The sequence below is a fragment of the Crassostrea angulata genome, chromosome 1, assembly GCF_025612915.1.
Source record: "Crassostrea angulata isolate pt1a10 chromosome 1, ASM2561291v2, whole genome shotgun sequence".
Classification (NCBI taxonomy): Eukaryota; Metazoa; Mollusca; class Bivalvia; order Ostreida; family Ostreidae; genus Magallana; species Magallana angulata.
Window position 1 is genome coordinate 16,051,541 of NC_069111.1, and position 63,202 is coordinate 16,114,742.

Consider the following 63,202-nt stretch of genomic DNA (forward strand, 5'->3'; position numbering starts at 1 on the left):
TGAAGCCAGACGTTTTTCTTGGTTACCTGATCACACGCCATCTGGGGGGCATTGTACTGCAAACTTCCTGTGTGATGGCCTGAAGGATATGAACTGAGATGATCTGGGAATTCTTGCGAAGTTTAAATCTTCATAAAGTTCTCGCTCTCTGTCATAAAGTTCTCGCTCTCTGTCCCAGAAACACTGTTAATTAATTGTTTGTAGTCATGTATGTTTAAGTATCTCTGTTTTTGGAGTCAAACATATTTTGTTATTGATGGAGCTATGTTGTCCAACGTTTATACAGTCTGATACGAATTGATGTTCATATATTTCATGGGTGACAATTGATATTTTATACATAGTGTCTTAATTCCTCTCCCAAAATTGCTGGATGCATCGAAGTATTTTATCAGGTTTTCTGTATCATCCTTATTTTCTGAAGGCCAGTATTAGTAATCAAATTATAAAAATACATTCTATTTTGTACAAGAACATGTATTTACATTTGCACAGGTATTAGCAATAAATATAGTACCCCCGGTACATGTATTTCTACATCGATACGAATTGAAAGCTGAAAAAGAAATATGCACACAGTGTATGTTTATTTATTTTTATGTTGTGATATTATTGAGGTTGTGACAAAACTTGACCACATCGATCATTCTAATAGTATGGTTACTCTCAGCTTTTCATGTCTATCAAACTCGGATTCTCATATAAGATGGCTGTTCCTTTTATCTTATGTATTGATATACATTAACAATCATAATGTCGTGACTTTTACTTTCTCTATAAGATCAATTTATTACTTCGTTAAAATGATGTAAGTACAAACAGTAAAAGACTTTATTTGATCATTCATACATGTTATGAAGGTAGTGATCATTGCAGAAAAAATACATATTAAACTGGTAGTCCTATGTAAATTATGTTTAAATATTTTTTCTGCAATGTTGCCACCTTCTTACTGCAAAGTTACCAAAGAAAGCATTTTAGTGTTAAGAAAATCCAAAGCTCAACATGTTCATCTATAATACAATCATGCATGTAGATTTTTAGTGTTAGACCTTTTTGACTTCTCTGTTTTTGTGGTGTAGCTGAATATTGTAACAATATTTAATTAAGAGCCTGTTATATAAATAGATGTAAATATTCACCTTGTTACAATGTGCAGTGTTTTTTTCTTTTCTGTGAGACATTTGTTTAAAAAAAAATATCTTGTGACATGCTACCTCTAAAGACAAAACTATAGAATATAAATGTGTATCTTCATATTTTTAATTTTTTTAGCTGTATATTAATTAATCACACTAAAAGAAGAAATACCACATACATGTGTATATCCGGGTTTTTTTTTTTGCATGTCACAAAATTTACAAAAATGGGGAAAATGTGTAGCATTTTTAATTTGCGCCAGTCTTTTTTTGCGATTTAAAATCTTTCTAATAGAAAATAATACAGAATATTATTTCTGCGTATTCAATAATTTGCAATTCAAAAGACATTGCAAATAAAGCGAAAATTAGATCATCACGAAAAATACCGGATATAATGTAAGACTTTCACCAATTCTAACTAGGTACTTTTAATGAGTTGCTTGATGATAAGGAGGCTGGGTGTTTGAACCAAGGGGAATAATTACAATGTTTATTTAAGTGTGTGGACAGATATTGAATTGGATTGCAATAACAAAAGGTATATATAAACTTGTACTGGTAAATGGTGAACTTATTTTTAAAAAAGCCTTTGGTGTAATAATGTTTTCATAGAAGGCTTCATCAGAATGACCAACAAGCTCAAGAAATTCTGCCTTTAGCTTCCCCTATGAACTATTTATGATGTAGTACATTCTGTTGTGAGTTTTTAGTTTGATTCTGGAATTGTTTATGTGCAATATGATAGTTTACAATAATATACCAAGATTATTAGCTCACCATTGTTTTTGTATTGTAATGGTAATTTGTTATTAAAATGATGAACAAAATATGTAATTTTGTTGTTACTTTGATTACTGGTATAATACGTACAACACATACATTTTGCATCTACGTATCGGTGTCAATTATAATATTTATATGGATAATTTTGAGCCAAAAATTTAATGAACATCTTTATTTAAAAGCAATATGTGCATGATATTTGCTTCTAGATATAAATCTTTACAAAAACCTCACAAATTCAGCAAAGAAGCCATAAAATTATTTAAATTGTACATGTTCAAGTATTAGAATAGGAGAAATGACCACAATTAGGCTTGAACCCAGGGTTCCTCAGTTAAAAACATCAACACTCTTCTGACTGAGCTAAAGGGATAACTCGCTAGCTATATATAGTGCTAGTAGGACTGTGGCAGTATACTCGGCATTTTATATATGTGTACCTAATTTATACACACACTATAACAAAATAAAGCATAGACAAATAAATAGTTTGTAGTCCTAATGCAGTCTGTGATTACAAAGTGGAAGGAATGTTATATCAGACCCATACTACTACAGAGGGTTCCACTTAATCTGATCGCGGTTAAAGTGATTATTCGGTTAATATGATATAAAATCAAAACACCGATCCATTTGCTATATAAGCCTTTGTAATTTCTACTGATATTCTGATTGGGAAAAAATGTCATTTTCGGTTAATGTGATACGATTTCTGTCGGCCGATCAAAAAATGACTATGGGAATTGAAATATTTGTAAACAAATAGTTTTATGTCAGTTTTGTTCTCTAAAGATCATTTTACGAGACTGTAAATATTTAGGACTTTGTCGTAAGTTCTTTTGTAAAATGCAGCCCAGGGTTCGAATCTTAGACTTGTCTGTCATTATTTCTCCCATCTCTGTGATACGTAATTATCAACTATTATCCTATAAAGTCAAACATCTACCAGTACAAAATACTGAAAAAATAATCATTTCATCATCCAAGTTATTAAATTAAACGTGCATAATATGTGGGGGAAATGTATTATGACAGCTGATTACCAAAAATGGGTCGTGACCTTTGTGCAAGGTCATTTAGGTTAAATGTCAAGGTTAGATAAATTTAAGTTCGTGATGAAATTTTAAAAAATGACAGTGACTTCTGTAATATGATTATACAAACATCATATATTTATTTAAAAAGGAATCACAGAATGGATCTATTGCAAAATCAAGGTAAACAGAGAGCGGAAGTCATCTGTGGATCATGTGACATATTCACAGTGTAAACAATGGCGGACGTAGAACCTCCCCCACCAGAAACGTCTCAGACAACATCAACTGCTACCTCGGTAATTATATTTTTAGATCACATAATTCATAATTATGTGTCCGGTAATCCACATATGCTCTCCATTTAAAGCTGTCATTTTTTTCTCTCTAACTGACAGTGTCGCACATTTATTTATGAAAGATGCTAGTTTCGAATTTCCTCTAAATTAATGTCGAAATGTTTCAACCGAGTAAAACACAGAGGTTTAGTGTTGGCTTCAATGGTCAAACAAGAAATCACTCTGTTGTTTTCAATTTATGTTTTCAGACGTCAACAGAAGGTAGCAGACCGTGGGAGAGACCATGGAGCGTGGAGGAGATGAGAAAGGAGGCCAACAACTGGTCATTATCAGGAGATGCTGGGGTAAGACTTCAATATATTTTTCCTTGAAAATATTTAGAATGATCATTGGGTGGCTTGAAAAAAGGAATCAATATCAATTTAAACCCTTCAATTAAACTTCACCCAGATTTGTGTCCGGTTTGTAACACATTTTTTGGTGTACCTACTGTGCATGGTTTTAATTTTTTTTGGCATTCATTAGAGTAAAACAAGCTTGTAGCGAACACACTTATAATGAATTATGGCTTATAGTGAAGTGATCATCATTTCCTCCAGTTGATTTTCATTTTTGAATATATTCTGAAGGTAATGGGTATAATGAATTACGTTTGTAACAATATCGAAGCAAAATTGCAGGTCCCTGGTACATCATTATTTATATTTAACGAGGCCGAGTACAGAACGAGTACGCACGCTTTCGCGCAGCGTTTGATTTGTATTGTGACGTCATCTTTTTGCTTGGTTGACGCCATGGCGTGAGAGTTTCAACTGCAGATATTCAGCGAAATTTGTTGAAAATGGCTCGTTTAATGGGTAAAATTAATGTTATATTGTGGAATAAACATAACTGTCTCGAACTATAAGCTATATTTGGGCTCGGGTCGAAAACCTGAAGAGGGTTCAGCAGACCTAACCCTCTGTCACGTTTTCTTAACCCGCCTAAATATAGCTTAATTCATATATTTCAAGACAGTAACCATGTATTTTATATTAATGACCCTTAATATGTGATGTTATATATTTTTTTATTACTTAAATATGTCTGAATGCTTTAATAATACTATAAAGATCACCTTTTCCGCCTTTCTCAAATAAAAAATAGCCATTATCTGACAAATCTGGGAAATTGGGCATACAAAAATCAACTTTGATAAGACCCCTGGAACAAACCAGGAGGTAAAAGGTTTTTTTTATTTGACCATTTGATGCCTTTTAGCAATAACTTTAATATGTAGAACAGAAAAAGAAATCCCTAGGGCAGAAGTTTAAAAAATGTGCAAAATTGATACATTTCAAGCGAAATCCCATAGGGTCCTATGTTAAAGATTAACAAACTTTGAGATGACCCCCTAAACAAATGGTGTGGTAAATGTTTTATTTTTTAATCTTAAAATAATAATTATATAAATAGAAATTCAGGTAAAAAATTTCATTAAAAAATCTAGGGCAGAACTAATTAGACCCGGCCTCGTTAAGCTTGTTTTACTGTATTTTTAAGTCAAATTCAGTTTTTATAGATAAATTGAAATTGAAATTGAAGGATAATTAAATTAAGGACAATGGTCTCTTGATATGTATGACTTGAGCACTACAGATGTTGTTTGTTATTGAATAAATAAATTTGAAATGTCTTACTATGATGAGATGATCAATCGATAATCAGTTGATTAACAGTATTGTATTAATCCGTTTAATTACCATGTATATCATAGGTACATTCATTATGAAAGTGATGGTTATGCATGAATATACAATTACATTTATGAAATTATTCTAAGAATGTTTATTACGTTATTTTCTTTTATTTCAGTTGCTATTATACCTGAAAGATTTTTCCCAAAAGATGATCTCCCGTGTTCATGAAATTGAGAAAGAAGTGGATGGTTTAATGCATGATTCTAAGGTAATAAAATGTTGTTATCGTGATAAAAAAGAGGTGTTATATAAGGTTAAAATTCAACACATGTATTGAAGTATTGTCATGCACTTCTATATTTATTTAAGTACAGAAACTTTTATCGTACATTACATTCTTGGACATATCGGTATATTATTCTTTTTCAATTATTCTATTTTTCAGATGACTGGTGTAAGAGTAAACAATGTCTTCAATGATTTCATCATGCTGGCCAATACTCAGTTTGTAGAAAATGTAAGTATCTCGTAGTAATTAGAACAAATATCAACTTGAAAGGATTAATTAAACATACCAAATTTAAACTGCTCAAAAATACTGGGGAGAAGGCATATCTTAGAAAAGGAGCATAAACATCTTTTAATTGAATAAAAGTAGATCATAATACTTTTTGAGAACAATTCCAATTTCTAGTGCAGTATATTATTTATTCATTGTGTTGGGCGTTTTACAGAGAGTTTATGATGAAGATGTCAGCCAGGAAGACTCGGCAAAGGCAGCGGAAGGAAACGAGGAGAAGGAGAAAACGCGGGAACAGCGGGAGGCGGAGCTTATTCCCAAAGTGAAGGAAGCCCTGGGGCTGGGAATCAACGTGATTGACCAGGCGTTCGAGCAGCTGGACAGTCACGTAGCGGACTCGGACTCTGAGGAGGAGGAGACAGGGTATAGGACAGACCCACTCCTGGAAGCCAAGGTCAGTATTGTTACCTCTTCATTTGTTCAAAAGTCAAGAAACTAGGAGTAATGTGGTAGGAGTGAAAGTTGAGGAGGTGATTTCATGTTTCCTCTCTTCTTTCATTGCAGTGCTTAGGTCTAAAATTTGGCTCTGCATGCTTTTCTTAGTATGGAAACCTGTTGGTTGCTTCCAAGTGAAAAACTGTGTATCAGGTTTTGATTTGATAACAGTTTTAATGTTATTTTTTTTTTTTATTTGAGGTGGAGGGGGGTGGTGAGGGATGTTATGTGTAAATTTATCAGTAAGGACAAGTGGCTGTAGATAATTTGAAATCTGATTGTTTTATTAAACTTTTTTACACATTTCTCTTTAATAACTAACTTGTATGCCTTCCAGGCCCAAAATTGGAAAAAAAACTACAAATTATGAATTGTATATTAAAACAATTATTAAATTATTAATTACCGGTATTGAACTTTAGTTGATTAGCCCAAATCTTCTTGAGGTTTGTACATTTTGTGATGTTTAATATTTGAACATTTCAGTGATTATGAATTTTATTTCAGCCAATGTTGTTTGTGTTTAATGTAGGTCAGACTGTAAATCCTTTATAAGGGATTATAAGTTAAAAAAAACAAAACCAAAAACATATGCTCTCTCTTACAATGGAAAAAAATCTAAGTCTTTATTTTAATATTCTTGGGTAAGTCAAAAACTCAAGCCTTAAATTAGGAACATTACAGCTATAAAACTAGTTTATCATTCAAGTCAAGAGTCATGGCCACTCAGTAAGGTCAACTTAATATCAGTTGGACTTCTATGATCAGGGAAAGGGAATGACTCTGAAGAACTTGTTAATGTTAAAATAGAAAAAAAAAGTCTAGGTTCTGTAATCCTTGACCTTAGTGGTTTATGAGATTTGACTATTACATTACGAGGAAGTGTGTGGTGTCTATTTACATGTACTTATGAGATAAGAGAAATGTAATCAACTTCATTTTCTTCTATCTCTGTTTTACACAGGATCCTTACATTAATCGGCTTCTCCCCCTGCTGATTGGAACCCCGAAATTCATGGAGGACGATTGTGTCGGTCTGGCCGAGGAAGAGTCGGGTACTGTAGTATTTTGGTTTAGATATACAGTATTGTATTCACAACATACACTCAAATTAGGAACATGTTCTTAGACTTATTTTTGTCTTCTTCCCTATTGTATTAGTTCAAAGTCACTCGAAGCTTCATAATTTTTTCTTATTAAATCTGTTAGCCCTGTTTGCCATAGAAGAAAATTGATATTAATTTGAAAATAATTCAGTTTATCAGCAGTTAGGTTGTAGTATGTTTTTATTTCACATATGTATCATATATTTTCAAAAACATTAATAACATGGATAGCATTTATCTCACACTCTACAGTTTTGTCATGGTACTGCAAGATAAACCCTGCATATTTTACTGGGAAAGATTCTCATATATCAATGAGTACCATAGTCATGGGGGCCTCTATATTAGGGCAACAAGCTTAAATTTGATAGGCATAAATAATAAGTAATAAAAGAAGAGTTACATGTAACTTAATTACAGAACATAAAGGATATATCATTTCAAGGTAGTTATGGTATAAGACTAAATTAAAAGAATCTCACATCTTGTACAATGCTGTAAAATAATTTGAATTTTGTGGGTTTCATGGTTGAGAAATAGCTATTAAAGCAGTTGATGCCTTTGTTTGTAGAAGAAGATGAGAGTGACCATGGTAGTCTGAGTGAGAGTGAGTCAGAGAAAGAAGAAGAGGAGGAAGAAGATAGAAAAAAAGGACAGACAATGGAGTCCTCTGATGAGGTGAGTAAGCAAGTGATATAAACAATTGTTATACATGTATAAACAAGTGAACCAAAGTTGGAGTTTGTGGCAGTGAGTGGGAGGTCAGAAAGACTATGAAGATCAACCACCGGTACTTTATTCTATGAGTAATGTAGACTATGAGACATATGATATTCAGTGAGGATGTTTATTCAGTTTGTCTGGTTTTGCAAACTGAACCAATTTTGAAAAGAAGTTACTCAGTACGTAGCAAAAGCATTCTTGTTACTTTAAAAATTAAAGAAATGTGAAATCGGTACTTTATTCTATGAGTAGACTACGAGACATGATATTTAGTGAGGATGTTTACTGGTATTCAGTTTGTCTCTTTTTGGAGAAGGAAACAATTTTGAAAAAGATGTTACTTAGTAAATAGCAAATTTTTAAAGCATTCTAGTTGCTTATAAAAGTAAAGAAATGTGAAAATCGAGTTCACAAAATCGAAGACAATGGAAGTTTTGATATTGATAAGATACTACCTGTAGGACAGGTAGCTAAAATGGTTTGTATGAAATGATAATAAAAAACAAAAGAATTAAATCTTAATTAAGAATATCATGTAAGGTATACAGGTTAATAAAATATATTCTTTTTTAAAAACAAAAGTGGTGTCATGTCATTTCAAGAGATGTCAGAGGATTTCTTCTGAATTTGGAGAATCTCCAAAAATGATCTCAGTTCAATTTAGTGATCAGGTTTAAGCATTAGATAAAAGGAAGAAAAAAGGAACCTTTATCAGTGACAATACATTATTGAATCACTGTGGCTAGAACTAATAATGTGGCAGTAATTTTACAATAACAGGAAGGAGATCGACAGAGTAATAAACATGTAATCACTGAATAAACCAAATTTTAACAATGGGGGGGGGGGGGTGTCAATAATAATCTGTAACAAAGTCATAACAAAACTTGTATCCATGTAATAATAAATGGGATACTGTACATGTATTATGTTGGAGACACATGATTGTCTAGCCCAGCATAACTGTCGTGAGTCATAATCTGTATACCAGTAGATAAAAGATTATAGGTGTTAAAAAAACCACAGTACTTTGTTTGAATCTACTGGTAATAGCTTTTCAATATCTGAGTTTTCAGCTTTATAATTTGACACTATAGGTGTCTGTGCATCTTATGACCTGCTTGTGATCTAAATAAACTAGTACATGTATAACTACTTGTTGAATTTTAGTATTCAGACAGTGAGGAGGAGTCTGATTCTGATAAACCTGTCAAAACGGTCAAAACTCGACCTGTTGAGGTAACTCCAAAAGTTTACTACCCATGTAGCACTGAAAGCAAAACTTTCCACTCCCCACTTCCAACCCTACACCAAGACATGTAAACACCCCCCCCCCCAAAAAAAAAACAACCCGAAAAACCCCCCCAAAACAACCTCCCAGTCAATTTTTAATGTTTTTTAAAACATTACTCTGTTTAAATCACCTTTATTCCAATGCAAAAATGATTTCATAGTCTTAGTCAAGCCATAATATAGATGAATAAACTTATTGTGTTTTTGAAACAAGATGTTACCAGACAAGATGCAGCATGTGACCAAGAACTGGTGTTTTAGTTTTATCATCCTGCAAAAATGCTCTCTAATTACTACAGTCCATAAAAAGCAACACAGATGTACAAGGATTGAAATAGATGTACAGATTTATCCATACTTGAAGATTAATACATCATAACATGTACAACCATGAAGATTAATACATGATGTACAACCATTTTCGGAGTATCAAGTGCATCAAGTTCAGAGTTCTCTACAGATGCTCTTTGTTTTATGAAATGGTTTAAATTTATATAACATTATGGATACAGTTTACAATATGTAGCTAGTCAACTGGTACTTAAATGGTACTTAAAACTATATTTCTGATAGCAGTCAAAACTGAAGGTGTGTCTTTTACTCAGTATCAGGGGACTAAAGATTGCAATTGTTTCAAGTGGTTCCTTCTTAAGAGGAAGAACTTATCAGCCATATTGGCCACAGTATATATTTATATACAGCAGATTCAAGTGTGTTCAAACACTTGCACATATCTGCCAAGAGTTATATAATTTGTTATCTCGTTGTGTTGATTATCAAGTGGGGTTTTCACCCAAAATAGTTATTCTTTATAGCATAGACTTAAGGAAGAATTTGTGCACTTTTTTAAAGTTTTGTATAATTATAGAAGAAAACACAAAATTTAACATGTTTTTGTTTAATATGGTTATTAAAGATTGTTAACCCTGTCATATTTATACAATTGAATATAAACGACAATAATCATGATTTCAAAGCATCAGTTTATCATACGGTATATGTATGATATGTATAATGTGTAAAAAGAGCATTTTTATGAATCTAAAGTTGCTTCTTGATCAGAAATGTTATTATGCATTTGCAGTACTCTGATTCAGAGGGTAGTGATTTGTTTGGGGAGGAAGATGAGGAGAAGAGTAAGTCGGAACTCAGTGAGAGTGAAGAGGAGGAAGAAGAGGAAGAAGAACCTTCTGCAAAGGTTAGCTAGCTTGTGTACCGGTATTTATAAGGCAGGGGGAGGTGTGATTTGAAAAGAAATGAGAAATTCTTGAAAAGTAAAATTGTGAGCTTTAGATATTATAAATATTTACATCATAAGTACATGTACTTACTTACCTCTCTTCTCCTTCTCCTTGTCCCAGAGGATGCATGAAGCCACAACATCTTTGCTGTGAAAATTAAATACTTTTACACTTAAGATGATACCTCAAAATTAAACTCCAACGTTAGAAGTTGTGAATAATAGTTGATAATTTCTTTGGTTTCAGAAACCCAGCTCTGCTCCCTTGGACTTTGCCTCCGAATTGGCAAAGAAATTAAAAGGTCCCGGTGCAGCACCAGCAGAGGAAAATGATGAAGAGGAACCAGTCAAAGAAACCAAGGAAACAAAGTCTAAAGGTCGGTACACATGTACCAAAATCTCTGTATAGAGTGTATCAATTAGTTGCCTTTCTAAATCAAAGCCTATTTGTCTATGTTTAGGTTTTTCATAACTACAATAGTCATTGTTTTGTTTATAGTATGAAAATTCTGAATTTTAGCCAAAAGGGATCAAATTGATAAATGGGTATCATCAAGATTCAAAATGATTGAATCATCTGCATATTTCCCAGGCTGATTTTTTTTTAATTTACAGATAAGAAGAAACGAGAGAAGAAAGAATCAACAAGTAGCTCCAAAACAAAGTCCAAGAAAAAAGAGAAAATTATTGGTAAAATGGGATTCTGTGTTGAAGTCTTTGTATTATTCATGGCATTTCATACCCAAACTCTCTTATCTATTTATTTGCATAGAAGTCATGACAAATCAACTTTCCTCTAAAACTTCTATTGAAAATTCACATTTTTTCTTCATAGATTTGTGGCAATTATTTTTATGCATACATGTGTAACATAAATAAACACATTTATTTCAGAGGAGGAGCCATTTCCTGCAGATGAGGAGGAAGACTCACCCTTCGGTAACAAAGGAGGGCTGTTCTCTGGGAGTAAAGGACTGTTTGATGACAGTGAGGAGGATGAGGTCAGGGTTAATTACAATAGATAGGGAACTCAAAGTCAATACTGTAAAACACAGTTACCAGTATAGCGAACATGCTTATAATGAAATGACAAAGTGATTTTCATTCATCGTGACCTTATTTTGTGTTGTTAACTTTATGGGTATAATGAATTACCCTTATGACGAAGCAAAATCGCCCATCCCTGACACTTAGTTATAAGTGTGTTTTACTGTATTGTTATAATGTGTCTAATTCCCATCTCTTGCTCCCCCATTAGAAATGCCTACATGTAGAATTATATGTATATGACGATAAACGCTGGCACCAAGTTTAAATTCACATATTAATTAATAGCTAAAACAAATGACTAGAGGTCATCTGAAAAATAAGCTTGACCCTTGATCAATATTGCTCTTGTATCTAAAATCAGTATCATCCTTCCTTAGTCCCTTATGAAAAAATAACATTTTGCATGTACTTGTATATATATAGAATGTCTGTTTTACATCAAGCTATGGATCATCTTAATTGAAAAAAATGAATTGGTATTGATGAGTGATTTATTTAGCTATTAGGTGTTTTTACATTTTTTTAAATTCCTTTTTTTACAGGGAGACTTATTTTCAGAAAGTGTTCCCGAGAAAAAGTCTTCCAAGAAAAAAGTAGAATCAGAGGAGGAGGAAGACGGGGAAGGTAGGCCTTAACAGCTGAAGTATTACAGTAACTGTAAATCAGCTATTATTTGCGTGTGAAAAATTTACGTGAAATTCGCAAAAGCCTCCTGGTTGTGAGTTTTATCACAGCTAAATAATCTTGAATTATCTTTTTAACCTATTTTTTTTAGATAATCTACATCTTAATCGCAAAAATAAGTCGACCCAACCGGTTTATCTCTGGTTAATTGCGAAAGTTTTCGGGAATAAAAGTTGGTTCACACTATCTTTAACATGAGGTGTCCAGGTAGCGTAGTGGTCAATGCACTCGCTTTTCACCGCTGCGACCCGAGTTCGATCCCCGTGATCAACAGAGGTAGTATGTGATAGGGTATGGCGGTCGCCCGCTTGGACACGTGGGTTCTCTCCGGGTACTCCGGCTTCTTCCCACACCAATGACCCCCTCGCGCTAACATCCGTGCCAACGAGAGATATTAATATAAGTTGTAGAACTTGTTTATCAATCGTTGTAAAATAAATAAAGTTCAGTTTTCAGTTTATCTTTAACATGACAGATTAGCCTGTAAATCTGTGAATTCAGTACTAGGCTTTTATAATCATTTGTGACTCTTTTTGCTGACAATTTTTTTTTTTTGTAAATAGCAGATATTTTATCTATCTTATGTAGTTATATATGCTGATAATCCCATATATTTACTTTTGTGCAGAGAAACCTGTGGAAAGAAAGAGAACAAGCAGTAGCAAGAAACCCAAAGGTGGAGTGTCAATATTTGGATCTGGTGAGAACACTTTTATTTTCCTTGTAAAGATAAATAGTATGATACAAAAGTATATAATGTTAAGGTTTTGTTTACATATCTAATATAGTATTTTTTAAGTAAAAATCTGAATTTCTGTTAGTGTCACAAATAATCCAGTCAACCACCATTTAAGGTCATTAGTCATGCTCAGTAATCATGAACAATTTTCAACTGTTGGAATTATCTGTTTGATAGTGTAATCACATTTTGTCAGAAAAAAACCCCAGCGTACTCTGTATAAATACAAGCAAAATGTTGTTAAGAAAGTGAAGATCAACATTTGTTAAGACATTCAGGCTTCAGCTTTCATTTTATGTAATTCTTTGAAATATCAAAACATGAGAGTAAGTGTTGTATTTTTGATCTGAAGATGCTGATAATGACATGTTCAGTGAAAAGAAGGCAGAGAAGAAAAAGCCTTCATCCTCGGCTCCATCATCGTCAGGAGGAGGAGGAGGTCTATTTGATAATGAAGAGGAGGAAGATGATTTGTTTTCCTCTGCAGCTCCTAAAACAACCACTGAAAAACCCAAGAAAAAGGGTAAGAAAATATGGAAATTTGAATATGGTTATTTGTTCCTTTTCCAATGTTTTACCAGCACTTATAATCATTTTTGTTTAATATCTATTTAAATTCAGTTTTATGCTCATTATTTCATTTTATTTTCAAATTAAACACTTGTATATAAATAAATGTATATAGGAATGAATTCAACACAGTGAAAATAATCACTTGATTAAATGTTTCCTGAAGAAATTGCCTGTACACTGTAAAATGTTAGATAAAGATTCTGTGACTGGGTAGTGTATTCAGATCAGAGTAATGTATCAAGGTAAATTTACAGCTACATCAACATTAAATTCTTTGTCTTTTACTTATTTCGTACCCTTTTTAATCACCATAGAAACCAGTGGTGCAGGTGGAGGTTTGTTTGATGAAGAGGAAGAGGAGGATTTGTTTGCAGAGAGCAAGAAGGAGGTGCCACAAAAAGAGGAGACAACTCCACCAGCCAAGAAAGAGAACAAGAAAAAGGTAAAATATAAAATAATTGTGAAAAGCTTGCAGAAAGTGAGAGTATTTATTTCAATATAATTTTTTGCATTCATCATATACATGTACTTGTTACTTCATGCATCTTTCCATCTTCAATGACCAGAAAAAAGTTAGATTAAAAATGTGGGTCACCATGAACTTGTGCACATATACATTTAGAAATCTGAAAATTATGATTGATTGTAGACCTGTGTGCAGCTGTACATATTTATTTCTATTTGAAACTGTGTGTTCTCTCTCCAGCTTCCAACAGGAGCAGTGCCCATGTTTGGAGGGGGAGCCAACCCTCTAGCGGCTGCAATTAAGAAACACAGAAAGCAAGAGTCAGATGAGGTAAATAACACTGGTAGTTTATAAAGATGTCAGGGTGAAGATGATCTCTGCATTTCATGTCTGAAAATCCAAGACAAAACACATTCAAGTGCAATTAAAAACTAACAGATTTAGATTTTGGAAAATGAATCCACAATTTACTTAAACAACTGATAAGAATTTCATCCCAGAAATTTGATACAGTAGGAATATTGTGTACCAAGTTGTCTACAAGTGAGTATCGTAATGTCTTTTGTATTTTAAAATTTCATTTACTTCTTTCTTGAAAGGAGGATAATTGGTCAGATGAGGAGAAACCTAGAGCAAGCAGTGTCAAGTCTACCCAATCAGTGACCTCAATTAACTCCCTGTCCAAGTCTTCAGGGGTCAGCAAGGTCACCAACAAGGCCAGTCCCAGCCCGTCCAGTAACAGCCTGTTTGATGACGACGCCGACGACGCATTGTTTGCTGCTCCAGCCAAACCTAGGGCTGATAGGTAAGTGATATTTCTGTTCATCCTCACTCAAAATCAGAGGTCAGGGTCATATTTATTTTGGTCTGTATTTAGAGCTCTGGAAGTGAAAGACCTCATACATTTATGTCAGTATAGGATCAAGGTCATCATTTAATGTCATGGTCAAACTTAGGTCAATGAGAATCTTGCAGTATGTCTTTTTTTGGTAAATTCACCTGTTCAGCATACATACCGATAATAGTTCTATTTTTTCAGTAAATCAAAAGCCAAACCCGCAAAGTCCCTGTTTGAGGATGAAGAAGAGGAGGACTTGTTTTCATCTAAATCTGCTAGCAAACCCGCAGCAAAGGTGAGTCAGGTAGATAGACCAAAGCAATGCATTCAGAATCAATCTTAGTTGATAAAACATGGAAACATTTCTAGTTTTCAATTCACAACTGTATAAATTTACATGTCTGGTAAATGTGTGCTAAATTCTATTATCATGAAAATATGTGTCTTAAACGTCATCTGTTTAATTTTGAATTTATTTATATATTGCTAATTTTTCTAATGAAACTGAGGACTCTAGTGAAATATTTTCATTACTGAGCAGTTTTTCACGGTATATAAAGTGAATTTCACATTTCTTTATAAAGAAACCTCAGCAATCTGCAGCCTTGTTTGATGATGAAGAGGATGGTTTGTTTGCAAAACCAAAAGAAAGGTGATAAAGGAGTTTTTTAATAAAGAAAACAGGCTTTATAAATGTCTGCATGTTCAATTTAAATTTGTAAAGTGTGTTTTAATGAATGAAATTCATTGTCATTAGTGGAAAGAAGAAGCCAACAGGAAGAGTATCACTGTTCGGTGATGATGTTTTGCCGAAGAAGGACAAGCCAGCAGAAAAGGTACCTTAAAGTTAAAAGTTGGTTTTGGTTCACATCCAAAGTCTTTTGACATCTTGTGTTTAATTGAAACCTTTATACAAATACATCTAAAGAAAATCTTCAAATAGGAAAACATATTATGTTTGAATTATGTTTATATTGCTCAGAAGCCAGAACCAACAAAAACCAGTAAACCTGCCAAAGCGGCCTTATCTCTGTTTGATGATGATGAAGAGGAAGAAGAGGAGGGCGACATCTTTGGGGCTCCTGCCACAAAGAAATCACCCGCAAAGCCTACCGCCACAAGCAAGGTAAATATTTAAAATATACTGATGATGATGGGGCCAAAGTTCAAACATTTCTTCTCATTACTAGAATTATAGTGTATCTTTAATAAGGAGGGTTTTAATGGACATTGTGAAATAGATTTGTGTTTACTGGGGGTTTAGATTAAGGGGAAAGATGATCTTCTAAACAATGGACCATTGTAGCCAATATTGGCTTATTGTTACCCATACTGTAAATGCAGTCATACTGGTTTCATAACAATGAATATGCTGATAAAAATAGATTACAATGCAATGGTAATGAAGGATTGCAGACAATGTATACGTAATGATAAGAAAAAAAAACAACAACCAAGTAACATTGAAATTGGAGTATTCAGATCACTAAAAGATAGATCCTGTTAATTTTGGTTGACAGGCCAAGGGATTGTTTGATGATGGAGAGGACATGTTTGGGGAGGAGGATTCCCCTGGAGTGGACATTTTTAATAAACCAAAGGCTGCTCCAAAACAGGTACACAGTGGCATAACATTACACCTTACTTCTATACCCTGTGTTCACCAGTTTTCAACAATCATTCCTTGATTAAAGTAGATATGGAAGAAGACATACAGTTTCAGCATGTTATATTTTGAATTTTTTTCTTGAAGAATGATGCCCCTGTTTCCAAAACCAAAAGCCCAAGTGCCCTGTTTGACGGAGAGGAGGATGATCTATTCAGTTCCTCTAAGGTACTCAGTTAACAACTTTTTATCTAGCAAGAAGAGATTATATTTGTTTTGGTGTACCTTTACTACATGAATGTATGCATGTGTATTGGCAGTCATGTATCAATTACATTTGTATATAAAACTAAAAATTTTAGCCAACAGAATCTTTGCCAGTCGGAGGAGTGACAACTGAAGAATCCACAGATGCCCCAGAGAAGGTCAGAGCAGACTTTTAAGATTACGATAAAGTTAAATCATATACTTCTACAGTTACCCATCTTTAGCTACAAGCTTCTTATATTATTGACTGATTGCATAGTTCATCAATTATTATGGTGATGATAATAATGACCATTATCATTAAAACAGTAATTTCAATCCTTTTGTTAAGGTTGAAGAGCCTAAACCCAAAAAGCCAAAAGGAGGGGTGTCTATGTTTGGAGGAATGGACCCAATGGCTGCCTTGAGAAACAAAGGAAAGAAGGAAAATGAGGTCAAGGACATAGATGTGACCCCACCTCCTACAAAGGTCAAGGACTCTGATGAGGAGGATATCACAGACAAACCTGAACCTCCTCCGATGGAAGCACCCAAAACTGAGAAGAAAACGAAGCCTGGTAAGATTGTTTATCTTTGATTTCTCCCTTTGTTACTACATGTAGTATCATAAGCTCTATTATAGTTCTTTGTGATTGCTTTCAGATTTTAATATTCATGATCAAATTCTGTCACTTTCAGCAGATCCTTTGTTTGATGATGATGATGATGATGAAGAGGATGACATGTTTAGCTCTCCTCCAAAGGTATACTTCTCTTTCATCCCATATTTATACCGTAATTACATTGTACCTGGTAGGTAAGATAAAGTGGTAATAAGAAATATGGGAAACAGAATAAAGATTTGAAATACATGTAGATCAATTAGGTTCTTTCACATGCTTGTTTATATCTGATTATAACCATTGACAACAAGTTCATTTGTTTAAAACTGATAATTAGAATTAAACATTTGAAGCAGGAGGTTGTTGAAGAAAAAGAAGAAATCAAACCCAAAAAGCCAATAGGAGGCGTGTCCATGTTTGGAGGAATGGACCCAATGGCTGCCCTGAGAAACAAAGGGAAGAAGGAAAATGAGGTCAAGGACAAAGAGGTGACCCCACCTTCTACAAAGGCCAAGGACTCTGATGATGAGGAGAGGCCAGAACCTCCACCTTTGGACTCGCCCAAACCCAGTGTAAAGGCTAAAGCAGGTATATGATATGTTATACTGCTACAGGGTCACTAGAGCTGTTAACAAATACTCTAGAACAAATGAATGAAAATATTTGTTAAAAGAAAAAGAAAAAAAAATTGAGCCAAGGGATTTTAAAAAATGTCTTTATTAATGATTTATAACATTTTCTTTTTGAATAATATGATAAAAGAAAAATTTACTAGAGAATTGTCTACAGTTTATCTAAAAGAAATTATCTTCTATCCTTCATATAATGGTTTTAATGACAAAGTTACATGTATGTACTATTTATTCATAAAGACTGATTTTTTATTGTAGCTGATCCATTATTTGGAGATGATGAAGAAGATGACATGTTTTCGGTAGCTCCTATCACAAACCTCAGCACAATTCGTCCATCCAAACCCTCCAAACCTTCCATCACTTCTAAACCCATCCTTCCTTCCAAATCAAGGGTAAAAAGCTTACTCAATTCCTCAGTCAGTTCTCTCAATATTCTCTCACAAACCATCCATGGATACATTGATAAAGTACACTGTACTTGTAAACTATAGAATAGAAAGAAATTACCTGTATTTAATGAAACCCACGTTTTCCTTTCACAACTATATCAATCTTTTAATTCAATTCATTGAAATGTGTAGTGACTTGTAAATCTCACATTTGACATCATAATCAATTTTACACACTTTACATAATGATATGGTAATGGTACAGTACAGATGTTTTATTAATTGAATAGTAAGAAAATTGTTTTTATGCAGTGCTTGATTGAAGGGCATGTTGTTGAATATTCATGTAGATTGACATTTACATGCAACGATTACCTAAGTCAATCTTTCTGGGGTATTTAAACAGTATATATACAAGAAAGATATTACATTAAAACTATAGAAGATAAAACAATTTTATTTACCCATTTATCTTAAAGGGCGGAATTGAACTTGCCCTTGCTCAGTAACATTATGTTTAAGTAATAAAATAGTGTGGTACTCTCTTTTTTGAAGCATTCCAAATCAGAAACATCTCAAAAACCAAATTTATTTGGGTCTCCAAAGTCAGACGAGGATGAGGATTTGTTTTCCTCGACTTCCAAACCTTCGAAAAAAGAGCCCCAGTCATCTCCCTCAGGCTCCTCTCCACGTAAACCAGTGGGCGGAGTCTCCATGTTTGGTGGGGTGGATCCATTTGGGTTGGGCAAGAAATCAGAGCCAATGCCAGGTAAGTGACCATAGCAGCAGAAACCTTGTATATCTGACACAAAAATTACTTTAAATTTTAGCAAAGGATATTGATTTTTATTTTTAACCGGTTTAAATAATGATAGATTTTAATTTCTTAAATCAAGATGTAACTGAAATATCATTTACTTGTGAGTGGATTTTAAGAATTTCTTTATTAATAATATTGCTTGCTAAAAATTACATCCAATGCACTTCATAAATTAAGTGGAAAAATAAAAAACTTTTAAATTTTCAGTTAAGTATGATGTTCATGTGGTAACTAAATGACAGTTAAACAAAATTGCTCTGCAATATTCCACATTTCTAGCATTATTAAAATTGAAGAAATACATGTTTATGCAAGAATATGCATGTAACTTGCGATATTTGAATGCTAAATACTAACACCATTTTCCATTGATAGATTCTCCGTTGTCAGGAGGAGATGGGGAGGTAAGCATACTCAGTTTTAATGTTTTTCAAACTTATTTTTGCTGTGATTTTTGTGTTCTAGTTTTGCTATACGTGTTATACAGAAGTAATGTATGAGTAACTTAGATCAAACACTACCCATATTCCATTATTTATATTTAAACATTTTGTTATCTCTGCTATGTGAAGATTTCAATTACCGTACGTAATTCCACAATTATGTTCCATGTTACCGGTATATGATATTTTTCTTTTTAAATAAATACTGTATAAGCAGAAATATTCATTGAGGATTTAAATCAACGAAATTAAATCCATGACATATTTTTATCCAAAGTATCAATGAATACATAGGGATTACGATTTGACGAAATTAAATGCCAATGGAATTTTATTTGGTTCAGAAACAACGAAATTTTGGCCCAACCAAAAAATATGTGCTTCTACAGTAGTTTCAATGGAAAACGTTTACTATGACTTTATTTATAAGCACTCAGTTGCATTTTGCATGCTATGATATGGAAAATCAAAATATTCTTAACTTCAAAAATAGCCTGGTAATGTACCCTGAATTTTGGAGCATTAACATGTTTAAATGCAGATATTAAATAACGAATAATCTTTGAGGGAAAATTATCTAAATTTTAGGAAGGTCTCGTGTCCTTAAGTTGATTCTTGATAAGTTTGCACTTTGTTCAAAAAATTCATTTTTTTTTAACCCATGCATACCTGTACTGTGGAATCATTTAAATTCGTGTGGGCCAATTTTCGTGGATTGCTTAAATTTTACAGGTTTGTGGGGATATAATTTCGTGTACACTCTTATATGTACAAATGGAAATATGACTTAATAATTCTAATTTATTGATTCGTGGAGGATGTTAATTCGTGGATGAGAGGTACCCACGAATTCCCCGAAAAATGAACCACCACAAAATCTAATGATTCCACAGTGTTTTATGTAACAAGTTTGTTTTGTTTGGATTTTATTTAACCAATGTGTTTTAGAAATTTCATTTTGTTCGCACATCACAAAAAATTATTGGTTCGGAGTAGGCTTTTAGTGGCATGGTTAGTTTTTACACTTAGTGCTTTAATTTGTTATAATTTATGCATGCTTGCATTTGTGTTCTGTAGAAAAAATCTGACTCATCCACACCAGTTTCTGTTGGAAACAAATTGCCTGGTAAAATCGGCAAGTTACAGGTACATGTACATCTAGGCTAATAAAAATGTTCTTGTCAGTCAAATTTTATTGCATTCGCAGATAAGTTACTGCATAAATATAGTGATATGAAGAAAACTACAATTATAATTTTTTTTTTTCATATGTGATGTACAAAATACTTGTACATATGTATCTAGTTTGTACGTGTCACAAAGGTAGAAAAAAAAATCGGTTAAATATTTGCGCAAGTCATATTTTACGATTTAAGTTTAATTGCACACAATAACAGACATAAGTTCTGCATGTTTTTGCTTTTGCAATCATGTAAAAGTGATTCTGAAAAGAGCAAAATCTGTAATTGCTAAAATGACCACAATATATTCAATTGACTAAATACTTTTTATTTATAAAATTGGGATAAACAAGTACTTTTGTAAAGAGATGGTTTGTTAGAAGTTACCGTTTATAATAAGAGTTGTTTTATAGGCAAACCTTGCAATAAACCCTGCGGCAATGTTACCTGGAGCAGCACCACCTGTCAGAGAGCCACAGGTGGTGCCAGTCGGATTTGATGTCCCCGCCCAGGCCAACACGCTCCACAGTGCCAATAAGGTAAACTTGTGGTTTTTGAAATAAGAGGATATGTTATTTTTACCATACCATATGGAACTAACACAAGTTTTTCTTTGCCTGTTCTTCTGTTTGTCAGTTTATCGCAGTTGATTTTCCAAATCATTTTCTTTCTTTTCACCTTTTGAGAACAATTTTAAACTTGCTGAGTAGCTTCACAGAAACAGACTTTCTGATTACATTAAACTTTAAGTTTAAACAGGTGTTAAAAGTACAACAGGTTTTTTGGCTACCTTTTATGTGAAAAAAATTCTTTTACATTTTAAATTTACATTTGTTACAGAGCCGTGCCAAAATTCAGACCAAAAGGCGGCCTCCAAGTCGTAAAGGTCGCCAGGGAGGTGGGCCATCTGTCAGTACAGAGGAAGACTCCATTTCTACTCTATCAGAAGCTCCACCCCCTAAAGTGGAGTCTCCACCCAAAGAGAGTCGAGTACCTAAACCTACTTCTGATTTATTTGGTAATGATGACCTACTGGGTGAGACTGACACTGTGAATGATTTCTTAGCCCCGCCCCCTGTTCCCGATAATTACGTGGAGGAAGAGGAGAATGAGGATTTCTTTTCATCCAGTAAGAAGAAAGAAAAAGTCATGTCTGATGATGATTTGTTCAGCCCTGTTACGGCTCCAAAGGGAGCAGCTTCCAATTCTTCCAAACCTACTAGTGTATTAAATTCAAAGACTGATGAGGAGGATGACCTTTTTGGTTCCAGTTCCACAAAAAATACCTCAAAGTTTGTCAGCAAAAAGAAGGCGGATAGCAACAATGTGAGTGCAATAGTGAATGGAGGTGAGGACGTTTTATCAGAGAAATCAAAGTCCGCAGCATCGGTGGAAAATGAGGACGAGGATTTATTTGCAGAAAAACCCAAGATCAAGAAACAGAGTGATTTTGAAAAAATATTGGATGAGAAATCAGAAACATCTAAAACTGAAAATAAAGTTCCTGCCTTAGATGATGACGATGATCTTTTCGCAAATTCATCTGTGAACAAGAAACCTGGTAAGTGATCCGAATGTACTGATATTGTATCAACACAACAGATACTGGTTATCATGAGTCATAAAGTTCTAAAAATGCATTGTGATGGCCATCCATAATCTAAATACATGTACATTATTACATGGTTTCAAAAGAATATTCCATCCCTTCAAAAATACCCTCTGAAAATAAAGGTTTTTATCCTCAACCTCTGGAAGTAAAGCTGGGCAAGTACTAGTACTTTGGAATCATTGTACCAATCTGTCAGTTCAACTATAATATCAGCTCTATAACATTATATTAGGAGAAATATTAGAAGCACATAGGTGGCCTTTGACCAGAGGGTTACGACCTTGACATGATGTCATTGACAAAAGTCAAGGTCACATTGGTATGACACTGGGGGATGGGGTAATAGTCCTTCTTGAACAGGTATAGTTTCTTATTGTTTTCCTTCAATATTTCAATTAATTTCACATTTGTTGCAGTCAAACAAACGAAAACCACTGCAGAGGAGGAGGATATCTTTGCTGATTCATCTTTGAACAAAAAGCCAGCCTCTACCACAAAAACCAATGACAAAAAACAGGAAGAGGTCAGTTTCTAGACTTTCAGTCCAAATTAATGAAACATCCAGATAAATAAATCACACTATATGTGATAGAATCTCATAAATTATTTTTAAAAGTGGAGGAAGCTCCAATGTAAATTACTTATTTTTACCATTCTAGATGCTTCTTTATAAGAACTATTAAACTGTTTAGGCTTTAAAAATGTTCCAACTTGTACCAATGTATGTAGTGATATTAACTATGGATTGTCAAAAATGTATTTATATTAATGTGAACTATTTTATAATTCACATTAAATTTCTATTTTCAAGGAGGAGGATTTGTTTGGTAAACCAGCTCAAAAAGGCAAGAAGTCCAGCAAAGCTAAATCCAAGACGAAGGACGAGGACCTCTTTAAGGATGACACAGACATTTTTGCGGATGTCCCAGCAGCCAAGCCAAAGGAGAAGAAGAAGAAGAAAACCACAGAGAAGAAAAGCTTATTTAAAGATGATGATGGTGAGTGCAAGGGTTCAAAACAATTTTACTCCTCTAAACTGTGCATTTATCAAAATTTGTGGATTTAGTGGAAAAGCTGTGACCAATTACCGATTAAGTTTTGATTAAAAAAATTAGGATAAATGTTTGAAATGGATTATAATCTATAATCCCCACCCCCCACCAACCTGCAAAGAAAAGTTGGTCATGTCCTCTAAATGTATGTACTGAGACGAAGGCGGGGGGAGCTTATGCAATACCTACGGCGTCGGTGTCAGGACCAGGTTAAAGTTTTTGTTGCATGTCCTGTATCTAAGTTATAGCTTCACCTAACTTGCAAGGATGATGCATCTGGACCTACTTATGGACTTGAAAGACTTGGATGCTGAATCTGGGCCTTGAATTTCAGATGCTAGAGGAGGTTAAAGTTTTTGGAGTAGGTGATAGTTTTTGGAGCAGGTGCCCTTTGATAGCTATTACTAAGTTACTACTGGTCCTAACTTCACCAAACTTGCATGGATGGTGCGTCTTATGATACTGATGCACCTGACAGGCTTGAATGCTGAATCTGAGCCATAGGTTTCAGATGCTGGAGTAGATTAAGGTTTCTAGAGCTGATTAAAGTTTTTGGAGCAGGTGCCCTCTGATGATTCTATTCTAGTTATTACTGGTCCTAACTTCACCAAACTTGCATGGATGGTGCGTCTTATGAAACTGATGCACCTGACAGGCTTGAATGCTGAATCTGAGCCATAGGTTTCAGATGCTGGAGTAGATTAAGGTTTCTAGAGCTGATTAAAGTTTTTGGAGCAGGTGCCCTCTGATGATTCTATTCTAGTTATTACTGGTCCTAACTTCACCAAAATTGTTTACTCCTGCTTATGCTGGTCTACGTTTTACTGTACATCAAAACCTCTGAAAAATAGTGTTAATATTAACCTACATGTACATTTAATTTGATGAATATTTTAATGAATAACTTTATCTTGTTTCTTTAAGGTGACATTTTTGCAACAACACCAGCAAGCAAACCAAAAGCCAAGAAAGAGAAGAAGACGGAGGCTCCCAAGAAAGCAACGACGGATGTTACAAATATTTTCGATGATCCCCTGAGTTAACGTTTCTGAGGACTAAATAATAAATCAAAGTATTGAAAGTACTGAGAGATAATTTTGCATCCATATTTATAAAGTTACTTATAAAAGTTCTAGGAATTTTAGAATGTTAAAAGTGCTACAACAGGCAGTAATAAGACAGTAAACAATTTTGTTACATCTCCTAATTATTTCACTGTTAATTAAAATTGTTTGGTATACTAGTATTTGCTTTTGTTCAATTTTAGTCCACTTGCACATAATCTAAACAAAGCAACAAGTTACAGTATATCTTTAAATCCAGTATGGTCTTTAAATAAAAATGTAGTCAATAACCATGGATAAGGATTGAATTAAAGCAAATTGTATTCATATGCTTTCATTTCTATTCAATTTCTTGTATATTTTGCAAATTTTATCAAACTGTTAACTTATTTGTATGTAAAAATATATCATTATACATAAACAAAAGTTACACTTATGTTTGCTTAAATCAATTTGATGTGCAAGAACTATTTTTTTGTGCATACAGATTCAGGCAGTGCAGATGTGAAATCTGCAAGATCACTATAAAATGGCTGCAGAGCATAGATTTAATATGAGCCCTCAAAATTTTTGGTAGATATGTATGTTTCTGCTTTGCATCAATTCTCGCTGCCTACAGGTGATGTGTTTTTCAAACTTAAGGAGAGAAAACAAAGAATCAGACAATGCATGTACATAGACACAACGTTTTTAATCGAAATGCATAGAAAATTAAATTTTGTGTGTTAACAAGATGTAATAAACATTACAGTTATAGATAATATAGTACAGAGCAGAGTATGGAATGAATGATTACTGAGATTTTCGTTTTTGAAAATGTTATAACAACTGCAGTGTATGTACACCAAAAATATGTGGCAAACTAAAGGTATAAGAAGACAGAGGTGGAACCAAATAAAGAAGTCTAATCTAAACACAAATGACATTCATTGTGAATCTTTATCGGATAATATGCTACTGCAGTATAGTTGTAATTGTTATGCCTTTAACACCAACACTGCATGTGAAGTTGTTCCACTTCTCTGCTCTCTTTCATTAGAGATTGAGTCATCCCCATATATCAATGCCATTACGTGCTTTGCGTACTGAGTATGCCAAGTGCTTAAAATGATAGGTGAAATAGCACTGTGGCTATTTTTATACACCCAAAGGAAAGTTCGTGATCAACTGGGTTATTATGAAGAAATAGACTGTACTGGGGTGGGGTGGGGGGGGGGGGGGGTGGTACTTAATATGGTTGGGTGAAGGTGCAGTTTTATTGGCAATCTTAACATTTGTAGCCGCAGAAGCCGCTAGATTTGATGAAGTTTTCATAATATGCCGCATATAAAGAGACGGAACCATATCATTTTTTAAATAAACTTTTTCTATAATTATAAAACTAAATAATAACATATCCATACTAATGACAAAGAAAACACAGACATGTAGCATTGAAACAGTTTAATGTGGTTTGAATTTGACAATGTATTTATTCACATTGGTAGGTCTTCATGTGATATCATTAAATGTTTCAATAAACAAAAATAAAAAATAATCAAAGCAACAGTAAATAAGGCATGCATATAATATACTGTAATTTTGTATCTGCGTTGCAAGTACTTTTTAAAAAAGTTAATATTGATGCAAGTTCACCTGAGCATTTAGAGATTTTATGAATTGGCAGTATTGCACAAAAAATAGTGCTGGGAGATTCTGCATTCAAATGGTTGCCGAGTCCATATCTGAAAATTCTGGTCCTATTGACTAATTTTTCTACAAATCTACTGCAAACACAAAGATTTATTGCTTATAAATTATTTTCACATGTAAAATAAATTGAGTTTCTATCTAGAAATGCTGTTGCTACAGTATATACAAATTCTCAGCTAACATCAAAATAAAAATTATTGCCAGTGAACTTGAATGGATATTTTGTTGGATATCAGGAAATGAAATTACTTTATAGGAGCCAAATGAAACAAGGATTATAATTTGACAAAAATTCTACAGAATGTGAACATTTTGCTTGATTTTGCCCTAACATCAAGTGGATTTATTTAAATACACAATAACAAAAAATACTTGAAATGCCATTATGTTTTATATCTACAACAGTAATTAATTACAATTTGTAATAATAAATGTTGGTGTTTAAATTACTTTTATCACCAAAAGAAGAGAGAAATAAAATTCACAAAAAAGAGAAGCTAAAAAAATGCAAATCCAAGAATATGTATATGTGTATAAACTTTTTGGGCTTAAGAAATAATTGTGGGTTTATATATACATGTGTATTGAATTTCAATTTAAATCTCAAATGGAAAACAAAAGTAAATGGACCTGGTGCCACTACAAATGTACATTTATTTACATAATAAAAAGTTACTGGCATTAGTTTATAAATAGAAAAAAAAAATCAATGGTCAGAGAAATTCTGTTTCATTTGAGACATATTGATTGATATAAACTAGTTTTTCTGAATATCAGAAAAGAAGAAGCAGAGACCATATAATTTTTGTGGACAGGTACAATATTACACAAACATTTGAAATTGGATTTCTGTAAAAAATATATACCTTTATATGCTTTAAAAGCAATTATCAACATTTCTGCTTTTTTTCTTCTAAATTTCAATACTAAAAAACATGTAATTATTAATTGCAAAGAGAGGTAGATTTTGGATGGTTTTTTGGTTTTCCATTTCATGAAAAGCTCATTATAAAAATCTGAGAGCCTTTAAATCTATAATTGCACAGAAACTGTTGTCATACAGACAAGAAATTTGCTAAAACTAAATTTAAGAATCTGCTTGACAAATGTGCTTTAGATAGGGTATATACATAAAAAATCCACATTAAAATGAAGCCACTCAATTATACAGTTTAGTATAGGCAAAACGCTGTAGAAAAGAGTTCCGTTTGAATTAACAAAAATATATTGAATTTGATTATATATTTGTCTAAATTTTCCCTTCATAACGCTTATTATTTTAGAGGAGGTTTGATACCAAATGAAGGATTAATACAACATTCGTGTAACATGAAGGGAGGAATGTCATTTCAACACAACCAAGACAATGTTCGATGATAAAAGTTATCGTTCCTTCTTTCAGGAAAAGTACCTTAATTCATAACAGCATCATTCCCACATTGTCTGGCCTATATCATAAACATTCTTCCACTGCATACCTTTATGCATTTTACCTACTTTTGCTGTCTACCTACATTATTATTGAAATACATGTACATACACGTCTATTTAACACAGAAAACCATCTAACTAGAAAATACTCGAGAGACAATTTACCCGTTTTACAATCCATACATGTTATTGTATTTTTACTCCTCATTATTTAGCAGCAGTTCCGAGCAATCTGGGATAAAAAAAAAAATCTATACTCAATTGCTACTTTTAAAACTGTGGCGTCAACCTGTGCTGCAAAATTGCACACTTTGACACACAAAGAGGGTTTAGAAATTGTAGTTATGGCTACAAGTACAATCTGGTTCAAGTTATATGTAAGACAGTACATCAAAATTCAAACACAGTGCAAACTAAACCAGGTAATTTTTGGTTTGGGTCAAAACAATTCTACATGAAGGTGTTTACACAAAGATGTCAGCTGCAGTAAAAAGAAAAAAAAAATCAACAAGCAGTTTGAACACACACTTTCTTTGGTTTTCAACAATATACAGCAGTGATACAATAACATCCTGAGATAATTTGTTTTTGATTACTTGTCACTAGTTGTGAGTTAAGATAGAAGTAAACAGTAAAATTTCTATCTCTTAAATTGCTCGGAGTAAAATAAGGAAAACTTTGCAAATTTGATCATGAAAGTACAAAAAAATTAGTGTTTTACCTAGATTTCGATCATAAACTAGATTTCTGAAATAGAGCAATACTACACCATAGGCTGAGCCAATGAATATTTGCCATGTAATCTCATTTACCATTAAGGCGTAAAAACATGAAACTAGGTACTAACCAAAATTTTTAAAAAGTAAATTCATTCCGGTATTCGACAAAGAGGAAGGACGCAAAGAAAGGACAGAAATCTCTTGTGCAATATTACCAATCTCATATCAATGAATTGAACATACAGTTTGTGTAAATGGAATGTTCCATTTTCTCAGGTCATCTCGGATGACTAAGCAAATTAAACAGCACTATCAAAATAGCTATATATTCATGTATATACATAAAATGTTTCTTGTGTACACAGTTCAGCTATATACAAAATTCAATTGTAAAACATGGAGACATCTTATAATTGACTAATCACATGGAATAAATGCACTGGGAATGAGAGATAATCACAATAGATTAGTAATATCAATTTACAATGACTCGGTCGTTATTCGTTATATTCATAACATGCATCAACAATAACTTATAACTTTGTTTAACTAGATGTAAATAACAAGTTTAAAATTCAACAGAGCACTTCGGATCTTTCATTTTTTTCATTTTGGAGTGAGTGAATTTGAGTAGTTTTAATCTGAAATCTTACTCCTTTTTCTTTTTGGGGGGGGGGGGAGGGGGGGGGGGGGTGGAGGGGGGGTATTAAAATTTTGCTTTTTAATTTATGAGTGATGTATATTTTTCTCCTAAAATGAAATTTATGTTTCATACTGTACATGTCTACAATCAATGGATAAGGATTTTTTTTTTTAATAAAATGTTATTTTGGCAAATACTATATTTATTGCACTTTAGTATTACAGGCTTATATGGATAGAAATGCAAAAACTTTTAAATGTAAACAACTGAAATGATCATTTAACATTATCATGATCATATAACAGGTTTTGACAACTTGGATATTTTTTAAGTACAAGTAAATTTAATGGTTTTTATTAATAATAAAATAACTCATAGATATCATTATTAAAAAAAAAAATCATATATAAATCTAAGCAATATTTGAACATCATATTTGAATCTGAACTTTTCCAAAAAATTCTTGGTGAATATCAGAGAAGCTGAGTGCTAGAAACAATATTACAGTTACTGGGGTAATATCTAAACATCCGCAATTAGTTACACAAGTGCAGTCATTTATCATTATACGGCAAAATAAATGAGCAAAAATAGGCCATAAATACAAAATGTATGAGACATGATTAAGTGAGCATCACTGATCGGCGCCCATAGTTTAACAAAGTAATGGAGGAGCAAGGAAGACCTTTCAACTTGTTACTATAGTAACCAGTTTTTGCTTCGTGTCCATGGTAACTATCTACTAGCTCAGCTGTTGTCAAGTGTTCATGGCGACAAAGTTTTTGGGGAATACTCCTCGTCTGTGTGGCTCGCCGTCAATTTCTCCTTCCTGTAAGGTATGGAAATGTCAAAACATCACGAATGAAAGTATTAAACACACACAAAATTTTTATACATATTCAGCAACCAGTTTCCCCACCCTTTAATTAAAAAAAATCTTGTTTAGATGTTTAACATCTGTGTTCAACTTATAACTCAATCTCTGTTTTCATATATATCACCCTTGTTACTGAATCTCTCTGTATGGGATGAGTGGGACACCTTACATTCTAATTATGGAATGAATGGAATAAGTGGGTATGGATTCTTAACATGAAAGAGGTGCCATCTTACCCACTTACCACCTTCTTACATTACTCTGTTACAGACCCTCTCTCTGTGTAGAATGTGTTGGTGTGGACACTAACAAGAAGAAGAGATCACTTACCCACCAGTCCTCTTCCTCTTCGCCAGTGATGATGATCATTTCTCCCGCCCTGAATGTCAACTCATCTTCATTATCAGCTTCACAGTCATAGATTGCCTGGCACTTCTGTCCAATGGGCACCTTCTTCTGAAATGAATGGCACATGGAAAACAATTGTGCTAAGGAAATGCCATTTTGAATAAGCAAATAACTACAGCGAGTAAGCTGCAATTGTGAATAATATGTCTGTGTCTGTCAAAAATAGAGAGAGAGAGAGATGGGTTTGAAGAATTATATTTTATTGACTGATTTGGTTGGATGTGATTGCAGTTACCTTCTGTCTAGGAGCTGGTAAGGGAGGAGTCTCATTATTCCCATAGGTTGGGGAGCCAGGTACAACAGGACTACCATCTGAAATGGAAAAAAAAATCATCAGCTTATAACTTGCTTTTTTAAGTGACAACTTCAGTTAAAGTTACAATTCATTCAAGATGAAAAAGAAAGGAGACATAAATATAAAATCAATAAAAATATGATGAATTAATATGTAAATTAAACTCCATTTCCATAAAAGTTATCCTCTCTCTCTCTCTCTCTCTCTCTCTCTCTCTCTCTCTCTCTCTCTCACTCACCTCCTGGTCTTGACTCTGTTGATCCAACTCTTGGCCGACTTGCCCTATAAACAATTTCATGCTAAGCATTAAAAGAAATCATTCAAATCATTCAGAATTTCATATTGACTGATAATCCAACAATTCATTTTGAGCTTCGCTAATTCATTACTAATTGATGCCCAATTCAAACTATGCATTCTAAAATTAATTCATTAACCCTTCCTTTTGAAAAGTTTAAGAACTAGACAGGTTTCAATTTTCTGGATTTTGCAAAGAACAACTCATTACTGAGCCTACATGTACTTTTGACTTGTACTGGAATTTTCCCAGTATTTCTGACTACTCCTAGTTGTGAGTCTACTTCTGACTTGCCTGTTGTTATTGTTGTTAGTGATGTCCCCTGCCTGGAGGGATCCCCGGGCCCCGGGAATGTGAATGGTCTTTCTGACGTCTGGCGGGGCTGGTCTGGGGGGTGGGTCCGAAGAAGTTCGATGGTGCACAGTAATGGCGCTCCCTTCCGATCTTCAATGATACACAAATGCAAAGTTAGGGTTGTTTTAATTTCAAGCAATGTACATGAATACTTGCTCTGTCCAATTGACCAGGGGCATATTTATTTTGCCTTCTGTAATCTCTATCAAGTACTTTGCTTGAAATAGAAATAGTAAAACCAACAACACTTCCCAGCTAGGTAGAGGGTTGAAAGTTAAGAATTGGCAACAAACTGTTACATTAACCAATACATGTTTGCATTGTAAATCCAAGTCTTACTTGTTTCTGACATGCCCAGGCCTGGGTGCAGAGGAGGGAGGGGGTGGTGGGGGTTTCTTCCTGGGTGGGAGGGGTGGTCCAAAGCCTGGGGGTCCCGGCTGGGCCCCGTTGGCAGCGGCCTGATTAGATTGTTGCACTGTAAGAGCAGGAAACATTGTTAAGCCTCACGCAATTGTCAAATAAACACACACAAACACAAACATACAAACATCATCTTCTCTAGCCAAGAATTTAAAATCCACTTCTTTTCTTGGCTAGCGAAGATGGCAAAACAGCAGTTGACTTATTTTGTTTTATATAACAATTCCAACAATTTTTTTTTTGTACCGGTAAATATAACTGACAACAAAAAATAGTATATCAGATGTTTTGAAATTGCATAAAAACTGCATGTTTATCGTTATATATTCAGGTTTAAGCAAGTAAAGAATTGCTGCAATAAGCTAGAATATTATTTAAATTTTTGTACAAATTTTTTTTACTTTTATTTAAAGATATCAGTAAATTTTTGTAAAATATATAAAAAATATATATATTTCACTGAAGTAAAATGGCAAGAAATGATAATACACCCTGATAAGAGTTCTCCAATTGATTACATACATGTACATCATGCAGTTGTAGAAGTTCATAAATGGCAAAAATAAAACTGATATGATGGTCGATGATAATAAGGACATTTGCATGCGTATCACAAAAATGTATATGTTGATACGAAATAAAAACAAACTTCATATTGCTGCTACAGTATATAAAATTCAAAATGCATCTCGATGCCACATGCAATGTGGTTATGTGGCTTGTACATGTATGCCACACCATACACTTGTGCTGAAATAATGCTAGACTTTGGTTATAAATAAATAGAATACCACTCCTTAAAATGTTTAAACCAACCCTCTTTATTTAAATCAAATTTTAAATTGAAAACCATCTTAAATTGAAAAAAATTCTGTTTAGATAACTGTAACACATTTCACTTTATACTTTACAGTGAGAAATGCGAATTTAATTTAGTGTTTTTATAAATTTGTTCCTCGGGTTCTCACAAGAGTACAACTATTCATTTACAACTACACTCATCTCTGTTACACGTATTTGTTCACTGTGCATGATTCAGAGCACTGAAAGTCAAGAACATATAGTAGAATCGTTAAAATCTTTTCCCACCTAAGAAAAAGAAAAAAATTAAGCAGTGATGCAATAAAAACCAAACCATATCAAAGCAATGTGAATTATAAAAATGCAGGGCAACAAAAAATAAAAATAAGGCATGTGGGGGAGGGAGGGGGGTTGACTTTGGACTGAGAAGTAAGCAGGACAACTGAATCAGCCAGAGACAGAGAAAGACTGAGAGAGAGGCTCTCCATGCACCATGTAAAAATACTCACAACTTCGCAGACTCATTCTCTGCTTGGCACTCCCAAACGGAAGCGATTCTGATGAAAACACAGATATTTACCTCCCAGTAACACTTACATTTACCGTATTATAATAAATGCTTATGTCTAACTTATTTAAAACATGTATTTTCTTGCTCAAACCCATCAAAAAAAACAAAATCTAGTTTGCTTCTACTGATACAAAAATGAAATTTCTAGAGAAATAACATACCAAGTACATGGGTTCTACTACATTTTTATTTCATATTTTCAAACTAAAATGATCTTCGAGTGTTATTAACAACCAAACTAATTTTGAATAGACAAAATCCAATGCCAGAATTTTGAACCTTGACCTTTGAACCTTCCAGCTGATAAGGGTATTCTCCTGCACATAAGGTACCAGCTTACCAAGTTTGATGTCTATAAAGCAAATGGTTCTCAAGATATTGAGTAGTAGTACACAAAGGCAACATTAGGGGTCAGTTCCTATTGAGTTCTTCAAGAAAAAGGGTTCTAAAGATAACGATAAGGCAACAATTGGTCTATGATACTGATACTGACCATATTATAAAAGGGGCATAAGGCAAATTTTATAAATTATCCTTATCAAGGAATCCTTTTCTATTCATATCAAAAAAGTGTTGAAAACCCTTTCAGGCACTTCATAACTGCATATCCATGCAATGAGCATAATTGTTCATAATAGTGAAACATATACAAAATAATATCATGGCAAGTTCATATGTATCTGTTTTTCATATTGGTGAATTATCTTATAAATATAAAATGCATAATTTTTTAATACAGGGTGTCCTGAATATACTAAGACAAAAAAAGAAAAGAAAAGTACTGTTACTGTATCATATTATAGATAAATGTATCTATAGTTGTCCACCTTGCAATAATGATATGAAAATTATTATGAAATAAAATAACTTCAATACAGAATATGCAAGTCCATTCTCCAAAAGAACCTAGGAAAAATGTACTGTAAATACAACAACTGAAAACAGGCAAGGGCTACAAAAGTATACACTTGTTTGATACATGTAAACCATATAGGCAAAGAATTACTGAGTCGTCGCCTGCGTTTTTTCTTGACTGAAACGATCCAAGGAGGTGGCTTTTTCTGCACAACCTGTACCGGGGCCCCGTCAGCCGAAGTTATCTGATAAATTTCCCCATATGATGCCTTTCTCTGAACAACACGACTCAGTCTATTTAAAAAGTCCTCTGTAATTTTCAACATAAAGTTAACACTTTACAGCTGTTCCTTTGACGGAGATTGAGAGAAGGGGAATCACACAAGAATTGCAACAAGCTGCTGCATCATGGGACTCCAAAGATGCTAAGTCAAAATCTGTTTATACTGTTAATAATATTACACTTATATCTTAACGTAACATAAAGGTACGGTAGTTTATTTGATCTTTGTCTTTGTCACTGAAAACATCTACATCACAAAAGAACTGTATCACTCAACCTAAAGTTCACATATTCTGGTTTATCAGAGAGTAAAGAAATGGTGCATTCAGCAGGTTTTTTATTATATGTACTACAAACTACTACAATTTACAGTATGCTTTTTTTCATTAATGAAAACCCACTTCAATTCCAGTTTCTAATTAACTACAGGTAAATTTAAATAAAATACTTCTAGAACAATGCATAGCTGACAAGACAAAAAAGACCTACTTTTCTTAATAGGCTGTAAAGACACATTGCTGTCAGCTCTCTGCCTTATGTCATTGGGTTCTTTGGGAATGGACAGGGTACTAGCAAACTCATTAGCAATTCCTGAACCAGTCAAGCTCTGAGGTCGTGACCCTCTCTTTCTCTCAGGGGTGTTCTGTAATACAAAGAGTTATAATATCAATTCAAGTTATTCTTTTCAATGAAAATAAACCCAAAATCATAATAAAATCATTAAACAAAGAAAAAAATTCAAACTAATTTTAAAGTTTTGTGAATTAATGAAGGTAAAGTATGTTAGAATTTTGTAGATCCCATACACCAAAGAAATTCTAGATGCATAGAAAATAAAGACAGTAATACATGTATAATAAAAGAATATTTGTTGTGCTTCTTAATTTGCAAATATTTTAGCAAAAATGGAAAGAAACCTTATAACTACCAGTTCCATCTTTTGTTCAATCAATTCTTTTAAATTATTCTATACAGGGAAATATTTGCCCCCTTTTATTTTGCCCCTTTTGCCCTTGTTGTCAGCAGGCGAATTTAAGATAAGGCAATTTTCCAATGTCTCAAATTATCTTTCTTTAAATACAATTGTGTCTGGGCGAATTCCAGTGTAAAGGGGCGAAAATAACAAAGGGCGAAAATAACCCTGTATACAGCATTTCTTCCTAATACCCTTTTAAATACACACCTTTCATTTCTTTAGCCAGAGGATGGGTGAATCACATATTTAACTTTATTTCTTTAAGCTTTTAGAAACTATACTCTCATGATTTTAAAAACCACCCATTTATACATGATGCTTGAAGACTTTTTGATTTCTGATTTCACATTTGCATTTTACATCAATTCAAAATAATAGACAGATGGAATGACAGACATACATGTTTGATAAACTAGCAGTCCTTAATTAGCTCAAAATCCCAGGGAGTTTGGCATTAGTCACATGCATATCTAATCTCAGACAAGAAACAATGCTGTTAAACTGTCACATCTAAGTGGATGCTATAGTTCATTACTCCATAAAATCATGATGCAAAATACATGGAATAGTCTATCTAGCAAATCAAGTTGAGAGCTTGAGGTATTTCCCTCAGTTTTAATCTTTACAACACTAACATTAGTTAAGACACCTAGTTGCACAGTAGTTTTGTTGTGAGGAATTGAAACCAAATGATGAAAAAAAAAAATAAATGAAAAATAAGCCCAGCCAGGTCAGTGTCATAAGTAGAAAAGTCAAGGTCAAGAGAAGAGACAGTGCTAGGCTAGCCACTAGCTGCGGTATTAACAGCTCACCTGGTCGTTAATTTGACAATAAGCGGCCCAAATCTTATCAATAACAACATACTGAAAGAGGACATAAAAATAATGTGTTTAGAAGAAAATTGTAAGGAACCATTTCCCTCCAAAAATCTCAAGCAAAGCCATTTTGGTTATTGCTATGTACCTGTTACTTTATATTTTTTTATTATTTTTTTTTTACAAAATATCTTTGTCTAAACCACAGCCAAAGTTGGTTATATCATTAATAAATTTTTTTCATAGCAAAACTGATCAAATTAACTAGTGTCGACAATTAAGATTATCTGTACATATCAACTTTACTTTTAATTAGGCTGGAAAACAGAAACATTCAACAAAGGCAATCTGAGAATTTCAAAACAATTTCAATTGTTTTTTTTAATTTTTACTGAAATTGATAATATGTGCTAAGCCGTAATTTTAGAATGACCCATAAATGTATTTAATTACACATAATTTATGTATTTATCTGAATTCTAGCAATATACCTTAAATATTGGTTAAGAAGGAAATCGCAGTAAAAAGCTACCCGGTATTTTAAAGAAAGCTAGAACAAAGAAGATATCCCTTCTATCATTTTTTAAAAAAAAAAGAAGTTAACTATACAGGAAATACTTGATTATGTTTCTGCTTAATTTTTAAAGCAAAGGCTAAAATACTGTGTACTAAAGTCCCTCTCTGTTTTCTAGTACATGTACATAAATTTATCATCATTTCATTCATTCAAGTCATAAAAGAAATAGGTACAGTAGTGTAAATCAAACATTCGGCACGTCTCAGCTGCATTCATATTAACAGCATCAGGAGACATTCGGAAGTCCTCTGAAGCATACAAATGGTAGAAAAACAGCAGAAAAAGAGGGAGGCAGTTAATGACATAAGTATTCTTCTTGACCTACCTCTAGATCATCGTCACTGAAATCCACATCATGCTCATGGTCATCCTTAAAAAACAAATGATATTGTTTGTTTGCATAAGATAGCAGATTCATTTTGTGAGAATGAGATGGAGAATCAACTGGTTGAAAATTTATCTTGAATTTTTCGGGTGAAATTATAGTTGATAAGTACAGCATTAAACAATCATCAGACTTTTGTCAAATTTCCTCGGTCATCCTTTTTTCTAACAATTCTCATTAAAAATATAACGAAAAACCCAAGATATAATAGCATGAACATTTATCAAACCCTACTTACAGCTATTAGTTCCCAGTCAATGTTCACATTCTCAAATAAGTCCTTCCTCCCAGTTAATGCTGCATTCAACTGTAACAGAAATGAGTCGTACCCTGTAAGTCACCGACATGTACCGCTACTTTTTTTTTACCAAGTATCTATACTAAGTCGTTAAACCTGGTGATGCTTATGTGCAACAAATACTGTAGAAGCACATATTTTCATTGGGTCAAAATTTCGTTGTTTTTAAACCAAATAAAATTTTGTTGGCATCTAATTTCGTCATAACGTAATCTCTTTGTATTAAAACTTAGGTTAAAAATTCGTCATGGATTTATTTTCGTTGATATACTGTGGAATCATTAGAATTCGTGGTGGTTCAATTTTCGTGGTATTCGTGGGTAGCCCTCCCCTACAAATTTAAATCCTCAACGAAAACAATTTTAGAAAGAGTTATCTTTGTTGCTGAATAAGTAACTGGCGCATCCACGAAATATCATCCCCACGAATGAGCAAAAAAGTCATAATCCACGAAAATTGGCCCCCACGAATTTAAATGATTCCACAGTATACTGCCAAAGAAAATAACGAAATTATATCCATAACGAATATTTCTGCTTCTACACTACAGTGTATCTGTAATGGTGCAGTCACAAGATGCAATTTTTCTTCCAATTTTCAGTTGAATTGTTCAAGTAAGTTGATTGTTGAGGTGGTCACACAATATGAATTTACAATCGATTTTCAATTAATAAAACCAATTCAATATAATCATTGTATGGGGAAAAGGCATTGTGACGTCATGGTTCTCACCATAGGGTCAATTGAAAATCAGATGCACTTCAGATTTCAATCAACTTTTAGACTTTGCTTTCGACTTAATAGGTCACAGGGTACAATTTTAGTCTAAAGTGAATCAAATATGAAAATCGGATGGAAAACTGCATTGTGTGATCACACCTTTATATTTTTAAACAACCTCTTCATGCAATTATTTATGTATGCAAACTTGTGGTTGAAAATGACTTAGAAGACAACTAGCAAAGACTGCAAAAAAATATATGATGAAAAATTTTCATTCTGCTTATTTCTGTAGTAGGATATTAGGTTCTCAAAAGAGAGTCCCATAAAAAAAAGAGTTCTAATACATCAAGTGTACAACAAAGTCTAGAAACACATACCAAGTCAGCACATAACTGATTGTTATTTTCTTTGGCGATATCCAGCGGTGTTTTCCCTTCCGAATTCTCAATCTTGGCGAGTTCTGGGCGAGTTCGCAGCAGTAGTTTCATGCACTCTGTTTTATTTTCTATTGCACACAGATGTAGCGGTGTGTTGCCATCACGGCTTTTGTTTCCTAGACTAGTTCTGTGGGCAAAGAGTTATACAATACTGAACAAACATTGTGGTGAGTAAAATGTTCTTTCTACTTCTACATTGTAAACATCAAACACATTATTGATGAAGAAGAGGTTTTATAATGACAAAATTCTGTATAACCAAATAACATACAAAGCATCACACATGAGGCAAGCCTTTTCCCCTGTGTTATTCTTTAAACAATTTTTTTAAAGAGATGATTACTCTTTTTAATATACAATATAAAGATTGTCCTTCTTTCATTGACAATCAATACTTCTGAAATTCTTTAACAGTCACGGATAAACATGTTCTACAATCTTACATGACACTGTTCTGAATGATGAAGTCCACAATGTACAGGGAGTAGCCATCTTCCAGCATTATGGCAAGGTGGAGACCTGTCTCACAGTTCTCCTGAAATCAAACAGAAAGAAAATCACTTTTGTGGGGTCTGAATCCAAGTGCTTCAAATAACACACAAAACAGGATATGCCTGTCAAACACTATAGTCTCTTGCATGGCCATATTGAAAAGTATCCTGTACAATTCTAATCTTGACTTTGAATTTGACAAATAACCTTGAACTTTTCCAGTCATTAAACTTTAATTGGTTATTGGAAGAGAAAAAAAAATTAAGAATTTCAAAATAAAAATCACTCCTTTAGAATATCAAAATGCAGAGGACAATTGAGACCAAATTTTCAGTACATAAGCTACCAGTACATTATTTCAAAAGCCAAATCTGCTGTTTCCCTTACCATATCTGGCATGACGCTCATTAGATCCGTCCCCTCCCCGTGGGTCTGTAGCAGGGTCTGGAAGTCCCGCGACTGAATGGCTTGCTTTAGGTCACTCAGGATTTCCTCTTCACTACTATTGGTGTTGATCACAAACTTCTTCTTGTCATACTTGGCAAAGATATAGGACTCTCTTTCATTCCTGTCAAAACATGACATATATGTGTACCGGTAGATCAAGAACATATGACATGCCTAATTAGTCTATACAAATACATTAGATTTAAACTAAACACTCTCTAAGAAGTTCAGAAAGACTTAAAGTCCCCAATTTCTCATTTCATATTATTGAACTAGAAGATGAAAACCTATTACAAACTTGTTTTATTTGTCTTTAGCTTGGTTTCCAAAGGACAACACAATCACTTTCACTTAAAATTTCCAGAGTCTATGACATTTGAAAGGATCACAAACTTGTGCTTGCTATCAGCTGATACTTACATAGGACTAGTGGGTTTAAGTTTGCGGCTTCCATCAGCTTTTACTTCAGAATCATCATCAAATATTTTGCCTTCAAAAACTTCATTGAAACAGTCATTTCCTACGACTCTAGCTAACTGCAAATTACAAACAAAAGCTTTTAATTATCGAATATGGAAGTCAATTAAAATTAAGTTTAAAATACACTTAAACCATCCCTCTAAACAGTTGTTTTGTGACAAGATGATGTTCATTTTTAAATGAAAATAAAACATTCTGAAGAGTGGTATTCAGACAAGAATTTGCTAAATTTCGATGATATATAGACCGAAAGGTACATTTATTTCTGATGATATATACAGTATCCAGTAGCTTTGTCCTCCAGCAGTACTTACTAGAAGCTGTGAGGTTCCGAGTTCATCAATGACTAAACTCTGAGTTCTGGAGATGTGGACACCTAATTGTCTGTGAATGCCACAACACTCTAGGCAAATCAGTATACCGTAGTTAGTGGACAGCCACTCAGGGTCTGCAACACAAATCATATAAAAGCATAACAATCAACGACTATTGAAAGGACCCAAAATTAAGCAAGCAGTATAATCAGAAAGAAAACCTTATTTGACTATGGTTGTAATGTGCTATTTTATTGTCTGAAAAATTAGTCTATATTGTTGTGTTACCTTATTAATTTTTTTAGAGCTATTTGCCTCATTAAGTTGAAAATTCCTCTAATAATTCCCAACCATACACTTATATCACTTGCCCTGCCTTTGAACAATTTACACCATTTTATATATCCCAAATTAATAAATTGTACATTATCCTCACTTAGGTTTTATGTGTATAACTTGGAGAACTATTAAATTCATTCTAAAAAAACCATCTTTCTTTCTTTGAAAAATATGTCATTTATTGAGAGATTTTGAGATTTTGCCCAAAGTTGATAACAAAAAACTAACCTTTCCCTCCACAGTCACAGCAGACCTCGTTGCCTGGCAACCCTTTGATGCGGTCAATAATACTGGCTCTGAGCTCTCGTACATTCTGGTTTATTGCGGGACAGTTTGTGTTATCTTGGAACGCTTTCAAAAGCACTTCCTCTTTGGCATTATTCAAAACTGAAATCCATCTAAAAAGAAAGCAAAACAAAATTTTTAACTTAAAATTCAACACTCCGTCCCAAACATTATTTTTCTATCTTTGTGTAAATCAAAAAAAAAAGGGGAAAGGTTATATGTATGGTACTTTTAGCTTTTGAAATGCTAAAAGTTTCAAATTATTTATTCACAACTGGTTCCTTTTTCAAAATTGTAGAACATTTTTACTGGCTGTATATAGGTAAATATTCATCAAAACCCTTACTCTTCCATGTCTTGAACATCCTCCCCCTGAAAGTGGTATGTTCTGTTATCTGTAATTATTCAAATTCATAATTATACATTCATTTTGAAAACATTTTAAAAACATTTTGACAGACATTTCAGATTTAAGGGTAGATAGCATTAAAGCTAGATCTCAAATCAAAGTCAAAAGTCTGATATCTTGCATGTGCCAGTATAGTACACTTCTGGAACAATTAAGCCTTCTTTCTTTGGTATTTCTATATTTACAGTACATTTTCTACTTTGTAAACTTTGCTCTGATGATGAGACTTACTGGAACTGGAGACTAGATCAAAACATTTCTTGCCGACATCATCAGCAACAAGCTGTAATAAAAAAGATTGTTTTATTATACATAAATTAACACTTAATTTAAACTGAAACTGCTTTAAAACAAAGAGGCCAAAACTGAGCAAGTACGTTTTCTCCTCCTATAACTTCTGGGTTTTTACATTATGTTCGAGTTGTGTTCATGTTTTCTACATGTGTTTCTGACAGAGGTACCATAATGTAAAGTTAACATTAAAATGAATCAATTTTCACACTGACATTAAATAAATAATTAGTATGGCCTAACCATCTAACCTGTTTATTTACATTTCTTCACAAATGTTATATTTTCGAAAAATAAGGTTCAGTCTTGGAAAATTTATCATCTATACAATGTACATGTAAATTGATAGTAATTGTGGTGAAAGTTGCTATGAGACCAAAGTTCTACCATTGTATTTGATATTAACTTACCTTAACTTGGCACGTAAGGAGGTTCAATTTTACTGGCTCTTTAGTTTCCTGAAGAGAGTAGAAACACAAACCTTACAAAAAAATCAACTACCTTTCACAAACACTTAATTAGAAAATATCATTACCGGTACGCAAAATTTTTTGATAATGACGGAAAGATAATTTTAAGCACATGTTTTGAAATATCCTCAGTAGAAATGGTATATTAAAAATAAATGGAATTTCTGACTGCAAATTTAACAAGAGGCCCAGGGGCCACATCGCTCACCTGAGCAACAATTGCCTTAATTCTGATCAAATTAGCATTACAGTATCAAAATATCTTGACAACTGAGTACAGTAGATCTTGCTAAAAAAAATTTGAAAATCTGCCAATTTTTATCCACCTCTTATTTTTTAGTAAAGCCCCTTTTGTTGTTGTACCTGTAAGAAGATTTTTCTCTATTCCTATAACCCCCCCCCCCCTCCCCATTTCGTGGCCCCACTATTTTCTAGGGAATCATGGTTTCATCAAACTTAAATCTACCTTTAATCTCATAACCTGTGCTTTCACACTAAGTACTGAGTTTTGGACCGAAAACTTTCCCAGAATATTTTTAAGGATTGTAAAACTTGACCCCCTAATTGTGGCCTCACCCTACCCCCGGGGACCATGATTTGAACAAACTTGAATCAACACTTCCTGAGGATGCTTCCATTTTAATTTGAGTTTTTCTGGCCTAATAGTTTTTGAGAAGAAGATTTTTAAAGATTTTCTCTATATATTCCTATGTAAAACTTGATCCCCCAATTGTGGCCCCACCCTACCCCCGGGGACCATGATTTGAAAAAACTTGAATCAACACTTCCTGAGGATGCTTCCATTTTAATTTAAGCTTTTCTGGCCTAATAGTTTTTAAAAGAATTTTTTTAAAAGATTTTCTCTATATATTCCTATGTAAAACTTGATCCCCCAATTGTGGCCCCACCCTACCCCCGGGGACCATGATTCGAACAAACTTGAATCTACACTTCCTGAGGATGCTTCCATTTTAATTTGAGCTTTTCTGGCCTAATAGTTTTTGAGAAGAAGATTTTTAAAGATTTTCTCTATATATTCCTATGTAAAACTTGATCCCCCAATTGTGGCCCCACCCTACCCCCGGGGACCATGATTTGAACAAACTTGAATCTACACTACATGAGGATGCTCCCATTTTAATTTGAATCTTTCTGGCTTGATAGTTTTTGAGAAGAAAATTTTTAAAGATTTTCTCTATATATTCCTATGTAAAACTTGATCCCCCAATTGTGGCCCCACCCTACCCCCGGGGACCATGATTTGAACAAACTTGAATCTACACTACCTGATGATGCCTCCACACAAGTTTAAGCTTTACCGGCCTAATAGTTTTTGAGAAGAAGATTTTTGAAAAATACCAACAAATTTTCAATAATTCTCAATTATCTCCCCTTTAAAAAGGGCGTGGCCCTTCATTTGAACAAACTTGAATTCCCTTCACCTAGTGGTGCTTTGTGCCAAATTTGGTTGAAATCTGCCCAGTGGTTCTTGAGAAGAAGATGAAAATGTGAAAAGTTTACGACGACAACGACAACGACGACAGACAACGGACAAATTGTGATCAGAAAAGCTCACTTGAGCCTTTGGCTCAGGTGAGCTAAAAAGTAAAGAATGATATTCAAGATACATTGTATACATGTTTATCCAATAGAAGTAAAGAGATTATGTCCCTTACGTCAGAGTGACTGACTAGCATAATGCCATCGTGGATGATGCACTTCCTGCGCTGCCAGACTTTGCGGACTTTTCCGTCGCTCTTCTTCAGCAGGTAGCCCGTTTTCTGGCTGCCATGCATCTTGTTGCCATGGAGCTGGTGCAGGTTGTAGCCCGCTGGGCTTTTGTTGGCAGATGGCTGGACGAATAGAAGCAGAGATATTGGCAACCTTTCTTCACATTAAAACTTGCATAAATGTACAATTATACCATAGTAAAATGTATATTCAAAAATACTCTTATTAGAAGTCCACATCAGCTGCAATACAGTTATGTTGATAATAGAGAAATGTGTACCTTGATTAGTTTTTGGAAAATATATGGTCAAGAAATAATATGATCACCAACTAACATTTAATAAAAATGTGGTATACTTTAACTTGAATTTTTATTGCTGTTTTCTTTTCAGGCAAACAAATTTTATTGGGTTAAAAATTGATTGCATATAAACCAAAGAATGAAAGGCATACACCCAGCAAATAAAAATACCCATATCAGCACTTATAATCCTCCCAAGGTCAAGAGTGTCAGGGCCTACTCAATAATGCATTACTGTAGTCTTTGTCCATCTGTCTGTCTGTCAGTGCATTAGTACCTGGACCTTTCTGACCAAAGGCTTTTATCGAGGGGCCATATGGAGAATTATCAGATCAAAGTATACTTCAAGCAGACAACTTTGAAAAAGCTACAATTGGTAAATCCCCACATGAATGCCCAACAGAGGTAATTTACTTATAAATATAGAGACTGATATATTTTGATTCCATAGTATATGTGCATAATTTGTGGGTGAAAGTAAAACACATTTACAACAGATCAATTCACCCTTTGACCAAATCCTAAATGATAATCTCATAAAAGAGGTTATAACTCATAGTATATATTTTTTAACATAAATCCATTCATCAAATAAAAAATAATGTTTCACACTTATTTTATAGCTTACACACAACATTTATGCATACACATACCGGTAAAACAAAAAAATAAAACCCGACAAGAAAAAAATAATAGAAGAAGCAAGTCACAACATGATTTGATACCTTTGCCCAGCCCCCAAGAATTGAGAGCCTGTTGTTAGTATGCTAGATGGGTGGAAAGAAAGACGGTTAAATGAAAAATTATCACATGTACTCATACCCTCAATGTAATGGTAAATACAATCATGGTTTTCTAGGGAATCCTAGTACATATGTAGATCATTCATGTAACAAGTTATCAAAAGAAAAAGCTTCAGACTTAAATCATTAGTGTTAAAAGTGTTACGTAAACAAAGGTTGATGTTAAAAAGATCTTTAACTAGCCGCAACATATCTAAAATTCCTACAACTACCAATCAAACATGATCCACAAACTGTCACCAAGAATCAAGCCAGGGACATAATATACACATCCCTGATCAGACTAGTTAAAATAAGTCATTAGAAATAAAATCAAGCTGGTAAAAGAACTACCAGTAAAAAGGTGGTTAGGATTTTAATTAAGGACTGTTAATCAATTAATCATTAATTAGTTAGGCGTAAGTCTTCTGGTTACCTTCCCGGCTTCCTCTGGGTAATATGTGTTTCTAGATCCCTGTCACAGACAAGCAATGCAGTGTTTACATTCAGCGCTTTACAACATGTAAAAGCCTTCACTGGTGCAAAGTCAATTTCTTTTAGTTTCGTTTTTATCCGTGGGGAAGGGGGAGGGGAGGGGAGGGGCGGTCAATATGATTCATAAACTCAAACATTTTCTTTTATTTGACAGTACTGACACATGCAGTTAGATAGATATGACAAGTGATAGAAAATTATTCCTGCATCATGAATACATGTAAAATATATGGACAATATTATTCAAATATATAACTCTGGACAGGTATTGAAAGATACTTCAGGAGGGAAAAGTGCATTCTTAATACATATAGTATTTATTTGAAATCTGATAAAAACATCGAAAGAAAATATACATCTGCATTTTCTGTAGATAGTTTTCTGCATTATAAAGTTTTTTAGGAAATGAAAGTAGATTAATACAATAACTTGAAAAGTTATCATCGTTTAAATCTGTCTGAGATAAATTAAAGCACTGATTTAACTGTGTGGAAGGGGACACAATTATGATAACTACTTTAAAAGACAGCTGTTTGGTTTTTGTCTTCATGTGTTTTTGGGCGTCAGAAGCTGTGGACTGACCTCTTTGTAGGAGGACATGGAGTTCTTGAGGGCATCCCTCAGCTCCACCAGCTGCTGCCGGTCAGAGTACTGCTTCTGTTTGATGCCCTGGAGCTGGGAAATCAGCGTCTCTATGTAGGACTCAAACTTCCCTATGGACTCTAAGCTCTCTTGATGAAAACTATTAAAGAACAAGTTGAAACATTGTTAAACTTTAAAAAAAATCTTTTTTATATGCACATCTGGTTAAAACATAAAAAAAATTCAGGTAAAATTTTATGGATGTCTGGATAATTGATACATGTAATAGTTTGAAAATTTGATAATAGTTTAATCATGTTTTGCCTGCTCGCTCTCTCTCTCTCTCTCTCTCTCTCTCTCTCTCTCTCTCTCTCTCTCTCCACAAATTACTTACACTTGCAATGCTTTGTAATACTCCACTAGATGTAACAGCAGCTCCACGCCCTTCTTTGTCTTGATATCGTTTACTTTAATGAGGTACTGTTAATCAAATAGACACTACAGCTTAACACCTTTGATAAATAATCTCTTTCATAAATTCAAGACCAAACCTTCCAAACTAATAGTTTGGAAATGTGTTTCTTTTAATGAGATCTAAAATTTCAAGGCCCTTTTACCTCGCAAAGTTGTAACTGAAAAACTTTCCGTTCTTTCAACATATCTTCTGCAATCTGAAAAAGTACAAATCTTAATTAACCAGGGAAGCTCTGCTTTATCTAAGACTTGATAAATTTCTTTGTAGTTTCAAGATGGCATTTCATTCTAAAGTTCTCCCCCAAGAGGTTACATGTAATCTGCTATAGAGAAGATGCAGGTGTTGAGTAATGGAAACATGAGAAAAAGCCATAATGACTCTACAATATAATGCTTCATTTAGTAAGATCTGAATCTATGCTTAAGTAGATGAAATTGAAGGAAATTGGTCCCTCTTTTCCCTTGGTAATGATCATCGTCAGCCACAATCAATATGTCTAGTTTCTGTACCCTGATAAATGCCTGGTCAAAACTACCAATACATCTCCCCTACATATTATCAGTGTCCAAATTAGAACAAACTCAGACCAGGAAATTTCATCTTTTTTTTAATTCAACACTGTAACCTATATTTTTCTAAACTTTGCTGCAACTAAAGCTGATCAGAGATTGAAAGTTCAACCAGGATTTCCTTTTTTGTATCAGCATTTCAAATTCGTGACAAATCTTTCATTAATTTATCAAATTTAGATCTGTTATATGATAGCAACACTATAATTCAATTCATGATAATTTCACTCCTTATAATATTATATTGATAATGATAATGACTCTGTTTTTCATGATCCAGTGACCTTAACCTTTCCAGATGACCTTGTTTCAGTGACCCAGATATGCATTACCAGACTACATTAACACTTTCCCTTTTTTATGGACTCTCTCTCTCTCTCTCTCTCTCCATTTTTATATCAATTTTAATCAATCAAAAACTATCAAACAGAAATCATACCTTTATAAGCTATCTATGATGGAAGTTTTGTTGTTTTCTAAGTTAATGGGGGGGGGGGGTTAAGAAATTTATGTAATATAAAGAGTAATATTAGAACACACAAAGATATAAAAATGTCCATCAAAGGACCACACTTACCTCTGACCCATCAACCTCTGTTCTGTTCATCCCAGCATCCTTTGCCTGCTGTTTTTTCTCTTTCTCTATTTTTGAACTGTTAACAAGAAAATCAAATTCTTTTATTAAAACAAATAACAAAACATGTCAATAATGTTATTTACTACATGTACTGGTAAGAGCCACTGAGTCAGAGATGAGTTGATACCACATCAATTGAAACATAAATACAAATGTACCATAATTTCTCCAACTTTATAATCTCTGTCATTTTTTAATGTTTCAAGAGGTTTCTGAAAATAGACAACCCCTCAATATTTAATCATAAAATGGAAATTCACTGAACACCAGAGACGATAGAACCACATCTCTTTTTTTAATAATATATGGACTAGTTGACTAGGATCACCCCCCCCCCCCACACACACACACACACTTACAATTTGGTTTCGTATTCCTTGGTTGCTTTATCAAATGGTTTCTTCATGTCCCCCTTGACTCCTTTCAGGTCACCCTTTAAGAACGCTTCCAATGGATACAGCAGCATGGTGTGGAGTTTGGAGACCTACACAAAGACATTCAAGTGTTCACTTGGTTATGGTACCTTTCATAAGTGGTAATACACAGTATTTAGACATTTTCTAAAAGAAAGAAGGGACTAGATTTGAAAAGGCCAAATGTAAGCTTAAAGTTTAACATACACATATTTAGTTCGATACATGGATCAACAGATTTTTATTTCAACCATCTAGATATTGGTCTACAGAGCTGAATTCATTACTCTCTGACAAACTGTGAACCAACTTTTATTTGCATGCGAGAAATTTTTAGTAAAGTTGGCAAGAGCTTCATTGTCGCAAATATTTCTAGCCATAGACCAGTATTTGCCATATAGTTGTATTAAAAAAACAGGTGTGGATTAGGTTGGTTGCAAAAATAAGTTGCCGAAAACCAGTTCATATCTCAGGCAAATCGCAAAATAAAGTCATTTCAAATAATAGTTGGTTTACGTAAATGTAATAAAAGGATGTTATAGCTGTCTTCAAGTACACATACCACATTCACATTTGTCACTGTATGAATATTTACATTATTTTACTAATGGTATTTGAGTAAGCATGCACTGATGTTTCCTGGTAAAAAGCATATTCAAACAAACAACAGGAAAACTAAATTTTGCTCCAAAAATTGTTTTTTGTGATAGATGGTGTTTGTGATGTCATGTCTCTATTTCACACCATATCCTCAAGGATACTTAATTTTTACAGACTTAAATTCTACATAGTTTCAATAATAGTTCAGCATATTTTCAATGCTTTTTTGAAACTATGATTTCGGATGGAAGGAAATGACAAACCTAAAAGTTTGCAAAACAAATCGATAGCATCTTATTTTTTACCATAAGCATGTGTTTTTTTATATTGTTTTTAATTTAATTTTATTTTTACAGTTGCAATTATTAAACAACTGGTACATGTCAAGGTAGAAATAAGAATTATTAAAATTTCCTCTAACTGAGAAATTGAAATTTATTAAAATGTCAATTTAACTTGAAACTTTTCCTCATATAGATAAATAAATATATTTACAATAGATAGTAATAACCAATGATTTTATCAACCTACCATATCATTTAGGGAATTAGACAACTCTTTGGCCAATACAGAAAACTGCTTAAATCCCTCGGCTGAAAGGAAATGCGCCAAGATTGTATTTGCATATATATAAACAAGGCAAAATAGACATATAACATTTAAACGAAAACAATGATTTACACAAGATATAGAAACATGGATTTTTAAGATAAAATTCCCTCAAAACATACATATTTCACTTGTACATGCAATGTTTTGAGTTTTCAAAACTTTTATATGATTGTAAACATTATACATACATGTATATATTTACCAAGTACCCCCCCCCTCCCCACCATCACCATCCATTGACCTCCAATAAGGTCAGACCCAACAGGAAGTAAACTTCCCCACTTGGTTTGCTTTAAGAGGATAATATTTCAGTGGCAAGTGCACATAAATATCTGTAAACAAACAATGATCCTCTCCTAGTTACATATTTGCTGCATCTGTTGGCCACAAAGCATGAATCATTCATTAAGAAGGATTTTGCTACTTTTGTTAGCTATACAGTATAGCTTTGTTCTTTTTGTTTTTAAGATGGTGTACAAATGTGGCATTCACAACGGTGGACACATGTGGCATTCATGTGGGATTCACAGCTTCTCACTCAGATTAAAAATCTTCATGACATTATGTTTTGCACTCAATCCCCATTGATTTTCATTGTTGCTACCTATAATCTCTCTCATATGGAATATGTTTTATTGCCCTTAGAAACATCTTGCTCAACACTGAACTTTATTTTGTCAATTCTGCTCTTAGTTATGATTTATAATTTTTAATTTTCCAATACTGTTCCACATAGAACAAATGTCACCTCAAATGTCACGTTCGAAATATTCATTTATATATGAGCTTGTCAACAAACAGTATTAACTTTTTTGGGATAAGTTTTTATACAATGGGGGGGGGGGGGGGGGGGGGGGGCACGCTTATATTCATTGAGAAAGCATATTTCTAATCTTCAGTCACAGATTGATCATGTTAATATAAATGGGTCGGGGATTATGGCAAAATTACTGTGAAAAATCATAATATCTGGAGTCAACTAAATATCAGGGCAACTTTAAGTTGACAAAAAACTATGCTGTCAAAGTACAGTTGAAATTCGATATCTCGAACACTGATACCTTGGATATATAATGGATATGTTGAAGCGATTTGTAACAACTTATTTTTTAAACATTTTACCCTCCATATCTCGAATACTTGGATATTTCAAAGTTTTTAAACAGTCCCATTTTGTTCAAGATAACGAAGTTTGACTGTATTCAAGACATTCAAAAATAAATCTGGACAATAATTTCCTTTTTTTTCCCCATATGGAACATGTACAGTACTAGTGTGCATCTTATTTCCTGATATATAATTATGCATATGCTAAAGAAATCATGATATCTGTAGGAAAAATGGATGAATTTTTTAATATATTGAATGCTTATTTTTGGATGTCGGTCCTATGACACACCAAGCGGTGCAGACACGTTAGCGCGGTATATTTATATACCGAGTTTATTTGAATGAAATATTGTGTATCGCCGCTATAAAGCAATTATTTGAGCACTTAGTCAGGGACATGAAACATACATGGAACAGCCATATTTTCATGTTATTTAGTTAGCTTCCGCAACAAAAAATATAGTGCCAGAAACTTTGTGGAGAAAAATCTTTTATTTGATGGAGTACAGTGTAGATATTAGGCAATGAATTGGACTAACTTCACATAAATTTGTGAAGATATTTGGCAATGAAAGGGACTAACTTCACATACATTTGTGAAGATATTTGGCAATGAATGGGACTAACTTCACATTAAGCCTCAGTCTCTTGAATATACATTATGCATGAAGGCTTATCACACTTTATGCTTTAGGACTCCAAATTATCTGTACGGTTAATGAATCAATTAAGTAAAACATACAATATTCATGAAACATATTGTGTCATACATTGAGCCGATGTTGATAATGTTCGTTTCATTTGAGATAACTCTCTTATCAATTCCCTCCTACCCTAAAACAACTCTCTTCTGGATCTTTTTTTTCTGTCCAAATAATATGTTTTACTTCCACAAGTACGCCATCTCTGCCTATTGTTTTCCCATAACCCACTGGACCCCTCCCACATCCTGTGTAAGGCTTATTGTTCTAACCATACAATTATCTGTTCCAGTAAACTCACATACTGAGTGCACCACTCACCTATGTCCGTTTCCTGTTCCATGTTAGTTTTACTGACATTTTCCAGATTCTCTGATACGGTCACCTCGCTTTCATAATGTCCTAGGTAAAAACAAGCGAACACCATATTAATAATACTGTCCAGATCTCACTTTTAATATAGAGCAAAAGACTGACTATGGTAAAATATAAAAAAAACCTGCAAATTCAAGTTTTACATTCAAAACAAATTTGGAAGTTTTTAGAATACTGTCCCCTAATCACATTCCTTATTTACAATTCATTCATGCTATAATAATAATGGACTGAAAATTTAACTGGACAAAGTTTTGTTACTTCTGATATCATTATTTATATTTATCTTTCCCTACTATTTGTCTGAAGTACATAAACATCTAATATTCATTTATATATGAACTATGAACTTGTCAACAAACAGTATTAACTTTTTTCGATATGTTTTCATAATGGCCAGGGGTGGGGTGGGGATGGAGGGTGCTTATATTCGTTAAGAAATCTTCAGTCACGGATGGATAGTTGGACCAGAGTAAAATAAATTGCTATGAAAAATCATAATTTCTGAAGTCAACTAAATATTAGGGCAACTTTAAGCTGACTGTGTACTTTGCTGTCAGAGTACATCTCTGTTACTCAAGTCAGCTATTTAAAGTATTCAAGACATTTAAATATTCTGATGAGTCTGAGGAGATAAAACACAGAGCCACACAGAAGATTTCAATCTCCATTAGAGATAATACAGGCACCTGACCGCAAACAATCATCCCCCAGGACACCCGGCTATTCAATCAAAATGCAAAAACACAAAAAAAACCACATCAAATATCTAGGTCAAATCTAAAAGCCAAGTATACACTGATTAAGCCATTCATTAACATGAAATAGATAGTTCATGTGCATTAAAAGGATCCTGGTTTCTTGTACTATCCTCCTGAGATAGATACGTGATGGACTATTTCTATAACTTCCCCCAAGGAAGCACTTAAAGCTTGCTTTGCAACGGTCTCAATTATGATATTGTTTTTTTTGGCTTTGTTTAGCAATAGGTAACTTTGCAATGAATTATGCCATTCACTCTGGTGACCCATTTTTGTGTAAAGTAACTTGTCTTCATAAAAAAGGAAAAAAAAAATCAAATAAAGCATCAAAAAGATTGAAAATCATTCTTGCATCATTAAAGTAAGAACATTTCAAAAGAGGATTGTATTTTGGCATAACTTAGTATATTCCTTCTAGAGGACAGATGTATATTATGAGAAAATTTAATTGCTTAAAACTCATCTCTCTCTCTCTCTCTCTCTCTCTCTCTCTCTCTCTCTCTCTCTCTCTCTCTCTCTCTCTCCTCATCCCCCCCCCTTCAAATCAAAATTGAAATTAATTACATAATACAGTTGATAAAATACTCTTAATCACCATCACAACAGAACTTAATAAATCTAACTTTCCACACTGTTACAGCGCCCAACAGTGAAGTGTTTAACTGAAGGCACTTCATAGCACCATGGGGAAGCTACATAATTACTTGTTAGCTTGCTTCCTTTATCTTCCTAATAAAACCTAAGCACCAATTCTGAAGTTTGCAAAAAATTAACTAATGGTTCTTAGTATGTGGCATATTCTATAAAACTCAACATTTGAAATAAATTGCTTCTTTTTTTATAACTGAAGACAATTATTGAGCAAAGAACCTCTTAATTTTCTTGTTATCACTCTTTGTAAAATCTAGTAGTTTTTGGAAATGATATAATCAGCATTCTCTAGAGCAAGAACTGGCTATAATTGCATTATTACTCATTTGACTGGTGTTTTATGCATGCATGAGCGTTGGAGAGTTGTAAAAATCATTAACAGATGCTTTTTTCACAGCGGACTTACTTTTTCCTGCATTATACAGGGCTTTGACGGACTTCTTCATTTTAGTTAATCCACTTCGATCCCCATCAAGTCTCTGAAAAATATCATTTAAGACAAATAAAAAACTAATATGTATCAAATTTCATAAATATATTTCTGGTAATAGATATTTTGGTGCAAAATGTATTACTTTAATATAATTTTAAGAAGCAAATGCGACAGTTAATATCATAAAAATAAAAATTGCTTGGCTTTGAGGGCTACCTATCATATTTTCCCCCAGGGGACAGAAAAAGCCCTGGGGATTTATGTCACCCAATGCCTCAAAGTGTTGTGTTGCCATATGTTACACTGGAATCACTGCTTTAACAGGAAAGTGTTATAATTGTTTGGAGAGGCCTGTATAACTGTTACCAGTAAAATACATAACTATTTCCAAGAGGGCATTTGTAACTGTTTCCAATGTGATTCAGCAGTTTTCATGGGATATTGTCAAATCATAACATTTTTTTGTGATTTAACAAGGAAAATAAATAAAAAATATTAAATGTTACTAGTATATTATTCATATATTGACTTGTATCTAGGGCTATACATGTTTGTCAGATCCCAAGACCAAAATGTTGCCAGAGACCATATTAAGGGCAAAGGCAACAATTTGGTCTGAGGGCCATAAAAAACATATTTTGCCCGAGATCCCAGTCAGCCAATGTTTTGCTATTCCTTGGTTGAAAGGAAGCATCAAAGCAGAGCTTTCAATCCTTTATCATTGGACATCACTGAGGGTTATACATGTGTAAGTTTGGTCGGAAAGGGGGTGGGACATTCTCACAATGTCAGGGGTCCTGAGTGGGATCGTCACGAGTGGACTCAGGACCCCTGACATTGTGAGGATGGGGGGGGGGGGGGGGGGGGGTGGGACAGTACTGGTACATGTCTATGAATTAATTTGGTTTCACAGTACTGATACCTGAATTAATTTAGTCTCTTGCATATTAAATTACTGATGGATGCCTGTAAGTTAGAACCATTTTAACAAGAGCTTGGACTTTGGGTAGTTGTGTTGAACAGCAATGTGACGTAGGCCTGTCTATTTTATTCTAAGCCACGGCTCTCTGAAATCAACAAGATTTGTCTGGCTTTTGAGCTAAGACTACGCAATCGGTGCACATTTTGCTTGAAACCGCATCATTTTAAACTTGTTTTGACGCAAGAAATAGAAAGCTACGTCCCACTGAAAGTCCAAGGTCTTGTTAAAATAGTTCTATCTGCTGCTCTCCCTTGTAATTTTATGTATTTTGAATACAAGTTTTAATAACTAATTCTTTTTAACCCCTAATATACATCTATCAATGAACAACTACAACTTTCAGTCAAACCAGCCCCTCCACACAACAGTTTTCAAACACAGCAGGCAGATTAGTGTTGAAGCTTATAGATTTTCTTCATTTATAATATATAGCCATCTGATGTGGAGATTGTAGATATGCTTTGTCAATATATAACAACTACTGACACATTGTGATCCAGGGGGTCTACTTCCTGGCTAGTTGACATCCTGTTGGAACATATTTTGTGCATGTACTTGCGCTGCATCTTTATCACCTTGTGTTAGTTATATATTTAGATTCATATCTGTCATGAACACAACCTGTTTATTTTCATTTTTTTTTTTATCTTTCTCCGTCTAAGAGTCTTGTAACTTTTAATCACAATTTCATTAAAAACAACATACCTCCAAAAACCTAATATTTTAACATCTTTAAAATAAAATAAATTTGCTTAATATTCTATCACATTTCCATAGCTGAATTCAAATACAAATCCTATATATGTAACCTAAAATCATGTATACATAAAAGTCATTGTGGAACACTCACTCATATATGTTATATCGTATGTTATTACCGGTATATAATTCTTTTAAGGCAACAAATAATTTACATCTCGTTTCCTTCAAGTACTGCAACAAAATTTTAAAGATATTCTATTCTAAATTGAATATATACTACATCATCTTTGTTTTAAAGTAAGAAATCCACCATCAATATTAAACAAAGCGAAACTAACATTGCATAAAAATGTACGGTAGATGGAAAATTTTATTATATATATATGTATATATTGCATATATGTACATGTAGAGTAGTTATGTTGGCATTAATATCTGGGTCCTGCAAAATGATTTGAAGATCAAGCTACACATCCTTGAAGTGTCATGAAATGTCATGAAAAAGGAAATAATTTTTTTTATCAAATGAAATTTCCTCTCAATTTCTGTCTTCGTTAACAATATAATTAAAACTGATTACGACAAATCAAAGTTTGCCCACGGATGAAGCTTAAAATAAACTAACACAATTTCCCTATAAACCTATATGAATAGTAGTGTACATGTATAAATAAAATGGAGAAAAAGCCAGTCAAAAGGACTTAGTTCCAGGAAGAATTCTGAGTTCTCACAAAATTGAAGGAACTCAACCAATGATGTTTGTTAGATTTCATAATGTGCTTACTCTTAAGAGTCAAAATCACATACTGGGTATTGTACATGTATATACAACATAGACATGTAAAACAGTGAAATATTGTTGCTCCCATTGCTCCATTTCCATTTACTCTAATGACAAAACCTAACGATGAAACAGCCACATTATACAACAATATTCCCTTTGTGTAAGAAGTTAAAAAAATGTTAAAATGAAAAATATTAACACTATAACAAAAGAGAAGCACTCCTCTTTTTAGGGACAATCTCAGAATCAAATAAAAAACAACAGCATGTGTGTTATGCATCCTTATTTGGTAAAGTGTAGAAAAGGAAAAAACATCTGGTCTTAAGTGCAATATTTTTTTCCTGACTTGGAAAAATCTGGAAATGAAATAAAGTTTCTATGCATTATGATGCACTCTTAATGGACAGAATCTGCATGTGCATGTCAGATGAGCATTTGGTAAATGACTCATCCACTTCAGCAGGAAGAAATTGTTACAACCAATTATAGAACCACAGGTAACCCAGTAATATTGAACTCACGATTTTTAGGGGTAAATTTTATCAATAATTTGCAGATGTTTAATGCACTGTTCATAAAACACCTGTCTCCATGTTCATATTTACATGTACATGACGTCTAGTCATATGAATAAATGAGTAATCTTCCTACCACACATGTATTAATGAGGCCTAAAAAGTCACAAATTCTGCATATACAATACACTAAGTTTATCCTAATACTACTCTTTTCTCTTTCCACCTTTGTTTCAGATTGATTCTAATTTTGTGTACGCCACCTAATGAGTACTGGTGCTCTGGTTCCATTCAAAACTTCATCATAGTGAAGGCATTACATATTATGCATGAAGATGAATAACTGAGAAACTCATCACAATATTTTTTTTTTCAATTAAAGCTTAACTTTCCTCTTAGTTTTAATTCTAATTATAGAGAATGTTATTACAAAATTGGCAAACATATATCTGGGGCATTTCTTCCTTCTGACTTTGCTTTCAAATTCCAACATTCCGATCGAAAGCAAATATTATTTTTAAGAACAGAATCAGGAGTGGTACTATAATGTACACTGTACAGGTATACCTAGCACACACTAACACCTGAAGAAGCCCGTTATGAGCAATTGCAGAAGCATGAATACTGTCAAAACACATTTGTATGAGTGTGAAATTCTTCACAATGGCTAATACCACTCTTCCATGTAATCTATAATAAGATTAACAGAGGATTCAAATGCTTGATCATTGCTGGTCACATAAATATTTAAATAAGCACTTTAATACAGAAGTTAATCCAATTATCTATCAACCATACACAAAGAGTCAATTAAGTCAGATAAAGAGGTTAAATTTCATTGCAATTTACATCCAACATATTACTGATAGTTAATCATCAATGGGAATTTTAACACACTAAACCAATTGAAATAATTCAAACATTAGAATTCAAGGCTGTCACTTTTATTGTCTGTCATTATACGACAATGTGCTTTGAATAATAACAAAAAAGTAAAATAAAGGGAAAATAAAAGCTATATAAATAATTTTTTTACTAATATGCAAAGAAAAAGAGGAATGCATCCATGTCAAGCAAAACAAAGGATTATCAAAATTGGTGTTTGCATAAACTTTAATAATATATACTATACTCATACCTTACTATGCCATGACATTATCAAAATAGAATTCATCTTATAACATGTTATTATTATTAAGAGCATTAATGAATAGAAAAATGGGTCGTATAGTCGAAAAGAAAAATGTGGCCCCCCCCCCCTTCCCAGTTGGTTTTTATTTTTTTCTAGTCTTTAACAGTGTAAAGATATCTTAAATACTTGAAATTTTTGTTGGAATCAAAGTCGATTTTGTCACCACTGAAGATTACTGAATAAGATATTATAGTATACAACTGTCAGCATGAAAAGTGGGCGTTTTCAGAGCAACGTCTTTCTTTACAATTTTTCATTCAAAAACAAAGAATGTGATAATTCGTTCACTATTAGCCGTATTAACAAGCAGCTACTTTGTTTCACTTAAAAACAAGTTCAGTGCAACTAGAACGGAATTAAATTGTTTACTCACTTCCTCAAGACTAGATACGAAACTTTTATAACTCGACATGTTTTTCGTGAACGATGAGGTCGTTGGGGATTTGAAATCATCCCAAGTGTCCCTCATGAAGTCCGACAAGGCTACCTGTTCCGGCATCTTGCCTCCTTAGCTTCCCTGGCCTCAAAAAATTGTCATTTCTATATGAAACAAATAGCGGAAGATTTCCCTCTTCAGACTACAATCGCTCTTTTCAAAATGGCCTCTATTTTGTTTTGGTAATTGTTGTATATCTCGAGCCCGATCGAATTGTTAACGAACTGTGTCAGTGTGACACGAATAGAATGCTCCGCCCACATTTACTTCAAAGTCCAGATTCAAATAGAAAAAAAACATTTCTTCTTTTGTATTGTTGAATTTGCTGAGAAGTTATTTTTCTTTAAACCTTCTAGTGTAGGTTTATTGTGAATTCGGAGTTGCATAGTATAAATACAAATACAAATACAAATATTTTAAATAACGAATAAAGTCCGACATAAACATGAAAAAAAAAATGTTTATTTTCTACAAGCATCTCAGAAAAGTCAGATACATAGTGATAATCAGAAATTTTATCTAAAATTTTGAGGGAATTAAACAACTTTGGTGAAAAATTTCAATCAACGGGAAACTCAAATTTTATGTTAGTCACAGGTAAAAAGACACATATTTATAATTTACCCCATTGTCTATAGTTAAAAGCATCATTTGCAAACAAAAGTTCGGTAAATATTAAATAGCTAGAAGATTTGTTTGTCTTTGAGTAAAATAGATCATTCGACTCAGACTTCATAAGAATAACGATTATACATGTACCAAAATCATTACAAATGTTATCAACAAACTACATGTAGTCATGTATATGCGGAAAAAAGTCCAAAAACTAATAATACGAATATAAATAACGAAGTGTCGGACGGAAATTGAAAACGGTAGACGCCTCAACCATTTCATGGCAGGGCTTGAAGTGAATATGCGCAGTCTTAATTTAGTATTATTCTTGTACACATATTTATCCCATATTGACATATTTGCAGATTTAGATCACAGGAAGGTATTCAATGTATAACGACCACATTTTGTACCTAATACATGAATGGTCCGATATTCTTAATCATTATATCATTTTGAAGATGTAATCAAACAAAAATACTCCACCAAGGGAATTTTCAAAATTTTGATTATAGTCCAATTATTACACCTTGAATTTTGTATTGAAGTCTATGGGCAACGTATGTTTTATCAAGATTTTGTAAAAAGTAACTTAAAATTTGTAAAACTCTCTTGGTTAACACATGCATAAACTTTCTCTTTATTGAAAAATGAAATAAAATGAATCATTTACCACAGATATTTTGACGAAATTAACATTTTCTTTATTCCAACACGTGGAGATAACTCTTAAAAAAATTAAGGTGCAAAATAACCGGCTTCTTTTATATATATATATATATATATATATATATATATATATATATATATATATATATATATATATATATAGTCAGTCATGTGACATTGTTATCTAGCAATACATATTTAACTAGTTTAAAATGAGTCAAAATTGTTCAGTATCCCCTCATTATACATTGAATACCAATAGTGGGGAGTCGAGTCGAGGGAACAAGCAACGTCAACAAAGAATGTTATGTAAAATTGTAAAAGATTATCCTACCTTATTATTTTTTCAAAATTTTTTGCTTATTATCTGGCTTAATATAGTTTCACAGTTGATCAACGAGGATTATAAACTGTTAATTATAGTTTACTAACCGTTCTATAGTTAAAACGATATTTAACGATTGTAAACTATAGTTACGAATGATAATGTAAGTTTATCTGTCTGTAAATAAACGTTAACAATAGATTTTGCTGATAAATATAGATTCATAGTTGTAAACTATATATAATTTTTATTGAAACTATATTTAATTATCAAAAAAGTAATGTTTTGATATCGCACATGGTTGTTTTTAATGTTAATCAAAGTTCACAATTGATCGCTGCGTAAACTTTGGTATACAGGTGTGAAATATAGATTTACGTCTTTAAGAAAATTTTTAATATAAAGAAATATTTGAGATGTTTAATTTAACAGTAGAACCCCCCCCCCCCCCCCCCCAAAAAAAAAAGAAAAAAAAAAGAAGAGAGCAAAAGAGGACACTAGGGATAATATCGCAAAAGATAGACAAAATAATCCTACGGGAATCTACATTGTACTACATAGTCATTTTTCCAGGGGGGGGGGGGGGGGTTGCTACATAACAATTTTTCGGGGGGGGGGTGGCTAGAGGGGAAAGGCACTCTACAATACCTCTACCAAATATAATATTGAATTCACTTCTCTAAAAGAACAAAAATCAACATTCATCTACATATATGATAGCGAAGAGTGAGCTTGACACTTGGTATCAAATATTTTGAAACATTTTATAACGTTTTTACTCTGTTTATGGATTTTTTTTCCTTGTTCCCAGTTTTGATATCATCACACGTCCTAAATCATTATAATAAGAATACAAGAGGAGTAACTGTTAAATTCACAGCGGTCTCAAACGAAAAAAAAACGAACAGCGCGTCATGGTACACAAATAAAACCCTCTTCTTCTGAAGATGTCTTTGTGGTTAAGAATTTCAATGGAAAATGAATAATCATAAATGTAAAACAAACAAAGTTATTTAATTACGGTTGTCTTGAATCTGGTACCACTTTAAGAAAGAAGCACATCTTCGTTCAAGTAAGCCATTGGTCCTTATTAATGATCTTCAAACTTCCTTATAAAATTCATTATCTTAAGGACAAAAGTGAAATGAACCATCACAGTTTTGCATTTCAAACAACGAATTTATTAAAACGCTTTCACAATGATTAAATTTGTAATGATGAATATAGGTACCTTGAGGCAATAGAAGTTTACCTATGTTGTTTAAAAGATGTCTGAAATGGTACGAGTATACACATAATATTAAAATGAAAAGCAAATAATCGAAGACCTTATTTTACTCATTATTATTTTAAAGTGCAATTTCAATGTGTGTGTGTGTGTGTGTGTGTGTGTAAAGGAGGGGGTGTATTGTGTTGGACCCTGCAATCAAAATTTGTTTCTAAGGGTTTTTTTTTAATCCACATACACACACACAAACAAAAATTTGGGTCAATATGCTTCTTTCTGCATACATTCAAATTACACTTTAAAATATATTATAATAATGTATAAAGTAAAATAAGTTCTACAATTATTTGCTTTTCATGTTAATATTCTGTGTATTCTCGAACCTTTTCAGACATGATCTTTCTGCACTGACAGCGCAACTTACAGATACATGTAAATCCTTTTTTTTCTCTACAGTATTATTTTTAATCGGAATGAATCATGGCACCAGATATAATTTTTCAATTCAGTTTATTCGCTAACACCATGGAATGGTACATGAAGTCAATCATTATATACAGTTCAAAAGTCAGAGGTACATTGTATAAATGAATAGTAAATAAGCATAAATATACGATATATACAATGAAGATAGGTAAAAGTATAATAATGGAGGACAGACTATTATATCAAACTGTATATTTTGAAAATAAAATAACACATATTTTTCAGGTTTGTAACATTAGAACAAGACCTAAGATACAAGATACTAACTTATTCTATTTTAATTAGGTAAATTTAAAATAATAATAAAAAAAGCTTTCCAATTTCATTACCTAATTAACATTTTGATCTTTTTGTTTTAATTAAACGTTGTTATTAAACATTCAATATTCAACATGCAAATTCGTAAATTCTCAAATTATTACAGACTTGACAGAACCATCTTCTATAAATTCAGAAAATAAAATTAAAGAATCGGTTAATAGAATAAGGTTTAAGATTCTATATAATATATTGCATGAAATAAGCTATATTTAGGCAAACATTTTCTCTCAACTTTTAATCATGCAAGGAATATTTGCTAAATATGCCAAACTATGTCGATAGAAATCATAGGAAAATGTTACATGTAAAATCTGTTTTCTGAACAAAATGAAGATATCACAATGCACAACATAACTAGAAGTTTGAATTGCATTGAAATTAGGAATCTAAAGTTGTAGTGCTCTAATAGTAATTAGTAATAACTAATTAGTAATTGTAGTATTATAATATTGAAAAAAAAATGTTTATCATCATCCTGAAAACCTTTTGCCACAAAATAAAGTTCCTTACTAAACTCTTTAAATATGAAATTTTCCAGTAACACTTTTATCGGTGTACTAGAATTTTTTTATGGGGGGGGGGAGGGGGGGGGGTTAATTCATAGCATAAATATATTAGTAGGATCAAGAGATGACACTCAAAATGTTTACCAAAAACAGAGGTACGGACCTCTTTGATACAACCAACGGTCAACTTAGTTTTTATTACATTTAAATATTTTGTTATATTTTATTTTCTAATTTACATAAAACATGCACCTCATAATGTTCAAAAATTTATTCCTAATTCCTTCATTTAACTAAATGTTTATTGATTTGAATTGAATAAACTTGCATTCTGTGATATTTTATGTTCTTTGTTTTTTTTATATGAAAATGCCTTTTATATATTTGTTTTGCTTTATGAAAAATTGAGAGTATTTCTGCACATATAATGAATAAATAAGAAGCAACACGATCTCCTTGTCTACAACCCCTTTGTATGTCAAGTTGTACTGATAAAAGCCACTTTGTAAAATGCAGGCAAGGAGTTGTGTTTGAAATTTTTATTTACTGTATAATGTTTTATATATATATATATATATATATATATATATATATATATATATATATATATATATATATATAAAGCAAACCAAAAAAACAACAACAACAACAAAAAACAACAATAAAACCACCAACAAACCATACACACACAACAACAACCCACACACAAACTAAAAGTACAAAAAGTAAAACTTTAAAGAGTACCGAACATGACACAAAGTCTGCCTTTTCAAAATTAGGGAGGACCAGAAGATCTGGAATTTAATGTATCTCTGTGTACGACATTTGGTCATAGACAAAGCGAGTATTTTCCCCTATGTATCTACCTTCTATGAAACCAGACTGTGTATTTGAAAGAATAAAAGTTAATTTGTTTGATTCTAGAACTTGGACAACCAAATATAATCTTGAATAGAACATTTAAAAGGGTTATTTGTCGTCTATTTTTGTTGTTGTTTTTTGTTTTAGTTTTTTATTTTTAATATTAAACTGTCTTGGTTTGTCCCCTTTTGACAATCACGAATTAATTCCAAGCACTTTGAGGTAGGGAACTCTTTTTTAAAAAGAAAAATGCCCTTACATCATGTAAAGTACCAATACCCATTAAGTCAATCTTTTTTCATTGTTTTGTTTAATTAGTTCCAAGGCCCTAAATTACAGAAATATTTTGTCGGTTTTTTACCCTCCTCGATCCAGCGAGCTCGATGACGTGGCTAATAACTTTACCCTCCGAATGCCATTGCGTTAATTATTTTCATCTAATTTATCGAAATCAGTGGAAGCATCTGATTCAAAATCCATGATTTACTGCAATCGTGTTATATGCTACAACTATTTTTTAAGAGATCTGTAAGACTCATTAAAGGGAACAACATTGTATTAAGAGAGATATAATGTTATATGTCCCAGAATCGATCAAATAATAAGTGATTAACTGAGTTAACTACACAAGA

At 33.1% G+C, this 63,202-nt stretch overlaps 3 protein-coding genes across 9 annotated transcripts in view; 2 read left to right on the forward strand and 1 right to left on the reverse strand.

Annotated features, from left to right (window-relative positions):
* LOC128168426 (cryptochrome-1-like) overlaps positions 1-152 on the forward strand; it is a 9,892-nt gene extending 9,740 nt beyond the window's left edge. For both annotated transcript variants that reach the window (XM_052834669.1, XM_052834740.1), the window contains exon 13: positions 1-152. This exon is cut by the window's left edge and continues 31 nt beyond it. In XM_052834669.1, the coding sequence (XP_052690629.1) occupies positions 1-97 (97 nt within the window). In that variant the 3' untranslated portion in view covers positions 98-152.
* Positions 153-3,175: 3,023 nt separating this feature from the next.
* LOC128174425 (WASH complex subunit 2-like) lies at positions 3,176-26,371 on the forward strand. The gene is made up of 37 exons (XM_052840012.1): positions 3,176-3,258; positions 3,507-3,602; positions 5,113-5,205; positions 5,383-5,454; positions 5,672-5,911; positions 6,917-7,007; positions 7,630-7,736; positions 8,952-9,020; positions 10,159-10,272; positions 10,562-10,691; positions 10,930-11,004; positions 11,209-11,315; positions 11,907-11,988; positions 12,677-12,748; positions 13,140-13,310; positions 13,675-13,802; positions 14,067-14,156; positions 14,426-14,631; positions 14,866-14,959; positions 15,249-15,316; positions 15,422-15,500; positions 15,647-15,790; positions 16,185-16,280; positions 16,418-16,498; positions 16,633-16,695; positions 16,869-17,094; positions 17,216-17,280; positions 17,493-17,727; positions 18,030-18,166; positions 18,719-18,932; positions 19,359-19,387; positions 20,504-20,572; positions 21,021-21,146; positions 21,448-22,168; positions 22,636-22,742; positions 23,031-23,217; positions 24,196-26,371. Exons 1-37 carry the CDS (start codon positions 3,199-3,201, stop codon positions 24,312-24,314), a joined length of 4,863 nt encoding a protein of 1,620 aa, XP_052695972.1. The 5' UTR covers positions 3,176-3,198; the 3' UTR covers positions 24,315-26,371.
* A 2,841-nt stretch (positions 26,372-29,212) lies between these two features.
* Positions 29,213-57,727, reverse strand: LOC128174532 (arf-GAP with SH3 domain, ANK repeat and PH domain-containing protein 2-like). 6 transcript variants are annotated; one of them, XM_052840137.1, is made up of 31 exons: positions 57,497-57,727; positions 52,922-52,994; positions 51,050-51,130; positions 48,837-48,898; positions 47,652-47,776; positions 47,233-47,308; positions 46,229-46,282; positions 46,006-46,091; positions 45,612-45,771; positions 44,971-45,009; positions 43,397-43,573; positions 41,661-41,708; positions 41,191-41,242; positions 40,897-40,945; positions 40,494-40,663; positions 39,927-40,060; positions 39,553-39,668; positions 39,073-39,253; positions 38,637-38,728; positions 38,134-38,320; positions 36,974-37,042; positions 36,676-36,720; positions 35,771-35,821; positions 34,472-34,625; positions 32,783-32,830; positions 31,392-31,527; positions 30,993-31,142; positions 30,639-30,682; positions 30,341-30,417; positions 30,028-30,150; positions 29,213-29,649 (listed from the first exon to the last, which is right to left on the reverse strand). In XM_052840137.1, exons 1-31 carry the CDS (start codon positions 57,620-57,622, stop codon positions 29,578-29,580), a joined length of 3,057 nt encoding a protein of 1,018 aa, XP_052696097.1. In that variant the 5' UTR covers positions 57,623-57,727; the 3' UTR covers positions 29,213-29,577. The 6 variants fall into 6 exon arrangements, with proteins under 6 accessions (XP_052696097.1, XP_052696047.1, XP_052696147.1 ...); XM_052840087.1 differs by having other exon boundaries at positions 30,028-30,153; XM_052840187.1 differs by lacking the exon at positions 44,971-45,009 and having other exon boundaries at positions 30,028-30,153.
* Positions 57,728-63,202: the final 5,475 nt, after the last annotated feature.

Bases quoted from the DNA above. Each gene is read 5' to 3' on its own strand.
- LOC128174425 (XM_052840012.1), top strand. From the start codon at position 3,199: ATGGCGGACGTAGAACCTCCCCCACCAGAAACGTCTCAGACAACATCA. The intron at 13,311-13,674 runs GTAAGAAAATAT...TAATCACCATAG, and splicing joins TGAAAAACCCAAGAAAAAGG to AAACCAGTGGTGCAGGTGGA. The intron at 14,157-14,425 runs GTAAATAACACT...CTTTCTTGAAAG, and splicing joins GAAAGCAAGAGTCAGATGAG to GAGGATAATTGGTCAGATGA.
- LOC128174532 (XM_052840087.1), bottom strand. From the start codon at position 57,622: ATGCCGGAACAGGTAGCCTTGTCGGACTTCATGAGGGACACTTGGGAT. The intron at 43,574-44,970 runs GTAACCAGAAGA...CTATTCGTCCAG, and splicing joins ACCCAGAGGAAGCCGGGAAG to CCATCTGCCAACAAAAGCCC. The intron at 40,061-40,493 runs GTTAGTTTTTTG...TTTGTGTTGCAG, and splicing joins CTGTGACTGTGGAGGGAAAG to ACCCTGAGTGGCTGTCCACT.